This window comes from Plectropomus leopardus, chromosome 3, assembly GCF_008729295.1.
Source record: "Plectropomus leopardus isolate mb chromosome 3, YSFRI_Pleo_2.0, whole genome shotgun sequence".
NCBI lineage: Eukaryota > Metazoa > Chordata > Actinopteri > Perciformes > Serranidae > Plectropomus > Plectropomus leopardus.
The window spans coordinates 19,158,382-19,230,470 of NC_056465.1; the positions used below are offsets into that span (position 1 = coordinate 19,158,382).

The following is a 72,089-nucleotide window of genomic DNA, read 5'->3' on the forward strand; positions in this document are numbered from 1 at the left end:
TCTGGATTTTTGCTGGTCCCAGAGAGCTTTAGGACCCTCCTTCTCTCACTCTTGTGCTTTCCTCCATGCCTTCTGGATAAGTCATTTTTCCTTCACCAACTTAAGGGTTTCGTTCTCTCTCCTTCCTTTCTGCTTTGGGATGATCTTCTTCTCTGGCATAGCACAGTATGCCTTAATAATGAAATCCAAATCATCGATAGTATGCCTTAGCTTTGCATTAATGTAAAAGCTTGATGTTGTAGTTGGATGAGGTGGAGCCGATATTTATATATTTTGTATAGCACTTTAACTATTGAATATTTTATTACATTTTCAAAGCAAGCCTTGAAGAAAACAGTACAAAGCCAATTCAGCTCAATTCAAAGTATTCAAATTTATCTGAAGTGTGGCATTGATCAATGAGAGACCCCAAACACACAATTGTATTTTTAGAATCACCCCTTGATTCCACCAGCAGCATGTTGGTGGCATTATGTCTGCAGCACCCTCCACACGACACTACATCCCACCAGAAGTGTTTCACCTACAGGTGAAGAGTCAGACGCATTGTCTCACTCTGTTAAAACACTAACTCATAAACCATGAAACTGCAAGTTCAAGTTCAATGGAACGTGTAACACGTACAAAGTGTCAAGAGGTCTGGCTCACCGGGTAAATCAGGCAGTTAGTGTATCTGAGGTTGCTGGTTCAAGTCTTATCTGGGACAGGTGATTTTTGAAGACTGCTGTCCAAAGCAAAGAGCTAAAGGAAATGTCGAAAACATGAAAGTGATACGTGGTTTGGCTCAGTGGGTAAATCAGGTGGTTAGTGTGCCAGAGGTTGCTGGTTCAAGTCTTTTCTTAGACAGGTGACTTTTGAAGACTGATGTCCAAAGCGCATAGCTAAAGGGAATGTCGAAAATATGAAAGTGATGGGTGGTTTGGCTCAGTGGGTAATTCAGGCAATTCGTGTGCCTGAGGTTGGTGATACAAGTCTTATCTGGGACCGGTGAATTTTGAAGACTGAGCTAAATCCAAAGCAAGCATAGAGCTTGGTAACATCGAATACATGAAGTTGGGTTGAGAGAGTCAAGAGACAGAAGTTGGGGAAAAGAAAAGAAGGCAGGTTAAAAGACAGGACAGTCAGTCAAGTTACGGGCAGTTGGGTTGTGAGACAGGAAGTTGAGTGAAGGTAGAGGATGAGAGTATAAGAGGTAGAAAAGGAATAAGAACAGGGTAAGTAGAAGGGTCAGAACATACAGTAGTAGGGGACTGGAAAAGGAAAGTCAGGAAGGTGGCAGAGTAGTGAGGTACGAAAGTCAGAAACATAGCACGACACAGCCTAGTGCGAGTCTGGAAAGATGAAAGAAGGCTATGATACACCCCTTAGGTCTTGAACAACAGGGAGCAGTCCTAAAACGCAGGAAGTCCGGTACGTCATTGATGACGTACCTTGCAAGGAACATGTAAAACAATTGTCTGCTTATCTTGTATATGTATAGTCTGTCAATTCTGTCATTATCTCTTAAATTTAAGCCATGGATTTTGTACAGTTGCATTATCACTTCGCTTGTGAGGCTCAAACTGCCAACCTAGGAGAATCTAACCAGGCGTCTTTCCCCCTGAGCCACATTTCAGTTATTTATACCATTTTGGACATTGCCTTTACCTTTCACATTTGGACAATGACCTTTAAAAGTCACCTGTCCCGAATTATCCAAACATCCTGACACTACAACTGTTTTCAACGTTCTCTTTCTCTCTCTTGTTTGGACAGTAGTCTTTAAAATGTGCCTGTCCTGGATAAAGTTCAGTCTCACAACCTGAAACACTCTTACAGCTCACCTGTCCTGAGTGAGGTACGAACTAATGATCTCATAGTCTGCAGGCAAACACTCTAGCCATCTGAGCTAAACCTTCAGACATTTCAACTGTGTTTCAAGTTGCACTTCAGACTCTTCTCTGGGAAACAGCCTGTAAAAATTGCCTACCCTGGATAAGGTTGAAACTCAACATTCTAAGTTTTTTTTTTTTTTTACATGAGTTAATTAATTCACATGAAATTTTCATGGTTTGGTCTACAAATGTTGTATACCAAGATGACATGGAATTTATGTGCCCTCCAGGGCCGTCTAGTGGACGCTAGAAGTACTACATCATGTGAAATATCTCACTCCAGGGTCCAAATTCGCTGCATTATCCGACTCACAAAAATGAACGACCGCTTCAGCTCAAGTTCACCAGTACCGCAACATATGTAGGGGTTCGAGGGCCATTTCATCGCTGCTTGATTTTCCTTGATTTTTGGGATTCTATGATGGTTAAGAAGATTACATATATAAATGCTTTCCTTTTCTGTTTGTTAAAATTAGGTTAAATGTTTTTACCCAGTTTGTAGTGCTGTAGCCTATAATCTCACCAGGAACAAAGTTGATCAAAGAATTTTGGCTGTTTCAGTCAAAAAACACTCATCTTGATAAGCCCATCTTGATGATTGAAGATTTGTGGCTGTAAAAAAAAAAAAAACCATATCAATCTTAATCATATAGATGGATAACTTATCCAGTTATGAACTAAATAGATATGTAGAAGATTCAAATGTGTTTTTGGTAAAAATACAAAGCTGTTCTTAATTATTATGTATTTCTCTGTATTTCATGCATAGTGCCTGTTAGCAGGAGAATTAAGTCTCCTCCTCGACAGAATAAACAGGGCTGGTGGAAGGAGAAGGAGCAGATACTGTTGATGTAAAGTTTTAGCTAGGTGAAACATGATCCCGAGTCTGTGCAAGGCGCTTTTAGTTTGAAAGTGAGAAATTTAAGATCAGACCGCTGGGCAGATTGAAGTAGCTGCTGAGTGCTGGAAATGTAAACCAGTCTAAATGTATGGGATTAGAGAAATTCCCTCAATGCATGCCTGGAGAAATATCTACTTAAATAAACACATTCTCAAGCCTCCAATATATATCATTTTTTATTGTACAGACAGAAAATTATATAATTTGAGGATGTAAAACATTCCCTGTCTGACAAATAAGGTGTCAGAACAGGAAAGAAACGTGTAAAAGTGGAAGTGAAGCAGGGAGGTGGATGTTTAGGTGGATGGGTGAAGGGGAGACGTTGGAACAACATGCTGAGATCTCATCTCCTCTGATGCCTGAGGAGAGGGGAAACATACCAGTTAGAGAATATTGACTTAGTTTTAATACTGCTCCCCATGAAAATAAAAATAAAAATAATAAAATTAATTAAAAAAAAAAAAAAAAAAAGGAACCTGAAGAAAAATCAGTTTTTAGACGAATGATTCCGAGAACTTATGCCACATTCATGTCGAAAAAGATTGATGGTACAGATGGAAAAGATTCCCATGTTTACAACCAGCAAAGTTCACATCATTAGAAAACTAAAGACCAACGAATGAGGGTTAAAACTAATGTGCATTCACAACATAACCCTGTGAAAAATGGACTTTAAAACCAAACAAATTCCTCATGTCAGCCAAACCCTTAGAGATAACGGAGCTTTGAGAAAGTATCCCTGATCATTATTATGACTTGGATGTTGACATGAGCTCTCTTTATCAATCAGAAACCATTAAATACAGTTCAAATAATAATGACATGAATGTGGCATTACATCACAGCATACAGGCACAAACTGGGTTGATGTGATAATTAGTTTTAGGAGAGGGTTTTATCTCACTGGACACAGGAGCTGCTGGCCTACCACTCCCTTGATCAGTTAGTTACTATGTGACTTGTTTTAGACATTTTTTCTGATTTACCAAAGTTAAACAATAACAAAAGCTAACTGATTTAAGCAGTGGTCGAAAAGCAGCTCCTGTGTTCAAGACATTACTGTTTTCGTCTCTGTAGTCTGGCTTAAAAGAGAGCATTAATAAGTGTCGCTTTCTGCTCAGTTACCTCTTGTAAAGGGCTGTTTGTTGAGGGGGTACTGAGGATATAACTGGATAAATGAGACTTGGATTGCACTACACAAGTTTTGTGAGTTTGTAAACGCATATTTTTGATATAGTTTTGCTGTTTAATGTGGCTGCCTTCAATTCATCAATCATTTTTTACGTTTTCAGATTATCCATTCACACAAAAACTTTTGGTTTTTTTTAAAGTTCAATGCAACATAAGGTAAGTAACTGAAAATGGTAATTTGGGAATTGAGTATATCTTTATCTGTTCATAGCAGAAAAGGCTCAGGGTGAAACTAGGAATATTAATGATAGCTCACAACACCAGGGTCCTTGAAGTGGCAAAACTAAATGGCATCCAAATGCTGCTAGCCATTTTTAATACTAATAATTACAGCCGTGCTTGTCCTGGTATGACAATGTTGAGATGCCTTTCAGTTGTGTTTGAGAACAGGCGCGCTACTAATCAGTTTAGAATTGGGCCTTTTAAAGTGTTTGCACATCTACACAGGTGCAACAAAGGTAACAGGAGAATCTCTACACGTCCAAACAGTCCTGACAGGAGCTCTAATCAGGTCGATTTGGTGAAAACACCAATGTCGATTGAGTTTTAATAATAAGATGCTGAAGGAGCAGAAAACATACAGTCAATAAAACAAATCAAATGCACTGTGACTCAACACATTTTTTTCTGGGTATCAAACTTGTGAATTGTATAATAACTAAGTGACTTTAACCGCCTGGCCGCCGTGCCGTCCCTGGCAAACACACCTGCCTTGAATTCACCCTGACAGTGATCTCTGCTGTGTTTACTCTGTCACACAGCACTTGAACCTCATTAAAAGATGACATAGTATGCACAGAGGCCCTAATTTGGTCATTGACACCTCATCGGTCTCCTCACACGCAAGAGCGAGCTCCTACATGGGAGGCAGGCTGCAGCCAATCCAACAAAAACACAACAAGCGGCCAGGAGTCATTAAGCATCCAGCTTCACTGGCGAGTACAGTGTGAAGGTATGCCCTCAGAGCTGGTGTTTGGAGATGGCAGTGCGGTTTACATTCCTCAGTCAGTGACGGGTGAAATAAGGTTAGGGTTGGAAACAACAGCACAGACCTGCATTGTGCGTTATCACATAATGTCACTGCAAATAAAAACAGCCTGACAGCTACGTGGGAGTGTGTTAAAGCCAGAGAGTGTAAGCAACACAGTGTTATATGCGGCCTTGACTGTACTTTAACACTCTGAGCAACCACAGTCCAGGGATTTAATAGTTAAAGGTCAAAACTTTTTTTTTTTTTTTTTTTTTTTACAGAAGCTGCAGGCACACTGTGGAGCAGCAGGTGGGGAAGACAATTGAACAGCCGACGTGGAAACATGAGCAGTGTGTTGGATAGCAACAGACACTTCACGTTTGCTTCAGTTATGAATGAATATCAAGGGAATGCATACCTTTTTTTGTGAGAGCACTTCTACTCATCAATGTACTCGAAGGGCTCGGGTGGTTCTGGTTCCTGCTCTTCTTCCTCGATTTTGGGGCCATGAGCAGAGACAGGCTCCACCAGCTCCTCCTCCTCCTCACTGGTGTCTTTCATGATGATGATCCCACCAGTATGGAGCTGGTGACGGAGAGAAACAATGTTGCATTAGTATCTAGCAAATGGGTTGCGTGCCATGACTGACACTACATACTATAGATATATATGTTCAAAGTACCGCTACTCAAAGTGGACTGTATTTGTTTACATCTCAATCTTCACTGTGGACAAAGAACTTGACAGTTATGTTACAGCAGAAAATACTCCGAACCAGCATTTTACAGAGTGCTACAGACATGCAAAACTACAATGACCAAGCAAAAAACAGGCAGTGCAGCACACTAAAGCAGCTAAAAAAGAGCAAATGTCATAACCATAAGAAAATCCTCCTCAAGTGCCCTCATGTACAGAAGCAGAGAACAGCCATGTTTGCAGTTCCTGTTTTTAAATGCAGAGATCACAGGTTAATTACATATTATTTACACAGTTTATCTCTAGATTACAAAGCTTGTTTTCTTGTGATAACTGGTTAATTTATGCCGATTCTCAATAATACATATGGCTGACTTCTCAAGATAACAAGATAATTTATCATGGGAAAACAACTTGTTTTCTTGAGATGAAAGGGTAATTGTACTATTGTCAAGTGAGCCATCATTTCCTAATTATCCCACAATCTTGAGAGGACAAAAGTCATTCTCTCCTAATAAAAAAAATCAGCCCTTTTTTCCACAAGAATCCACATAAATTAACATGTTAAAATGAGAAACCTCGCTTTGTTATCTCAAGATCACAAGTTTGTTTCATGATCTTGAGATAATGGCATTAGAAATAGCACAATTGTCCTCTGCTTCTGTACTAATCCTGCTGTAGTCAGCATACACTGTTTAACTCTCAGGGACAGATTTAACTTCTAGGAGGCCCTGGGGCAAAAAAAAACTGTGGAGACCCTAGGAGGGTTAATTTATTCAGAAGTAAAGATCACAAATAATGGTATTGTCAAATTTTTGATTTTGAAACTAACGTGTAAGAGTTTAAATGATGAATTTGCAGAAAGAAAGATAGAAAAATCATATTAATTTTAGATGATCCACATAATAGCCTTTTAATAAACCTCCTGACATTAACCAGATTCCAAGATAGGTCTGTAAAACTTCTTCACTTCCTATACTGTCACTGAATGTAAAAAAAACAAACCCTTAAAAGGAAAGCAGCATTACAAAACTTTAGACAAGCATAGACTCTTTTGGTCATTTTGGCACTTGATACAAGACGTCGTACAATGTAATACTCACAGTTCAGCTTTCTAGACACAAAAATCAAACAGTGCTTCCCCTTTACAGGACGGGGTGAGTGCTCATTGGGTAACTGCATGCTGTCCTGCCATTTACTGCGGAAAACTGTCAACATTTACAGCATGACCGCAGGCGTCTGGTTTATAGGCCTGAAGAGAGGGGAGTTTCTGGACTTGGAGAGGTTCAAAAGCGGCCAAAATTAACCACGGGGTTGGAACCCGATTTCTATGATTTATTTTAAAAGAAAAAACTCTTCTGACATACTTTAACATTATTAAATATCATTAAATTGATGTTCAGGAAGTTAAAAAGTCTTTGATATAATGGTGCTATCAGTAATTTAAAATATTGGTAGACAGTTTTATGCACTGGTAATGAGCTGTTACTTCACATTTGGCCTATTCTGGCTACGAAGCGATGATTGTCATATGTCATTGTTACATGATGAGTAATGAATAAGAAGCTATTGAGCTTGAATACAGAAAAACTAGAAGATACTAGTGGAACTTTGCTGTTAATGATATAGACAGCTGAAACATTATGTACCTGTACCTGGAAATTGTATCATTCACATTACATACAAAAAAAATGGATGCAGATAATTATTAAGGTAACAGACAGAGGAGGATTTTGCAGCCGACTTGTTTGGTGCACTTTGAACCAACTCTAATATATTTGTCCATTTTGTTTGATTTGTTTAGGCTAGTGTGAAAGCTATGAATTAAAAACTGGTGTTGAATGCACAATCGGACTGAGATTTACCGAAAAGGTACAATCCAACAGCCATTCTGATGAAGTTATAACAAGTTTTAGGATGGATTTTTAAATTAAACCATCAGCTCTTGACCAGGTGAGTCCTCTGATTACCCTGTACCCTGAACTGTATTTTTTTTTTGTGCTTTTCAAAAAATATTTTTACCATAACCATCTCTTTTCTGGAAACTCTTGGTGAGCCTTTTTTTGCAGAAGCCTTTGTAATCATTTTAACTGGACACAAATTCAGACAAACAGACAGAGGTGTGTTGTTACCGGTTTGAAGGGCTGGTAGCGGCAGGTCTCAGGCATGTTGAGGACTTTGAGCTGAGCCGGCATCACTCTGGCTGGGTTCTCCAAGAGCTGGAAGTTTGGTTCAGCCTCTTTCTTCTTCTCTTTCTCCTTCTCTTCATCCTTCTTCTCCTTCTCACCCTCCTGGACCTCCTGAGACAGAAAAAGTTGCATTTTCTGCATCAGAGCTGATGTGATCTTCTTAAAGTGGAAATAGACAAGTTGTTAACTTTACCTTATTGTTATGAAGTAAATGCTGATTGCACCACTTAATGGCTATAGAATAATGACACCATCTGCATTTAGACGGGTTCTTTGTTAGACTCAATATCACCGTGCAATTCTGTTTGCCAGCAGGTATAGTCTTCAGGAAAAATGAGGGTTCATTTTTTGACACAAAAAAAGCATGTCAACCATTGTGCAACCAAAACAGGAAGAGAGTAGTGCTTTTGTTTTCCCCTGTAGCTATCGGTAGCTATCAGTAGCTATCCCCAGTTACCAAAGAGTGTCAGTTCAAGTTCTTTGAAATCACTATCCCCAGTAGCAGCAATGATGGACAATGGAACAACCACAGTAACTGTGGAAACTCAAGTTACTGTGGTTTTGACAAAAACGTAGAGTGATCCAGTTGTCTTTGCAACAGCGACACCAACAATAATACCACTTGGAAACACCGTTGTGTCTTTTTTGTCTCTGGAGTGTAACAGCTTATGTTTTAACTCTCTCTTTGTATGCATATTATAATTTGTCTTGTATATAATAATTACAACACTTTAATGCAATTCATATTTTTCAGGGGAAATTTGCCCATCATCCAAAGTTATGAGTTTAAACCCACTGTAATCACACCACAATCATAATCCAATTTTTCTAATATACATCTGACACTATTTGACAGTTTGCAGGACGTATGAGTGATAAATACTGGTTTTACTTCTTTCTGTGGTGATTCAGTCCTTTCCTTCTCTGGTGGCCTGTGATTTGTTGGACTATCAGGCAGACGCTGGAGACCCATAAACAATACACTGAAGGAAGAAGGTGCCAGGGGAGCTAGTAATAAGTTTTGTATTTCAAGACAAAACTACATATCCTGCGGATGTTTGGAAACATTGAGACTGTCTTCTCCACTCTGACTGCAGTTTTTTCAAGGAAGGCTTCAGGTGTGAGCTGTAGATAAAGTCACAAATACTTTACGGATGAAATCTGCATTTTAACAGTCTTTTTTAGCTTATTTTTTATCTATTTCATTGCCACCAGCAGCAGTCTGTTTTTTCAGGTCAAAATGAAAATACAACACTCTTGAGATGACCCAACTATGTTGATTATTTTCCCAACATTTCATTGTGTATAATATGTTAGAGTCCACAGTGATGTTTTAAAATTGTTTGCAAATTGTCAAAACCCAAATATATTCAATTTATTTGAATCCTAATCTAGAGAAGCAAAAAATTCTCACACTTTCTAATCATATTGTACAAAAGATAAACTGTATTTATCAATACCATTTATTTTCCCTACCACTTCTGTTTCTATCTCAATCATTCCTCCTAACACAATTTAGTGTTGAAATTATTAGTGAAGCTTTTAAGGGAAAAAAGATGAGCTCGGCACAACCAAAACAGTCAAAAGCAAAATCACCTCTATAAAACTGCCCAGAAAATGACAACCAGTGAATTCTGAACCGCTTGACCCCCTTCAACTGCCTTTTGAAAAAGTTTAGCCAAATAAAATCAAAAAACCCGAGATGTGAGCAGGCCGTACATTTCCACACTTGTCTCTCAGCACCTTAGCTGAGATGTAGCATGGCAGAGCGGATCGAACACGCCGCTAACGCCAAGAGAAAATCCCAATGAAAGTTATACTGGCTCTGGCCTGACAGAGCCTGTCTGTGAACACTGGGTGTGGATAAGTTAAAAGATTAAGACCAACTTTGTGGAAAGAAATAAAGGTAAGTGTGCGCGTGTGGTGTCAAAGAGTAAATTAAACTGTTAACAGGATGCTTGGATCTGCCTCAGATAGCCCAATAAGTATCAGGAGAGGCAAATGTGGTATGTTACCATTAAACCAAAACATCTCTGCAAAGACACAAGCATTTCCATGTAGTCTACTTGAAAGAACATTGTGTCAGAAAAATAATCCAGGTATAATGCCCTGCAGAGTATACACCTCAATATTAGTATGTGGCATTTCCCTGTCTTCAAAGCAGTCTGGCAGTCCAACAACGTAATAAATCCTTGAAAACAACCCTTGAAAACATTGCAGGGATTTCAAGATAGATAGAAAGAAAGATAGCCCCTTTGTTTTAATTTAGACAGACCACCGACAAAACAAGGGTCAGTGTTTAAGGATTAATTTAGAGTAGATCTTTCTGTTGTAGTAGGTGCAACTCCCTTATCTAAATTAATCATTCTAAATATATAAAATTAAATTAATAGATTTGCAATACAGATATGTTATTATGAGTTCAAAATCCTTTTAAAATGGAAGTAGAGAAAACATGCCGAAAATAAAACAAGATTAATAGTAACGACAAGGAAGGAGAGGACTTTTGAGCATTTCCACTCACCACCTCCATCTTCTCCTCTTCCTTTTCCTTCTTTTCCTTCTCCTTCTTCTTGGCTTTGGCTGTGATGGAGAGAACTGCGGTGGATACCTGCCATGCACACAGAGAGAGAGCAGAGACATTTCCACAATGTAAGACAAAACCATAGACACTCAGACCTTCTACAAACATGGCTTCAAATGTACAAAACTAGTCAACCACAAAATAAACCCTGCATGGTCTTTCATTACATTCTTCAAGAGCATCTAGGATTTTGAAATGAAGCAACTGAGAATAATAGGCCAGAGATGCAGAAATAATAAATATAACAGGCAAGAAAATGATGAGTCTGACGGGGAAGGTTCAAAATTATTCACAAATCAATATGAAACGAGGTCGGCTTTCCTCAACTAATAATTTCAGAAAGCAGAAAGCAAAACAAGTTGATCTGTCGTGGCGCCGAAGATCTCACCTTCTCCTTCTCTTTCTCCTTAGGAACCTCAAGAGCGGGTGGGTAGGCGAAGGTTGAGGGCTTACAGTTGGAGCGATACTGCACCTTGGGCATCTGAACAGGAAGACAGAGGAAGAGAAGATGCTTAATAATTTTTTAATACCTCACCATGATCTACTCATCAAATCCACTTATTTGGAAAGAGACCTCTAACAGCCTTTCAGTGAGTCAAGTCAAACAAAATCTCATACCACTCTGTTGTGTGGTGATTTTTAGCCATGGTTCCAATGTGGGGTCGAAGTAGTTGTTCCACTACTTTGTACAAATTTCCATATCAATCCATCTAGTGCTTGTCGAAAAACTTGACTTTGGGCAAAAGAGTCATGATTCCAAGAGGATGAATCCTACTGACTTTGATAATCTCCTAGCTTTTCATCTGGTGCCACATGAGTTTGACATTTTTTGGTTTTGTGTGAAATGTCTCCAATAAACTAACGACTATAAAATTGCTGACCAATAAGGGGCATTAACACGAAGAATGACTATAAACAGGGTGTCGACGAACCAAACTTAAGACTTTTTTTGGACCAATTAAGTGTAAGTGTTAATTAAAGAAAGTCTTTGATTTGGTGGTAGGTTAAGAGATTTGTAGCATAAGAAAAAACACTTTCACACAGACCTGTTTTGACAAAAAGAAATTGACAGATGAACATATGAAATAACATAAAATTCAAAATTGAATTTTAAGACAATGTAATTACTTTTAAGGCCTAACAGTAATAAAATTGAATTGAGGAAATTTTAAGACTTTTTATGGACCTGCAGACACCCTGATAAAGCTTACTATTAAAAAATGACGAACGATGAACATCCACAATGATGAACGATAACATTCTGTAAACAGCGGCACCAAGCTAGCGATGCACTATCCGGTAAATTCAGATGGATTTTGGATGGCTGTCAGCATTTCTATTGTTCATCAAATGGCTCTAAAAGACATTGAAACAATATCATTCACCAATGATGTTATCGTTATACTTGTGGTGTGGTATCCACCATCGAGTTGAGTCTGAGCAATTGTTAAAACAAAATATTTCAATTTATTTAATTTATTGTACTTGGTGTGAATGGTCCTTAGACCTACATCATCATGTTAATTAGGTCTAAAACTTTGTGTTTTCACTATGTACTACCTGGATATTATTTTCTTGATAATCTTTTACTCAATAAAATCTCCAAAAATCGTGGATAACGCTTTTCACATTTTCCTGAAGTCAGAGGTGACATCTTTAAAATGACTGTTTTGTCCAAACAATAATCCAAACTATATATAATTACTATCATGAGAAAGAAAAGTAACAAATCCTCCCAATTATCAAAAAAATTATTCTCGTATATATTGACTTGACTGATTAACTGGCATAGTGTTCCAGCTTTAATGTTAAAATCTTCATTTCTTAATTATTATTAGCTCACAGCACAACCACTGTACCCATGTAAACCCTCACAGAGCTGCGGGAATGGCTGTAAACCTTAATTTTTAATACTCTGACATTTTGCTGGAAATCAATCACCTTTATTTATGCATTTAAGCTTTTCTTGCTGACCTAATATTTAAGAGCGTAGCCTTCATCAGGATGGACCAGCGCTGTTTGACAACAATGACAGTAAACCTCAAGGTCCATTTAGCAGCAATTAAACAGACCCTGACATGAGATTGTTTTGCCAACTGCCACATCAAAAATTATTGAAAATGATAAAAGTCAGACAGAAAAAAAACTTGTTTGTTGATCTTTGTTCAACATAAAAACAACTTTTTTTCAGTGCTAAAATCAGCTGAAAGCTTAACTATAGCCTTCTGGCCTAGCTAGCATTTGTTTCACTAACATTTTTAAACTTCTCGAGCGTTCTCAGTGAAAAAGATGTTTTAAAAACAGCACAGTTTTAAACATCCCTTTATCTCAGAACATGCGCAGACAATTCTAGGAAAATGTTTCACAGAGACACTGTTGACTAGATTGGGGGTAAGACTTAAGCTCTACATTGTAGGGAGTGAGAGTCAGACTGAACTAATGAGAATTGAGGATAAGCACAAGCCAAACACTGACAACTATTATTTTCCCTTTTTGCAAGAGAATATGGCACATCTAAACCTTTGGCAGTTTAATATGGTCTCAAATGTCATATCAGTTATTTGCCAAATTTAGATTCTACTGGCCACCCAGTGTAATTTAGGTTAAATATGAAAAAGTGGTTACCAAAAAATCTGTTTAACCATCCTTTCATATTCATTCAGTCTGGTATCATCTGATTGTCCTTTATTATGTCGTTTCTGCAGATGACATTTCACAATTCTTTCACTGAGAAGATGGTCGTTACAGGAAATGCTGTCTCTGGAAATACCTTGTCTCAGTTAAATTTCCATCTGGTTGGACAAAAAAAAGAAACAGCATTTACTACAACACTCTTCTTTACCTATTAGCTGCAGGCCTAACCTTGTGTAAAAATGAAACAGTGGCCTGTCAACTTTACCTAGACAAACATTACAGAAGATCTGCAGCCAGAGCAGCACCAGGTGCCTCCTGTTTAGTGTGAGCCTTCAAATTATAACAGTGTTCCTGAAACTAAATGACTAAACAGTCACTAAGGTCCAACTCTTTTTAGCTATCACCTCACAATTTAGCTGTGTCACTGAAGTTTGGTGGGAGAAAGAGCAACAGTGAGGCTGTGAAATGACTTTATTCAGACTGTTTTGTTTTTATAGATAACCCACAGGTTTGTGGCTAAAAAAAAAAAAACAACTGGTAAATAACAAGGATGATCTGTCCAATTTGTCCGATCGTGAGAGGCAAAGTCTGCAAACTTGTGTTGCGTAGTTAAACAGGTGCTGAAAAGCTTGGCAGGGTGCAGCATTAAGTGTGTTAAACCCTGATGTCCGCAACTTCCCTCTGCACTCTATCCCTGGTGCATTGTATGGGGCTTTACACCAAATATATTCTCCAGTGCCTTAAAAAGATCTGGCTGCACAATAGACAAAAGTGTGTAAGTGCCCCTGGAGCCAGGTGCTGTCAATTGGGATAGCAATGAAGAGATAATGCCCATCTAATGTCTTCTTAAGACCCTATCATGTCACAGTGATCCTCTGGCATCAGTGTGCGAGAACAAGCCAACTATCAGGACGGCCTTGTTATGGATCGCCAGCTGGTGACAGTTGTTACCAAGGCAAGAAGCTCTATATTTTTTAAAATGAAGACATATGAATGAACATATAAATAAACTTTATATTTGAATCCATGCTGCATGCATGCAGGATAATACACTCAGCATAAACATAAAATAATGCTTTTCTGAGTCTTTTGTCATTTAATTTCCTCTTCCATTATTATTTAGAGTGATTTCTGCATTGTATCTGCAATTTTGTTTCTTGCTGTAAAGATCTGTAAGGAATCTTTAAAGCAGCTGTTTACCACCTGTGTTGGAAAAAAGGTCACATTCTACGTATGCTTACGCATACACACACGCATTCTTTCTGACACAACAATCACAGCAAGTCCGGCTACTTCAGTACCTTGAGGTCCTTGTTGAGGCCGATAATAGCGGTTGGTGTGAAGGCCAATGACAGGAAGTGGGAGAGTGGGAACCAGAACCAGAACTGGGTGAAGACCAGGAGGCCGACCAATGACGGCATGTGAGTGTGACCCGTCCTGGACTGGAGAGAGATGGTCACATTACGTCCACCTGGACAATAGAAGGCAGAGGAGAAAGAGAGGGTTTTAGTCATAAGGTACAAACCTCAGTGATATTGGTCTTTTGCCAAATGACACACCACTTAAATCAAACATTATACAAAGTAATTCTGATTAGACAACACCATATGTAATATTTCCACACAATAGCATAATTTGAAAATGTTATTTTAATATAAATAAAAGTAATATTGTATTCACAGCTATAGCTCCCATGATCCCATGTTGCCCTTGGTTTATGTGCACAACCTTTTCCCCAGAAAATGTTTCTTTTTTCTACCTATACATGCAGTGACACAATACTAGAAGTCATACAGCTTTGGCATATGTCACATCTCTTATGTAACAATCCTGGTGACAAATTTTTTATTTTAAATAGCAAGTTTTGTATAAAATGTTAATTAAAGACAAGGTTGAAAAAGACCATGCTTGCCTAACGAAATAGAATTGTGCTAATAAGGAGTGCATAGTAAAACTCTTACAAGCTTCATTTGTCCTCTGATACATAACAGGTTAAAAATCCATTTCAGGCGCCTGGTGGCTCAGTGGATGGAGCGGCGCCCCATGTGCAGAGGCTGTGTCCTCGCTGCAGCGGCCGCAGGTTCGGGTCTGCCCTTTGTTGTAAGTTTCCCCCTCTCTCTCTACCCATTTCATGCTCACACTGTCCTATCAATGAAAGGCAATAAAAGCCCCAAAAAATAATCTTTAAAAAAAACAAAAACAATTTCATTCTAGGCTGATAATTTAGTTTGGTCACATGAAAGCTGTGGGTGAAACAACTGCTACAAGAAAACATAATTAGTACCAATGGACTCAATGAATACAATAAGTAGTTTATAGATAATTGTGCGCAAATACCAAAAGGGCCAACTACTTTTTGAACATTAAAAAAGTAATTTAAGGGTTAAAACAAATTTTAGAGGGCGTAAGTTCTGTTATACTGATTAGTGGTTGGGAAAACGAACTCTCGTCAACTTGGCACAGCAATCTTAAGATGAGGGAGTGGGGGGGTTAATGAGGTTACAGACCAGAATGGTAACCCCCCTGAGAAGGTCGTCTTTTGACTTTAATCTGTCTGATCTGTTGATCCCACAGCAAAGATTTATAACACCGGGACAAACAGGCGAGCCAATTAAACCCAGGAATGCATTGTCTACAGCATCCTGCAATTAAAATTTCAAAAATCAAGGTCATTCATTAGATGTGAGCTACACAGGGGACTGAATAATTGATCTACATCACAAGAGGTGTGCCAGCTGTCCCAAAAATAACAGATGCCTTTTCCAGCTGTGTTAGATTAACCATAGATTATATCGAGTTAATTTTAAACGTTTCTGTTTGAGGATTTTTGCACATTTAGTATGACTAGGGGTAAGAGTTTGATCCTCACTGTGGCCACACATGGCTTAAGAGTATAATCTACCAAATACAAATGTGTATGCTCTGCCAAAAGGTGATAAAAGGTGGTCAAGGTTGCTCCCTGGAGCAGTACCAAAGAGTAACAGACCTCCCTTGGCCTTTCTTGGACAAATAGTAGGAAGGGACAAAAGAAAGGAAGACAAAGGGAGGGAAAGGAAGAGATTGTAGGAGGTAACCAGGATGAATCTGTCATTTCTATAGGGATAAAAAGAAAAGCTTTGCCTTAAAAAGGGTTGGTTACTAGGGAGTAGCCCTTCAACCAAAAAAGTCTGTCTGCCCAGACAATTTCAGATAAATCATCTGCTGTCTGCTTTGCGCCCACACTTTTCTGACGCCACTCAGATGATTTTAAAAAATGGGTCCTTATCTTGACATCTGAACCAGTGTTAAAACCATTCCAGTCCCACAGATTGAACCTTGGCCAGAAATGAGTCACAAGGTCTGCTCGCTGCACCACAACTTGGTGCTTAAGAGTCTCTTAAAAACTTGAGAAGAGGTTGAGAGCACTTGACTAGTGGGTTTCCCCCCCACCCTACCCGCTGTTTTTGCCAACTCTTAGTTTGGTGGGCCAATTTTCATTCCAAAGAGTTGGTGAGGGAGGTAACGGGACTGAAGTGATTCCTCAAAAGGTGTTATATGACAATATCAACAATCAACCCGCTTGCTGTGTTGCTTTGAAAACATGAAATAACTCAATCCAGTAAAACATAAAGATGTGTTTGTGTTTTGTTACATGAATGAGACAGAAAACACCAATAAAAGCTTACTAAAAGGACTGTATCATTTAGTGAGAGAAAGTCTATAAATGAGGGCTAAACATGTAAGTGTGAAGTGAGGGAATGAGCAAAAAGGCCAATATCCCTGAGTAATGAGTACCAGAGATCATGAAACTGAGCTCTAATCGCTTCCGCCCATCAAATTAAATACAATTACCCGCGCACTTCAAAACGCCTAACCCCCCTAGAAGAATCAAAATACTAGAACATTCACACGAGCTTGAGCATGTCTGGCATTCAAACACAATTGGTGTGTTTAAACTGTAAGCTACACACTGAACTGTACTGAAAACATGGGTTAAGCACCAAGAGCTGGAGTTTGGCATGAAGAGGCGGAGAGAGAGTGGGGAGTGTGTCTGCTGTATGAAAAATGAAACCAGTGGTCAGGGTTTTGTCTGGACGGTCTCACGCAGGGTCATCTTGGCATGTCAGCCGGGTTTATTATGGTTAATGTGCGTGATTTGATTGAGGTCCTGACTGTCATCAAGATGGCTAATCTGCTCTAAACAAAAATAACCGCGCTGCAATCGGGGCGGAGTTAATCAAGAGGCAATTTTATGACTAATTAAAAATGTCACAACATCTCAAAAACACATAAGCTGCACTTATCCTTTCAAGTAACGAAGCAAATGCTTGAGTCAGGCTTCACTTTGTGTAAATTGCTACACCTGATAGTGTATTTAGACAGCAGTGTGTAAACAGAGCTGGTTTCTTTCTGGCATAGCACACAGGGTTTTATGTTAGTGCTAGAAAATGGATTTCTGCTTCTGCCTGCATTGAGGGCTTGTGTATATATGTGAATAAGGGCGTGTTCTGCGTGTGTTGCTCGCCATGTGATGATGTGCAGCTTTCTAGGACCTCACACACACACAAACACATGCTGCATGCTTGTGTCCACAAACACCCGCACAGACACACAAACACAGAGACCATCAGACAAACAGTAATCACCAGGGGGAGACCAACAGGCCATGTGGCTGAGAGCAGAGCAGAGCTGAGGTAGGAGCCAGGCGCTAATGCACCTTAGCATGATCTGTTCCAGAGACACAGTGCACGGGTGGTCAACCGAAGAGGGTTATTCTGTTTGCTCGAGCGTAAAGGAACTCAAATTAACACACACACACACACACACACACACACACACACACACACACACACACACACACACACACACACACACACACACACACACACACACACACACACACACACACACACACAAACACACACACAAGCCCATAAACCCACATTACAATTAGAGCTCCTTGCTTGTTTACAGTGTAAATTGGAATTTGGGTCTTTTTTTATCCCTCTAACGGTTGAGGGCGGAGAGGCAGGTGGGACCACATACTGGTTTGATCTCTTGCACAGTGACAGACATGAATAAACCGGCTGCCTACTGACGAGATCAAGCTGGTGTCTGTCCAGTTAACAGAATACATTTACAACTACCAGCCTGTACAAACAGGTCCTGTGCAAGTCTTCTTAGAGACTAACCTGCATCGAGGATTCCCTGTGCCAGGATGGCTCCGAACTTGGCCATAACGTCATCATGTTTGTCGTTGATCACCTTTGCATACAGTTGCCTGAACTGGTTCACCTGAAATAGTGAGGGGAGGAAGACATATTAATGTTGAGGACATAACTGATAGTGTGATACCAATGGCCATCCAAAATTTTGAAATTTGTTTTGCGATACTTTGGATTTTTTTTTAATCAACATGAAAATGGAAATCCAATAAAATTGTGAAAATGTGACCTTTAACATGTTATATCACCTCAATAAACAACAATGGCTCAGAAATGATTACAAATCCTCTCACACTTTAAAATTCTGCATGAAAAGGTGTATGGTTACATTATTTTGCCTAGTCTGTGACTACTTGATAGAAAAAATTACCGGAAAGGTACACGTTTGACAAATGCATAACAGCCTTTGACAGCAATAGTCAAACTTGGAGTCTGTCAGCACAATATTCTGAACAAAGCCAAACTAGCATGTCAACACTCACGATGATGGTGTGGTGCCTGTGGGAGTTCCAGCACTAATAGCGCACCTCGATAACCACTGTAAAACTTAAAGTAAACACTGCCTTGGGTAGATAACGGCCAATTTGGGCCAATTTAGTACCCTTAAACTAGAAGCCTAAGACGTCTGTCTAAAACTGTGAAGCTGAGCTGGAAATTACAAAGAGTGGTACTTAAACAGTCATGGATGTAATATCTCCTGACATTCCACTGTTTGAAAAAAAAAAATGCCTCTTGCACAATCCTGCATACCGCCTTGAGCTTTTAGGACTGTTGCTGAGCAGATGAGGAGTCTCTGAAAACGTGTCTGGTAAATCTTAACTGTCTATGACAAAAGTATGAGGTGCTCCAAGGGTGAGTGCGTGCAGTTATGCCTGACTAGTCACACTAAAGTCTTCCACAACGCAGATTTCTTTCTCTCTCTCTATAGTTTGGATGCTTTCTGCTTTTGGTCAAATCTTCACCTTTCCTCTCTCCTCAGTTTGGTCTGGAAAAATATCTTTCAAGTTTTAAAGGTGTGCTAGATCTATGGAAGAGGTTTTTAGACCAAAAAGTTCAGCCAGGCTGCTGTAACTGCTGGCTATAAAGCCATTTCATTCATGATAACTGTGAAGCAATCAAACAAGTCTTGGCAAAAAAAAGTAAAACACAAACATTTACCTTGGGACAGGTGACTTCGGTCTGCTGGATCATGATGAGGGCAGAGGCAATGAGGGCGCCCTGTCTCACATAATTTACTGGGTCATTGATCATGGGCTCAAGCAGATTGATGGCCTCCTGTGTAACAAAGAAGCAAAACAGAAAAGTTAGTCATGTTGCTTAAAATGAAGTGGGCTTTCAGTAAACTGTTACTTATAAGCTTGAAATAATTATCTATTACCCTATGTACTGACAAATTGGGTAGCAATGAATGCCTGATTATATTAAAATTACGAAAAGCTGCTCTTTGATATTAAAAAATGCTAAGAATGTAATAAAACGATTTTCCCATGTATGTATTTTAAGGGACACTAAGACGAGTGGCCTGGGAACACAAGGAATCTGCCAGCTCATGTTTCATATGCTCTGGCATTTGTAAATTGCTCTGGTTAAAGGTTAAAGGAGCAGCTCCTTGGAAGGTGAAGTGGCTAAAGGAATTGATCTTCAAGGTCTGCTCCTTCTCTGCAGTGTTAAATTTGCAACTTGATTTTAAGACCAAAAACATTGTCATGGCTACACCGGAAACCATGTCATCTAAAAAAAAAAAAAAAAAAAGAACACTTGAGGGCAAACAGACACAGAGTCGCAAAATATAGAAAAGAGCAAATTTTATCAGTTAGATATTAGCTGGAAATATGTTTCTAAGATCATCCTGACTTTGAATAGGACAGTGTGGGAAGACATGGCTGTCTTCTCGAGTCACTCAACTGCTGGTGGCGCTCCACAGCTGGTGACCTGGACTGCAGTACTGCTGCTGCAACAGCAAATGTAAAAGCAACCGATTCAACCAACCAACGTCTATGACACTAGTCAACAAGAAGCAAGCAGGTTAATCCTTACTCCTCCATTTGGTAAGCAAGTAGGCACTACTACCCTTTGTTCTCCAGACTATGGTTTTATGGTTTTCATGATTTCCGTCTTATTTCTACAGTTCCTATGTATGTATACTCTATCTTTCTCAAGGCATACACAATACTTTATATATCCTGAGGGCCAAACCATCTACAGCCCAACTGAAGTATCTTTTAGAAGTGGTTGCCAGGCTGAAAACCATCATTTGGTTGTTGAATTTGGCAGAAATGTTTATATATATATATATAATTTTTTTAGAAAAAAAATAGAGATTGATAGCCATCCTGTGTGGTTTCCATGTTTCGAAAAGATTCACGATTTCATGAATATTTGTCTCTACCTCTCAGAAACACAACAAGGACATAAGAATTTTGCTATGATGCTGATGGCTTAGCTAAAAGTGCTAAATAAACTTAATGGACTGGCTTACACTTATTTTTTTAGAGTATATTTGTCAGGTTAGTTGTTTGGTATAACTTGACAAAAGATAGAAAAATGACCTCTTTTAATTATGCTCAAGTGGACATGAAACTGTCACTTGATTTATTTTCCACTTCAAACACTTCATTTTTTGCCATTCTCAACGGAGCAAATCAATGCAACTTAGGCTGAAAACAGGAAAAGGTATTATCAACAGAGGCAACCAGACCACACACATTAATGAGATTAGTGTCATCCATATCTGGTTTCCCAGGAAAACTGAATAACAGTAACAACAAGCCCTGCCCTCTTCAGTTTCCTCACATGATCACTGCATATATAAAGATGAGGGAGGGCCCTGTCTGAGCTCATTTTTATTTCTGCACGCTCCTCTGTTCTTAGCTGAGTAGTAATGGCTGTAACCCACACCACCAAACTCAGAGGGAGGCGTCAGCTCTACCAAGGAAAGAGAAACAAACTAGGATGATGACAGTGGAGGTAAAATAAACCATGTTTCATCAGTGTTCTCGGCTCAGCTGGCTAAGACGGCTATGTACTAGGACGATAAGTCAGAGTGTAAAGCCAACACCAGTCGACCACATCCTGTTCCTGATAGGTTGTAGAGGGGTTTAATTGAGGGTATTTACTGTCAGGCCCAATCAGCAGCGGAGGGCGACCGTAATGTGGTTGCTCCTCGTAATCCACATACAGTGGTGGACTGTTTTCTTCAGGCTTGTGCCTCAGTGAGTTGAACTCTAATAAGATTCAATTGAGTACTGCTAAAAACTGGCTAGAGGATTGTGTAAATAAATGGAACAGTGCAGAATACACTTTACCACGACATAATTTCCATTTTTATACATATTTATAAAAGTGTATCACATGACAGTATTCTGAAACACTGATATGGTTCTTGGTGAACAATGCTTCCATCCAAGTCACTAAACCAGCTGAACAATATTTAAGATTCTCAGTATGGCGCAAAATCAGCATAAACAAAATGAAAAAAAAATAGCTTTCTTATGCAGTTTTTTTTGATGCATCAAGTAAAAATAACCAAGGCCCAAGGTGTATAAATGATGGTAAAGGAATGTGCTCCCTCTAAATAGGTGACCCACTTCTCTTGCCACAACATCATTACTCTCACTAAGGACCTAATGTGCTCGAGGTCTTGCTCTGGAAAAACCAAGCAGTGGAGCTTTGGAGCTGATCAGCTCTCTAACATGTCTCGGCCCGATCGGGTCCAAAACGTTCACTTTGGTGCTTCAAGGATCAGGATTCAATGAGCCATAACTCTGCTTTGGCTCTGCCACCTGAGACTGATCAGCCCACATAGTTAGACAACTCAGGAACTGGCAGCACCCCCGACTTCTGTCTTCTTCACTCTGCTTTTCGGACTTCAATGAACCCAAACGCGATGACAGGGTACAGCCTGGTGACTGTGAGCCAATTTGGACCATTTTATCAGAAAATCTACCACAAACTTTCCACAATCATGAGCTTCTCAGTGTTGACCCTTCATGAACATGAAAGCAAATAAATGTAATAAATTCAAATAAAACAGATGCTTTTTTTTATGTTTTAATTGCCATGAACGGCAATTAAGATGAAGGTTTGCGCACTTAGACGAATTCAATCAAACTATGGTATAATTTAAGCAGGAGGTTCAAAAGAAGACCGCAGTCTTATAAGATCATCTTAGGATAATAACAGCTTGTATTTTGAACAAAATCATTAAATTACCATTACAATTTATTTTAGCAAAGTAATATTTGCTCTGGTGGCATTATTATATCTGAGAAGAGAAATGAAACCTTTTCTCAGCAACTTCTGCAGCGGCTATAAAAAATGAGTCTGTGCTCACTCATCTAGACAAGCCTTACAAAGGAGGCATCAATTGGCTGCTTTAAGAAACACCTTCTACGCAGCATATATGGTCTTTGCATCAGTGACGCAAAAGTTATGCCAAGGCACAAATAAAACACATAAAATAAATGAGGAAAGCAGGGCTGTGGTGGAAAAAATGCCATCTAAGCTTTTTTTTGTATGCAGCCGTACGAGAAATATTAATTCCAGTTATGAGAAGTGATTAACCTATCCTCTTGTGTAGAAAGCTTATTTAACAAGAACTCATTATTAACATTGTGGAACTGGACAAAAAGTCTGAACCTATTTTTGTGTTTATTTGGGGGAAGGGTTTGGGGCCATGGGCCCCCCCCCCCCCTTGTGTGTAGTATGTTTAATGGGAGCTAGAAGATGGGACTGTGAATTCTCAGATTGCCACCGGGCCTTTCTTTACCTCAACCAAAGACAGACCAACGCCTTTTTTTTGAACCAAGTTATTATCAAAGCTTTTTCTCCCTTTCTGATATGCATCAAACACCGTTGCACGTTTCACATTAAAAGGCAACAATTTCACGCTGCCTGGTGGACGATTGTATTGAGGCACTGTGTTAAGTTTCATTAATAGCAGCCCAACACCATGAGACAAAAATAAAAATAATGGGAAAGCACTCACCTTGTTGCCAGTCCCAGCACAGCAGATGCCCAGGGCCATGGCAGCCCCGCAACGCACATGAGGGTTGTAGCTCTCTGACAACAGAGACACCACACTGGGACACTGCTCAGGGGTCCTGAAGAGAGACAGAAAAGAAACTAAGAGTAAGTCGAGAGGAGGAACTTGGAGTTCACCAGTTAAACGACAGTGTTGAGAACAAGGGCACAAGACTGTCCCATCGTGATCATTATACAGGACTATAAAAATAACGATACATCAACCTATGATACCTTGTTTTAATGATTTAAAAAAATAACTTGTTCTTGTCTAGTGAAATATTACAAAAACATGGAGAATGAAATTCACCAACTAGTAAAGCTGTTAAGATCAATTTTAATGAATCAATCACAACTGTTTGGCTGTAGCACAATGAGCGGAGGAGGCTTTATACAAACTATGCCCACTGTGCCCACAAAAATATCAAGGCTTAACACTCCACTCAAGTGATGGATGAGGTGATTTGTTCCATATGATGTAAGGCTTGGAGGCCTTGAGCAAAAGATCCTCACGAACCATAACCATTGCAGTTATCTTGAGATGACAATGATGGGGAATGCTTATCTGACCATATTTCAAAAGGCTGTCATATTTGCATCAGTAAAGTGTTGTCTGTACAACATGGCACAAAAGACTAAGTACCAAATTATTTAGAGATTTGTGGTGATACCAAAGGTGCATTCACCTTCATATATATATACACTTAATGTTAATAAACAAACTGTAGAGACAAGAGAGAAAAAGAAACGGAGTATGAATGTAAAATGCAGGGCTTTGTTTTATGTCTCAGAAAACCTTCCAAATCCATATGCATTTTCTCCCAAATGGTGCTGTTGTGGAAAAGGGAGAAAAAAAAGCCCTGAGCCAAAAAATTATTTACTAAAGTTATAATTTAAAATACAGTGGCTCAATGTGATTTCTTTCCTCCTCTTGTGCTGTATTAACGTTGTTTTTTTTAATTTTATTTATATTTTGGCCAAATGAAGTGAATATTGAGAGGTGCTACTTAAAATGTGCAAGGAAGGGGCCAATGGTTCATGTAATGCTTATAAATTCAATTTACCATATAAAAAAAATGAAAATTGCAAAATGAAATCAAATTTTCCAGGACCACAAAAAACAAACAAAAAAGGATATTGCAATTTTTTTTGTAACATATACAATATGAATCACAATTTTAGTGGGAATGGGTTTTTTTTGCATTTAATTTACACTGAAAAAAATATCTAAATATGATGGATGTGATTTTTGTTGGGGTTTGACAAAAAAAGCCTGTTCCTTTACATCTGAAATATGATTTGTAGTATTTCTGTAGCACCGCAATGCTTAATTTATAAGAGAATGTTGTGACACATTTTACCTTCATCAAAAAATTGCAGCTTCTGCAATTTGGATATTGCAGTTGGCCATTTTGTAATTTCTACTATTTTTCAATTTTTTGTGCAGTCCTATTGTAGTTAAAAATAGTACTATGAAGGCATACAGATATTAAAGGTAAAGGAGTAACTTTTTCCTTAAAAACATAATAGAGACCTACACAAAAGTGATCATGCTCAATCATCACCTGGGCATTCTGGTGGTCCAGCTCGAGAGGCCAAATTTGAAAGTTGTGTTTACAAACCACCAAGGACCAACGCTACCGACTATACCTTTAAAGACATAACAGCAAAAGACCACTCCACTTTATGTACTGTTGACAAAGGTATTACAAGTTAAAGGCTAGCCAAGATAAGGACCACATGCAATAATTTTTCACTTTCAGGGAACTTGATGGGGTCTAAATGAGAGGCCTTCAGTAGAAATTAAACATTTCTTTACATTTAAACTGCAGTTGTTTGCTCCTCAGTCACAATGAGATACTCTTATCAGTATACGCCACACAAAGCCACTGTGACAACACTACTGTGGAGTCTTGTCACATTAGATTTAGGTCACCAGGTAAACATGCCAAGCATTACCATGTGGTGGTATCCTGATTTCAACAAAAAGATCTGCAAGATTTAATAGTCAGGTTTGGTCTTGAATTGGTCCATCAGAAGAGAAAAAGGAGAAAAAACATGAACAAGGATAAAGTGATCAGTTTTATAACCAGAATGTTAACTGAAAATTTGCTTGTGAATGACAGCGTTGATAACACCAGCACTGTCTGGGTCTGGCAGATGAAATTATTCATGAGATTACTCAGTGCCTTTGAATTTCACAGAAAGGTTTGGGCCGCCTCAAACAGCCATTAAGAGAGAATCAGACGGGTTGTAATTGTAAGCTATTATCATTATAAAATACAAAAAATAAGTACAATGAGTCTTGTAGGTCCAGTCCAAAGGCCAGCATTATAATCAGCGGCACAAATCTATGTGGTTGGACTTTCCACAACCTCACTAAACTGTCACGATGTACAAACTGTCCCGACCACGCTACACTGCAACTGAAGAAGCTGTAGTAGTTTATTCCAGATAACTAAAGATCATTGATCCGATACAAGAAAAAAAGAAGGATAAATCACCTAGCCGTGCTTGGCCCTCAGCTTCTTAAACAGCTGCTTTTAGTTTGCGCATTCGCCTAATGATATATTAAATGGAAAAACTGCCTTATTTTGAATACTAATAAATCATTCTAGCAATAATGTGCTTAATACAATTGTAGGTTCAAAAGCAACATGGAAGGACTTTTACCTTAACAGCTTCAGCAAAGACTAGCTAAGATTTTATTGGACTGAACCAAATAAAAGTTCAAACACAGAAAGATAGGAAACAGTAAAAACAAAATGAATTACTGTGAGAGCTACAGCTACATTTTAGCTTTTGGCTTAATAGTGCATGGAAGTATAGAAGGTGGCCAAGATGTCCAAGTCTCTGCCTTCATTCAAAACACCATAAATAGTACTGACTAAATGCACATAATGTACAATAAGGAAGGGAGTGAATGTCCCTGGCTTTGTGTTTAGTCCTGTGCATTGATATGCTGCAGTGGCTTGTTCTCAAAGTAAAATATTCACTGGTCTGTTTAAAATTAGAAGCTCAACTCAAACACTACGCAAGGATTAACAAGATCACAAATGGCAATAATTGGGAGATCTACAAACCCCAATTCCAAAGAAGTTGGGATGTTGTGTAAAACGTAAATAAAAATAGCATACGATGATTTGAGAATCCTTTTCAATCTATATTCAATTGAATACGCTACAAAGACAAGATATTTAATGTTCAAACTGATAAACTTGTTTTTTTGCAAATATTCACTCATTTTGAATTTGGCAAAAAAATACTGGGAAAGCTGAGGAATGCTCAAAAAACACCTTTTTGGAACATTCCACAGGTGAAAAGGTTAATTGGAAACAGGTGAGTGTCATGATTGGGTATAAATGGAGCATCCCTGAAAGGCTCAGTCATGCACAAGCAAGGATCGGGCGAGGTTCACCACTTTGTGAACAACTGCGTGAGCAAATAGTACAACAGTTTAAGAACGGTTCTCAACGTACAATGGCAAGGAATTTAGGGATTTCATCATCTACAGTCCATAATATCATCAAAAGATTTAGAGAATCCAAAAATAAACAAAACTATTGGTCTCAAAAAAAAAAAGATTCAGAGAATCTGGTGAAATCTCCACAAGTATGCAGCTATAAGTGCAAGTTAAAACTCTACCATGCAAAGCGAAAGCCATATATCAACAACACCCAGAAAGGCCACCAGCTTCTCTGGGCCCGAGCTCATCTGCGATGGACTGACGCAAAGTGGAAAAGTGTGCTGTGGTCTGAAAAGTCCACATTTCAAATTATCTTTGTAAATCATGGACATCGTGTCCTCCAGGCCAAAGAGGAAAAGGACCATCCAGACTGTTATCAGCGCAAAGTTCAAAAGCCAGAATCTGTGATGGTATGGGGGCGTGTTAATGCCCATGGCATGGGTAACTTGCACATCTGTGAAGGCACCATTAATGCTGAAAGGTACATACAGGTTTTAGAGCAACATATGCTGCCATCAAAGCAATGTCTTTTTCAGGGACGTCCCTGTTTATTTTAGCAAGACAATGCCAAGCCACATTCTGCACGTGTTACAACAGTGTGGCTTCATAGTAAAAGAGTGTGGGTACTAGACTGGCCTGCCTGCAGTCCAGACCTGTCTCCCATTGAAAATGTGTAACGCATTATGAAGCGCAAATACGAAAAACTGAGAGCCTGGACGTTAAAGCAACTGAATACACCATACATCAAGCAAGAATGGGAAAGAATTCCACCTACAAAGCTTCAACAATTAGTTTCCTCAGTTCCCAAACACTTACTGAGTGTTGCTAAAAGGAAAGGTGATGTAACACAGTCGTAAACATGTCCCTGTCTCCGCTTTTTTGGAAAATGTGGCAGACATCAAATTCAAAATGAGTGAGTATTTGCAAAAAAATCGATAAACTTTATCAATTTGAACATTAAATATCTTGTCTTTGTAGTGTGTTAAATTGACTATAGGTTGTTAAGGATTTGCAAATCATTGTACTCTGTTTTTATTTGCGTTTTACACAACGTCCCAACCTCATTGGAATTGGGGTTTGTAGATCACCTTTCAATTTTACCTTCGGGAATAGAGTTTATTCTATTCTGGTAGTCAGATGATGCCCTTCAATCCTTATTTGGATGTGGACCAGATTGCTAAGCCCTCAGAGACATATTTGTGATTTTGGGCAGTCCCTCTATCCATTTTAGGATAAAAAAGTATGAAGTTGACGAAGTGACCTTATTTATGGTGGACTATTATGGACTACAGCAGCTTTAGGCACAATTTTAGAAAACTTTGCAGTGACTTTTTCGTAATGTTTAATTCAAAGCCTTTACAATCTTTTCACAGTAAATAGTAGGCTAATTACCTTCAAAAGCCAGCAAAATGGAAGGACTTAGATGGATAGAAGAAATCAATATGAAGCATTTGTTTAGTCTGAAAAGGCAATGAAGCGTAGACCTCTGCATTTCATGCTTAACTTAAATATCCTCATGATGTGTGATGGACCCAGAAACCTCAGAGCTATTACAAATACTTGAAAAATCAAAGTGATGAGAAGAGAATAGATAATAAAAACATGTGATGCTTGCAAAGGTTTGCAAACACATTCAGCCTGCTGCGGACATATGAATCAAACAAAATCCAATCTTCATTTCCTGGAAAAGAATTACCATTTCATTCACCTTGACCTGGAGACAATGAACCGTTCAGCAGTGCACAGTGACACCCCTGTTCCTCAGATCTTGAACTTTTAAAGACTTTATGATCATACGAGCCAAATTAGAAATATTTATTTGAAGGTTATAAAAATGTACAGGACTTTTACTTGACTAGTTAATGGACTGTACGATGTGCATGCCTAACATTTATTATGGTGAGTGATAGAGGCTGATACAGCTGCAACTTAATAATTCTCTCTGTCTGCAGGTCCCAGGCGATGGCCAGCTAAGCTAAACATATTATAGATTGATTTTGCCACGTGAAATGTGATTGTGGCAGTTACTAATGCACTTGCATGGTAAGAGAACAGATCTCATTAGCTTGCTTCCTGTCTGTTACAACCAGTCACCCAAATACATTGTGAAAGTACCTGGACAATGTTGTATTAAACAAGCCAAGAGGCTGCAGGGCTTCCTAAACTCAATTAAAAATCAACCACTGTCTGGCTAAGGGGAAACAAGAGAGAAGCTGTACCCCATTCTATTGACTATGCAAATTCAAAATTTACAGAAGAACATTATACAGCATTACTGATAAAAGTTTAACACGCACAATAAATGGTCATAGAGTGCTGCAGGAATGAGTCCTACATCCCCAAAAATAAGTTTTTGACGATGATTTGATGAATCAAGGTGATGCTAATGTCTATGCCAGCCTACCATGAAAAACCATCCCTGTACCATGTTATTGCTACAGCAGTTTGAAAGAATGTGGTTCAGTGACATGTATTTGATGTGGTTTGAGCAAAACCTGCTAGAGGCATACCTTCAGTTGTTTGTTGCATCATAAAAATATACTTATCAAGTAAGTATTTTGTAGAAAATGAGAAAGAGACAGTGGAGGGTGGCTAAGTGACCTCAGATTTTTCCCATTACTCACACTGTGTAGGCTTAATGTCTGGTTCTTAACACCAGCTATCACAAATTAGACATGCTAATTCTATTTTTAATAAAGAAATACAATTTTTTTTTTTTTTCTGCCGAATCTTTCAGGGCATGGGCCCTTTTTGACACGGTTCTAAGGATTTTGCACTGTGTTGGGAAAAAAAGCTTTCCCTTACTTTGCTCCTTGAATTTGGAATAATCCACTGAACAAATTACATTTTGATAATATAGTCCCCTTGAAGCAAAAAGTTAAACATTAAAAGTCAAGCTGATTACAATTTTTTTTAAGTATTACTTAAGATGGTTTTTGTCTCTTCCTTGCTTAAACTGTAAATGGTGTGCTGCCTTGGCCTGGTCTTCCTGGGAAAGAGATCTCTTTCTCAAGGGACTTCCTGGTTAAATAAAAATAAATAAATACAAAACCAGCAAGAATTTTTTATCAAGCTTCTCCTGCACGCAAGAAGGCGTATTTTATTTTAATGGATTAAGTTCTGACTTCCCACTGTTAACCACTGTTAACGAATAACTCTAAAAAATAAAAAAAAAGTTTTGCCTATGCATCATTTGAGCTCAGTCTTTAAAGAATGAGGGTTTTTTTTGATAAGCTGTGGGCACCTTTTCTAAACCATCTTCCATTTTGCACAGCAGACCTAACGTGCAGGGGTATTGCAGGATAAACTGGCATCCTTTATCTTCAACATGAAAGTCTAATGCTCTCTCCTGGATATTTTACGGCTTTCCCTTAGTTGTGTGCTCCCTGATTCATGTATTGTACTAAGCTCTGAGATCTCTGTATAATATTTTTTTACTCAATGTGTATGTCTACATACCATGATGTTTTTTTTTCCCCCTCATACCATTGGGTCTATAAAGTGCTTGTATCTATCTCTGCTGTCTACTTTTTTAACAAAATATTTTATTGAACTTATTGAGAGTAGAGTTAAAAAAAATATGAGGCAAGTTTCAGCTAAAGCATTTAGTCTATGGACTGCTTTTTACTGGGAGACCTAAGGGTACAAAGATCTAAGAAAGGGGGTTACTGGCTGTATTTCACACATTTTCTTGTGTAGAATCATCATCTGGATACTGTAAACTCCAGGAATCTTTTATATTTACATCTTTTAACGTCTTGCATCTGCGTAAAACAATGAGTGCACGCTGAGAGAAAACACATTTTGACTTGTAAAGGCAGAAAGATCAACGGAGAAAACAAATATGGTCTAAATTTTTTTCAGAGTATTCAAATAGAAGAAATGAGGATAGGTATTTAAAAGACTTCCCCTGCCTGAAAATGTGGGCTTACGAAGGACAAATTTTTAAAAAAAAGCTATGGGGTACAATTTTCAAGCACCTTACCGCACAGAGGACTCCCACTACTACATCCCCCACTACTGCTTGCCTCGAATGGGGGAGAGAACAGAAAGTGACAAATATAAACAGTGGGACGGCTGTGTTGAGGGAAATTACCTCCCAGAACCACTGGCATACTGCCAGCATGAAGACATTCATCTGTTTTGTACAGAGTCTGACTCACGGGCAAGACGGAGGGGAGGGAGGGGAAGAGTGAGAGAGCGAACAGGATAGGAGAGAGTGCGGGCTGATCACAGGCTGTGAACGAGAGGCAGCGAGTGGGAATGGGAGAAAGGCAAAGGAGCCACAACATCTGAAAGTTTTAAACCTGTGATCGCGGTAGGTGATGCGAAGCAAGACTGGGGGTTCCTCCAACATGTGGAAGCAAAACAAATTCCACATCATGGACCGCTTCACACAGAGACAGATTTAGGTTTCACCACTGAGGGAGGGCATTTTCTGTCAAGTTCTTCTTCAGGATGGGGAAATATAAAGACGAGATAGTTTAACATTTCTTTTAAAGTCCCCTAAGAGGCGTGCAGAGATTGAAATGCATTGGGCGTTAAGCAGCACGACTCTACCAGCACGAAGTATAGCTTTAGTGTTTAAGACGTAGCGGCATGGAAAAATACTCGAGGAGTTGAAACTTCAACGGGAAACTCAAATGTACAACAGATGTCATCTTCAGTAGCAGGTAAGAAACTTAAGTAAAATTATGGTCATGCTAATTGACCTTTTTTTTCTTTTTTTAAAAAAAAAAAAAATCAAGCTTGATTGTCTTCAATCCATTCCAGGTCCATTTGTATGTATATATCTTTGTAGTCTTTAGAAGCACAGAGTGAAGGAAGAAGTGTATCTTTCATCTAAAGGCTCATAGAGAAAATTTTTAAATAAATAGTTTTAATATCTCTGTTTTATACCATGGAAAAAATGTCACAATTTAAAATTCAAAATCTCAAATTTGTGTACTAGTTTGCTATATTTTTGTTATAAAAAAGCATTTAAATTTATGTAAATTAATGTAAAAAATTAATTGAGTTCTGTAAAAAATATATGTATAAAAATGCATAGAATAAAAAACAAAAACAAAATGGAAAAGTATGTTAGAAATTGCTCCTTATAATTTCCAACTTGTGACCATTACTGTTTCCACATTATGATGAAGACACTTTTCATTTGTTATGATAAACATCTCATTATAAAGCCATCATTCAGACAAATTCAATCAAACGGGTTACATGGAATTGCTTTCTTAACTGACTTGTTTGTTCTCTAAAGTGGTCGCAGTGGATGACAAGAGCATTAACTGCCTGGGAAAGTGAGGACCCCCACTAAGATCTCACTGTGACTGTGGAAGTACTAATCGTGTTGGGATTATTGCCAACATTGGAGTTCTTAGCATTGGACCTGTTATTTTTTTGTCCCCTCCAAGCAGTGGATCCTTTACCAATTTTGAGCTACGCCTTTTGGTTTGTACAGTGCACAGGGGATGAAGCATCCTGTGCACTGACCCTGAGCTGTTCCGCCCCACCCTGTGTCCTTGCCTGTGGGACGCAGTGACCATGCTGACCAAGTGTCCAACACCAGAGAGATCAGAGCCCCGACCCACGCTAAGGCCTGCTGTAACCTCTGCAGCACCATGTCTCAAGCAGTCGCGGCTCCACTTGAGGCTAACAGCTCACAGTCAGGAGAAGCGTCTGGGGTTCAGCTGAAATGGGCCGCCCTGCTTATTGTCATGGTCATCATCCCCACAATTGGAGGAAACATCCTGGTCATTCTTGCTGTGTCGCTTGAAAGAAAGCTGCAGAACGCCACCAACTACTTTTTGATGTCGCTTGCTGTGGCTGATCTGTTGGTGGGACTCCTAGTGATGCCGATCGCACTCGTCACTGTTCTTTACAGTAAGTTTAGCATGTGTTTGAAAACCTGTCTCATCTTTGAAACAAACCTGTGCAATACAAAAGCAATAAATACTTGACCCAGTCTTTGCTCAATGTCCAAATCAATCCATTGGCAATGAAATTTTAACCAAAATGATAAATGACATTGCCCTCAGAGACCTAGCTAACCTAGCAACTATTACAAACAAATGTTTACAACAACAAATGAGTGTATATTATGTGTCTGTGGCATGGGGGCATAACCAGCTTCATACATTTTACAAATCAAGAAAGTCTGGAAAAATACTTACGGGTAGCGAAGGAGGATAAAAATAGTTTGTCAGCAACCCTAGATACAATCTTGACAATCACTAATCGAATTATTCTGCATGAAATATCCCTAGAGATAGTAGATAATAAACATGCTACTTCCTCTGACAGTGCTGTGGTAGCACAGCTTGGACTGAACCACTGGCCTGAGGGATCATACCCACAGAAACAAAAACTGGTTTATATTAATTCCAGTGACAGTACTGCATATATACAGCTTCATAGAAACTGATTTAGACTCTGATACGCTATGTTTTAATGCAACTGCAAGATAAAGAGCTATGGCCAAGACATTTTTCTCCATTACCTCTATTAAAGGATAATGGGCTACATCATAATTATGCCTCTTACAGACATAAGAGTGTCTGCCTAAAATGCATGTTTTGCATGTGAACTGGATGTGTTGTACTGAAAGGCATACTCAAATCAAACTAGTCACAGATGCTTTCATCTTATTCCAATGAAGAGGCTACATGAGCGCCATCCAATTTACCTAAATGCTGTTCTTCAGTCTGATGAAGAGCATGTAGATTGAAACGTCACCTCGGTGGTGATGTAAGTAAATTTTTATGGAAGCATAGTCAAATGTGCACATTATGTCTTTTCTTCTCTTGTATTATCGTTTGTCCAGCACCTACTTTTTTGTCGTCTAGATGTATGCGCTTTTACAAACTTCATGCAATCAATCTACCATTGCTTTTAGAGTTAGAGTCTAGAGTTTTGTCTTAAACTGAACTTAATCACAAAACTAACCGTGAAAGAAATAAAAAAGGATAATGAAAAATAGAGGGCAGTGTCGCAAGGCATGGCAGTGCAACTTGTGTCTTGTTTGCTGCTACAACACTGAATATCAATAAAGTCAACAAAACTCCGTCTGCACTTGATGCTGGTACAACCTCATCTACTGTCGTCCAGTATGACAGACTGTTTGGCACCTGACAGCAGCCAGGGGAGACGCTCTATGAAATGCTTGGATTAACTAAACAATGTCCAGGCATGCACTTTTACTTTGTCTGACTGTGTGGAAATTTGTTGTTATAATAACACAAACGAACAAAAGGCATTAAAACATGGGTCTTGCAGGGTAAAACATGAGACTAATGTTGGCCCACATAAGAGTAAGTGTGGAGCAGCTGCTCTGCAGGCGCACTAAAAATTACACTAACTGGGCAGAGGGGTTGAGTAACATTTCTCATCACTGTAGGTGAGAAAAATACATCAGTAATAATGTTTTTTGTATACAAACAAAAATATCTTGGAAATTTCCAAAGGATCTTGTTTTTAGGGAGATAACGCTCAGACTACTGAGATAAGGATGGAGGGGTCAATGGGGACATAAACATGCATGTTCAGTGTGGAAGGCCGGCGTGAAGCACAGCTAAGCTATGAACAGGGTGGACGTTTCTTTGCTGGATGTCACACGAGAACCACAGGCACGCCGTGGACTGTCAATACTGTTACCAGCACAACTCTGAAGTGCTGCAACAAACACTCCCTAATGCCTGGTACAAAAAAAACTGTGACAAGGCTGGCAGAGATTTGGGTTTAGATAAAAGATCAAGCTAACAGCAAAGCCACAGATCATTCAAAACTCGCGAAAAAAGCAAAACAGTAAAATGACTGGGTTATAGTTGCACCTGTAAGGACTGCTGGTCATTTTCCACATCTGCTGCACAGATGAAGTCAAAGTCTACCGGAAACTCATTGAAAAGTGTGCGAGATCGGCTTGTTTAAAATGTAAGCTGTGTGAACAGACAGTTTTGTAAACTTGAAATACAGCACTGTGTGACAAAAAGTTTAGATTTTTGTTCAAAGGATAGATCATTTGGTGTTGCTTTCTGAAGTGCCATACTCACAAAACATCATCTCCCAACACACTACACTGCCAATCCAGACAAAGGTTTTATCTCTTCAACAGCATTATTAAATATACATTTTCTCTTCTTTACTATTCTCTTCTCTCTTTTTATTAAACAGCTGTCAGTCACATTTTTGTACTGTACTAGATGCTTTTATAACAATCAGTATTGGTTGATTTAATCTAACCCACATAAAATCAAATATAAAAGATCAAAAACACTGCAAAAAGAGTACAATTACCACAAAATACAGAAAGCACTTTCTATAGTATAATCATTTTGACTTACAACCACCTAAGGCTGTGCTAGGTGTTTTAGACATTGAAATAATGGTGTGGAAGAATTTTGTAATTCTTAAAAACAATAACAAATGTAACAAAAACAAATCAATATGATACATTTCTATGTAATGTACTGACTGCAGCCTTTCCATCCATTACCCTTCCTGAAACAATTTATACAGGCTGACATTTGAACAGGGACATTTTCAAAACCAACAACAATTAAAGTTTCACTGTAATTGACATTCCTTACTGTATGTTCTCAAATAGAAGATGAAAATACAAACACCTACTGTAGTACCGGCCAACTGCAGAGGGCTCACACAAGTTTACTCATTCAAAATTTCTTAATTAAATTAAGCAAAATAAAAATATGTTCCATTGTACAGCTACTTGGGCCTTGCAAGCTACACTGTTTATTGAATTTGGCATGGGACTAAACACTTCACAAAACACGTACAGAGGGTCTACTTCAAGAACGCTTAAAGTATTTGTCAATGAATAAGCCTTCCAGATGAGACCTAATCAAAACTATGACTCAAAAATTCCGAGTGTGACAGGAAAGCAGTGCGAGGAAAAAAGGGGAGTATGGCATAACAAAAGAAAATTTTGTAAAGGAATATTTCCAACAACCATTTTTTTTTTGCAACATTAATGGGTGACAGGACTAAAGCCAAAACAATTACTTGCCAATTTTATGCCTGGAACTGAAAATAAACACTACTGTTGAGCATAGTCTCCAGCACATCTACATAAAGAGCTTTTAGCTCCATAAACAGTCAGTGAACCCTCCTTTTTCCAGTAAAGTCATTCCTCAAAGAGATAAACAAACGCCAATCTTTTGCATGAGTGCAACTTCTAATCCCTTGCCATTGTGGTCCATCTCCCATAACTGGTGGTGTGCAAGACCAAATTCATTTTGGACTGAAAATTAGTTAAACCACATGACTACAATAAAGAGGATTACTGATTGTAGAGACACCAGCCTGGACAAGTGATGTCCAAATGAACAAAGACAACATTTTATTGTCTTACTGGACTAATTTCCTTCTCATCTTGTCTTCAGACTCTGACTGGCCTCTTCCGGAGCCCCTCTGCCCTATCTGGCTGTTTCTTGATGTGCTGTTTTCTACCGCATCCATCATGCACCTATGCGCCATTTCACTGGATCGCTACATTGCCATCAAGAAGCCAATACAACACAGCCAGTACAAATCCAGAGCCAAAGCGATGGTGAAGATTGCACTGGTGTGGCTCATATCCATTTGTAAGCATATCAATTCAGATTTCCCTAGTTTACTCCTTAATTTTTCCAACTCTGCAGTAGTTTTGACTTTGATAGTTATTTCTCAAAAACTGTAATATTTCTCATCATAATTCCCATGGCAGACCTAGTTTATAGACACCAGAACATTTTCCTCATACAATAAAAGCAGATACTATATATATGCTGGTTTAGGAGCTGGGGCAGAAGTATCACATTTATTCAGCCACAAAGAATCTTAGAGATGTTCCTGAAAATGTCCTACGAGAAAACCCAGTAAATTTTTATGAGAAACTGGAGTTTGTCCGAAGGGCAATGTGGCTTGTGCATCCAAAGCGAGCTACTGAAATGGGTCCCTTTAAAAGGTGCTCTATAGCTTTAAAAACATATGTTTTAGGAATAGAAAGCATTGACAGAGAGGTTAATTTCGCTGCTTGCTAGTAAATTTGATGCAAGACTTCAATGTTGTCAGTGTTAAGGTTAAATGTTTGTCTTGGATTCTCAATTTGTTTTTTGGTTGTTGTTTTTTACTAAATTTAATCAGCATTGTTGTAGGGGGCGTGAGACCTGAGATTTTCACTGATGACTGCTTCTCTAATTGTTAAGTATTTGGTAATAAATAACCTGAAACTGGAAGCATCTCGCTGTATCTCTCCTCCAAAGCCCTTTCATGAGAGGTGATGCTTGTTGCTCAAGATGTGCTCATTATCTCAGCTTTACTGTCAGAAACTAAAAAGTAGCTTCTGTCCATTAACACTACAGTGCAATAAAGTGGCTGAATTCACTGAGGCATTACTGCTCAATGCTCGATGCCAAGTGCTTAGACCACTAAATGCAGTAAGTTTCATTTGAGCATCATTTAATGGCCAAAGCCAGAGATCAGATGGAGAGATGTGAGCAGTACTTAAATTGACCAGCAGTATTTAGTGAGAGTAAAAAACTACTGATAGCAGTGTTAGGAGGGATTATGGCGAGCCATGAGTGATTGGTTTACTTTATTTTAGAAACAAAAAAGAAAATCTTATCCCTCGTGTTGTCCTTGGGGTCATTCTGACCCCAAACTAATCTTTTGCCGTCAAAATATGTTTTCATACTTGTTTAAACACGGTCCATTGGCCCTAAATTCCAAAATGGAGGGAAAAGTGTGTGGTAATGGGTTGGACTGAATTAAGACTAAAGGTGTAACACAGAATTGATTGACAATTTATACAATATGTTTTGAATAGCAGTCAAACCAGGCGGGGTCTTTTTTGACCCCATAGGACAAAAGGTGTATGGCAATCGAAAATACATTACGAGGGGTCCGATCAGAATGTTTTTGGTATATTAACCTTTTGTCCATTGCTACTATGACTACAATACACAATAACAAATAAAAAAATAAACATAGAGATGACTCTCCTTGGCATAGAGAAGAAATGCTACTCAAGCTAGTGTTGAAAACAAAAGCAAATAATCAATCAATATTACAAAGAAATTATATAATTGCCAGTTTACTAACTAATCGTTGTTGTTATTTTCCAGGTATCGCAATCCCAATTCCAATTAAGGGGCTTAAGAACTACCATCTCCCCAACAATATTACCTTCAACAGTAACCACACATGCCTGCTGAAAACAGACACCTTCCGGGAGTTTATCATGTTTGGCTCCTTGGCGGCATTCTTCATCCCTCTGACCATCATGATGGTCATCTACCTACTTACTGTCCAGGTGCTGCGCAAAAAGGTTTATCTACTCAGGTCAAAGGTGACTCAGCGCTTTAGCTACCCGACAGTCTCCGCACTTTTTCAAAGGGAACAGACTGCAACTCCAACACAAGCTGAGCAACTGAACATGCTGGACAGCAGACTTCCCAGGATGCAAGAAAAGCCATACGCAGGCACAACAATCTCTCCTACAGGAGATGAAATGTCCTTTAGGAGAATGTCAACAATGGGCAAGAAGTCAATGCAGACTCTGAGCAATGAGCAGCGCGCCTCAAAGGTGCTAGGCATCGTCTTCCTCCTGTTTGTAGTCATGTGGTGCCCTTTTTTCATCACTAACATCACTTCGGTGCTATGCACCAGCTGTGATGTTCATGTAATTGCCCGCCTCATGGAGATCTTTGTTTGGGTGGGTTATGTGTCATCAGGCATCAACCCCTTGGTTTACACCCTATTCAACAAAACTTTTAGGCAAGCATTCACGCGTTACATCACCTGTAATTATGAACACTCTGCCTGTCATGTGCCAGGGCAGAACCCAAGACCATCAACTGCAGATCGGACCCTTACACGGATTTCATTTAAGTCTTCTATGGCAGAAAACTCTAAACTATTTATGAAGCGGGGAATGAAGAATGGAATTGGAGCAGTTAGCTACCAAAGTCCGCTGAGGTGCCAGCAAACACCACAGTCATCAAGCGGTGTTGTGTTAGATACAATGCTTCTGACTGAAAATGACTGTAGTAAGCAGGAAGAACATGTAAGCTGTGTGTAATATAACAGACAAGTGAATCTTAGTAAAAGGGAGCACTTAAAGTGGATGAAATCTATGGTGCAAACTTTTTTATCTTTAAAGACAAAGGCTTGCCCCACGATAAAATATTGAAAATGTATGATTTGGAAGCTGCCGTTACTCTCAACTGGATTGGCAAGTGTGTACCATACAACAACTAAATCTCACCTGCTGCTGCCTGATGCTACTGGTGTTCGTATGCATCAGTCATGTTTTTAACAAAAGCAAAATCAGGCAGTACTTTTAATTACAATAATTTTGGAAACACACAGAGCTCCCCCATTATGTATGTGAATATATATGGTCTAAATATTCGTCAATGAGGCCTTTAAGACAGGCCATTAACAATGTGAATTCTATAAGACACCAAGACAGTACAAAGCATACCAGTGGAGAGTTTGAGTCGTCAAACGTTATAAAACCTTGAGATGACCTGTAACAGGTCAACTTAAAAAGAGAAGACAGGAGGATGTCCTCTGTGAAAGGTAAAAAGTTGACAAAGTTCATGCCAACAGACAAAAATGTGAGGAATGCATAATTATAACCTGGAAACTTTCTGTGAATATATACTCCTATGCTGATTCTTTTTTAACGTAGGCTATCTGAATATGATGTAAACCATCTCAGACCACATGCTTATATCTTGTTATGACAAACACAACTCTAATTTCCAAATCTTTTCTACAGCAGACACATTAATGCATTGCACTCTTGAAATGATACTTATTGTATTTGCTGGACCTTTGAGAAGCATTCTTGTATGTGTATTGCAGCCTGATTTTTTTGACGTGTTCGCAGGCTTCCCAATAAAAGACAGTATATAATAAAGAACAAAATCCAGATTGAATGTAAACCTTAATGTTTTCAATAAAATATTTTCTGTGTTGCTGAACTGAAAGAAAACTGCACCTATTCTAAGCATCTATTTCCTACGCTCTTATGCTACTTTACTTCATCAGCCAGTAAAAAGGTCTTTCATGACCCAGAGTTGAACAAAGTACAACAGGACAGCCAAATAAACCGTGTAACTAAGACAGCTTCCAAAGATAAACAAAAATGAAAATGCTGGAATAGTACTGTACACTGTGACAGTGTACTCAGCACTATTTTTACTTTCCTTTCATATTTAACATCAGGAGTTTGCAGCATTTTAATACAGACATCCATTTACATAACAGTTTAAACAGCTTAAATTATACCTAGTAAACAAAATATAAACAGCACCTGACCAATATGGCAAGAAATATGAGATTTTCATGAGGCTCCAGAAGTTTGTTTTGCCAGTTTGGAGTGCGTCACATTTTATTAAGGCCTAGTCCGGACCCATGTCTTTGTTAACGAACAGAAACTCTGTTGATTTTGTAGTAGCTGAGACTTACGATATTTGAACTCGAAACAGCCCTTCTTTTATGCTTGTGTGCATGTTGAGTGAGTGGAGGGAGTTATCCCAGAGCTATTAGGAAGTCAGAGAAGGAGGCCAGCTGAATTGTTCTGGTTCAGAAGTCTCTCTAAACACACTGAAGATTTACGCAAAGTTTATCTAGCGGCCAATTGATCACGCAGAATTTCACATAGCCTTTTTTGGGCTTAAAATTTACACCCTGATATTTGTCCACTTGCTAGGCGCTCTGTTTAACAATGCTCTGTTGTCTGATGTGTAAATCCATGTCATTCTAAGAGCAAGGAATCTCTATAAATAACCCTGAAAGAAAATGTGTGAGTGACAATGACAAGTATGTCCAGCTTCCCCCAGAATACCCTTCATGGAGGCCAGGAATTTTAAATTCTAGACAACAATGTATAAAAATCACACTACACTACATTTCATCAGCAATACAAGACTGCAAGACTAAGACCTAGGGTAGAAAGGATAGAGAAAAACCAAATGCTTCATTTTTAAAATAATAACCCAATGGTTCCCAAGAAAGCAGTGCTGTGTCTACATTGTGCATTCATTATCATCATTTGTTTTAAACCTGCCAATGGTGGAAGTGTTTTTTAGGGTCCTTTTAAAATATGGACAAATTAGTTTAATAGTTATACTTTTCAAGGGAAGCTAAAAACAGTAAAAATATTCAGTGTCATATGTGTGACAAACACATAATTGCTCATTTTTGAGTGTAAACTCCTACTTTGTCTGGAGTCCATTTTAGAGATAAATGTCTTATAACAGTTTTCTCTGGGGCTAGCTAGAGTTCTTCTATGCTGGCGTCAGTGCAGCTGAGCTTCAGTCCTGTACCAAAAATATAGTTCCTTCTATAGCAAATCTTGAGGAATTTATAATTCAGTTGATGAACAAACTGCATAAATGCATTTTTGCAGGTTTAATTTGTCTAAACACAAAGCAGTGAGTGTAAGAGAACGGACAAATAAATAAATGGAATTTTGGCAGAGAGAGGCTTCTGGTGCATGTCAGGAAACTAAACAGTGGTGAGAGCTCAAGTCATTCAGTCTGGTCCTTACCTGAATAAGATGAAGCCAATGGACTCGACAGCAGCCCTCCTGACGTCATCATTCACATCGCTTACCTTAATTAAAAGAAGCAAAGCAGTCAAATCATGAAAACTGAATGAGATTAATCAAATCCCTGCATTTAACTTTCATAGTGTAAACTCCCTTATGGTCCAAAGTGTGAGTAATATACTCCACTATCACACTATCCAATAACTTTAGCTTGTATGAGATGCCACCTACAGGACAACAAGTTGTTCACACCCCATTACGTTGCATTTACACTGAAAGCACAATGAATGGCATATACAGTACATAAATTCACAGCAATTGAACTGTAATGTCTTTATCTCACATTTTTCCTTGTTAAAGTAAAGAGTTGCAACAGTGAAACCCCAGAGTGAAATCAGGCACAAACAGGAAAACACTGATATGCTATCTTAAAGCTGAAGGTTACAGTTTAATATTTCTCTCCCAATAGAACTTGATAAGGCTTTAATAAACAATCATAACCAGCGTATTAAACTCATCTGATTTATGATGCCAGGCATAGTTGTGCAGCCCTGGCTGCTGTCGTTTGCTTCACTGCCAGAATGATAAACCTGTCATCCCCTCTCTGAAATAATGTGTTGTAAAGAGGGCCAAACAGAAAACACTTACAGCGACATGTAGCAGGCGTCGGATGGCCTTGTTGTTCCCGGAGCCACAGTAAGCCATGCCCACTGTGTACATACCAGAGCGCCGAAGGATGGGGTCCTATCATAGACAGTGAAGGAAAGCAGAGCTTTGAGACTTGAGTCTGAGTCGCAACTACGATTTACACAGTTTGAGTCAATTCCCACATCTAGCTTTAATAGAAGGATCCTTGGCACAAAGTACAAAAGAAGAGCCTCACGTGTGACATGAAATACACACACAACCTGGGTTATAGAGAACATGCAGGACTCAATACATCAAACACTGGAACTGCGGGTTACATCTGCAAGGTACACCGAGTTATTTCAATACCCTCCCTGATTTTTCCCTCTAACTTGTGTCATTTCAAATGTATTGTTACTATGTGCATAAGCTGCAATGCCACAAAAACAAAGTACTGTAAACTTTATTGTTGTTGGAAATTAACCAATTCTGATCTCATTGTGCGTATGACATGCTACCTGGTGGCTTTTCAGTCCTACCTTGTCTCTGCAAAGGCTCTCAATGAGGGCATCAGCCTCCTCCATGCGCCCGTACATGACCAGGGCGATTCCCACTGCCAGACCACGTAAGATCTTCTCATGCTGTGTCTCCTGAGCGTAACCTACCATGTCCTCAATGGCCTGGGCCGACTTGGAACCCAGCATGACCAGACCCAGGGCCAGGCCTGCAGCTTCACCTGAGAGATTACATGACATTGTCAGCATGGCTGGTTTGGTTTTCCCGTAACAATAAACAGTTGTTTAGTAGTGTGCAGTACTAAATTATATTTAACAGTACTGCATACCAGAGACATTGGTAACATTAATATTAATACCGCAGTAGGCATCTTTTTGTTTCTATATTTGCTATGCTAAACATCACTCTTTCTTAAAAAAAAAAGATGATTTTCATTTATAAGCATTTCATCATTCATTTGTTCATATGCTTTATTATTTCTGTGCAACCTGAATCCAGTCTTACTCTATTCTATTCTATTCTATTCAAGCAGGACCAAAAACTACACTGTTACCCTGATATTCACAAATTCATTTTGTACACACCAGTAACAGCATCATCCTGGTACAGGTTGGACTTGAGGAGGTCATAAACATCTTGTCTGGCTGTGCCCAACGCAGCCAAACCAAGGCCAAGGGCGCCACCATGACGGACAATCTAGAAGAAAACAGACCGCAAAGACACTGATACATAAATTAACCAACTGACAAAGTGACCTTAACCAGCCACTGGTCTCTGTTAAAAATGTGTATCTTAAGCTTTTTATTCTAAAAAAGCACTGTAGTTTCTGTAAACATAAACTGTCATCATTTCATGAGTCATATTTTAGTATGCAAATTTCAAAGAACCAGAATTCAAATTAAATGTCAAAAAACTCACATCATTGCTGGCATTCTTGAGTTGACTGAGCAGATAGTCAATAATGTCTCCGCCATGGTTGGCGTGAATGAGTCCCAGAGCATACAAGCCTCCTCCCTCCTGGTAGGCGGAGCCAGGGGAAGTGTCTTTGGGCAAGTAGGTGGCCATTAACTGGAGAGCTTCTTTTTCATGACCCTGAAAAAAAAACAGCATGTTATGTTAAAAATCTGGAATAAATTGACCAGTACTTTTTTAATTTACATCATATTATCATCAAAATGATGCAAATTTACCTTGTGGATGACACCCAGACTTGCTGTGGCTGTGAACTTTGCCCAGTTGGTGGCTCTTGCAAGCCATTCCAAGTTTTCTCTACAATGTCAAACAAAAACATCGGCCTTAATGTCACTAACAGCAAGTAAGTTACTCAACGTCTCTATGCAATCTATGACATATTCGTTTCTATGCTGACAGCACAGTTACCTAAGGAACTGGTCACTTGTGGTCCCCGTGTGCATGAAAGAGTTGGCTATTACTGTGGCTGTGTGGCATACCGAATTTCGGACTGCATCCTGAAGTGACAGACAAAAAAAGGAATAAAAGCTCAGGAGGAAGCGGCAGTTCAACTGACAGTGTAAACAACAATTTGTTCTCTAAGCCATTCGTCTTGTTACTCATCTATATTACCTTTGTGTTTTTGAGGATCATTAAATCTGTGTTGTTATTTCGGATTAGGAACTGCAAATGCAGCTCAATGGCCATCTCCCCGCTAAGTATTTTGATCATCTTGGCGTTCTGGTCTTTGGGCTCATCCTTCTGCAAAAACACCAAGGGGCAAAATAAGGAGCTGACAACCAAGTCAGAGTTGCTTTATGAAAGAAAGTGCTACAGTACAAAACAATCCAAAGAGCAAACCGTTTCTGTCAGCTTTCCAGCAGGGGAGCTTCCCGCCTTGTCATCTGTCTCCATTGCATCACTGTAACACAAAAAACACAAACACAATGACTCAAATAAGTCTGTGTACAGATTCAGTTGGTTGCCACCAGTCTCACATATATTCACTGTACATGACATAATGGGCTATATGATCTACATGTATATAAGAGTTTATTCTAACTCTCATGTTAACTTCTTTAGTTGAAGAGCATGCATGCTTGTAAAATGTTGAGTTTTTGGTTACCTTCCTAGTAACTCAAAGCGTCTGTGAAAGTCTAAACAGACTTAAATCAAAACCATTAGATGTGACAAATCCTTAAGCCTTTTTAAATGTGAGCCAAGACACAATGCTTCAGCCTCGGCCTTAATGTTTTCTTCCCCTGCCCACCTGTCTTTGTCTGGTGTGGGCACAGTGCCTGTGTTTGTAGAGCCAGGGACTGCAGGGATAGGTGTTCCAACAGTGCGCAAGTTCTGGATGACAGAGGAGAGGAACTGCTGGCTGGCACTCTCATAAAGATCAAAGCAGATCTGATAGGCCATCAGCAGGTTGTCCTCCTTCACCAGCTTCTCCAGGATGTCACTCACAGCCTGCGGGTCGTCCAGGAATATCAGGCACTAAAGAGGTGAGGAGAGAATGTTATTAGAGAGGGATTTGATGGTTCTAACACAGTTTTTGAAAACTCAAATTCTTTAGAGAGAAGTTGTGAAATGCATATTATCTGTCTAAAGCATTGATTCTGACTGTTACATAGTGCATGAAGCACAGCAACAGCTGTCTGTATGACTCTGGGCTACTACTGGTAAGCTGTAGCCAACAAGAGGCATCATTTTATTTCGTATCTTGAGGATAAAGATGATGCTCTTAGGCAAGCTAATCTACACTCAGTTGCCAATTTATTAGGAATTACTGCAAGACTGTTGTATTAGACTGCACTGGTTTCAGCTACATTAACTTGATAAACTGGCAACTGAGCATTTATTGTACCTAGATCAGCAGAACTAATATCCACAACTACATCAAACACTGCAAGCAATCAAAAAATTGAATTAAAGATAGCATAGTACCAAACATCAAATCATCAATCATCAATCATCATTCTGAAAAACTAAGAAACTTTTCCTAAAAGAATCCTTACAAATCAAAGTTTGTGTTGGAGAAAATGTTAACCCATTCAAATACTAAAAAGAGACTAAACAACAACTTATTAGAACCAAATCTTTCTCAAGCAGGACATATATTTATAACATTAAGGGGTAAGTCCGGGAGATGATCCACAAAGTGTTGATAAAGCTGATTGTTACCTGACAGACATTGATGAAATCAGGCTTCTCCAAGTTCATGTAGAGCTTGACCAGCACCCGCAGCACCTCGTTGCGGAACTTCTTGTTCTGCATCAAGGACATGCAGACCTTCAGGCTGTAAGCAAGGAGGCCACTCACATCATTCTGCATGAGAGGAGATAAGAAAAGTAAAATTGATTAACATATTTCATGACAAGCAACAAGAGAGAAAAACAAGAAAACCATTAACTGTATATGAGTAAAGTGAAGTCGGCTGTGAATAACATTGCTGACTGACCGATTCTAAGATGGTCTTCTCAAACATGTCAAGTCGCCTAGTCTCCAGGGCGATGCCAATGGCCTGCTTGTACTTGTGATCATCTAGGCAACGCAGGAACATCTTATTGACAATGCCCTCAAGGCGGGGGTCGATGCTTTTCTTCTCTTCTTCCTCTGGCAGCTCGGCATTCTCCACCCGCAGCTTGGTGTAGTGGTCGATGCATTTGGCTAGCAGCAAACGCAAAAAAAAGAATGTGAGGTCAGTGACGTAGTTTAAGTCAAAATCTTATTTCCCAGGTGGGTTTGTAATCTGGAGGTATGATTCTTTTTTACTGCATTCAAGTTATTCACTTCACACTGGAAAAAAAAAAATCAGGTTCACAGCAGTATCCAAACAGAACTGTCAAATGATCATTAAAGAGGGAGGTAAGTCATATAAATGAGATTTGTTTTTGTTTGATTTCTCACCAATGATGGTCTCCACGTATTCTGAGTCATCTGTGACATTGAAGAGATCTCCAGCACCGAGAGCATAGTTCAGAGATTCCTCAAAGGCTCCGAGATGGTAGAAAACCTTAGAGGCCACCAGGGCAGCAAATGCTCTGCTCCGAAATGTCTCATCCTCATACAGGACCTCACTGAGAGTAGACAACAGATGGTTACACAAGACTGAAAAATGTGACCTGCAGTACATCTTTTTGTATGACTACTGAATGTAAATGACCACATCAAAATTATCTTTCATACTGCAGAAAGAGAGGTAAAACTAGGAGCTGAAATTATTGCTGCCTCAGTTTACTTTCATGTTAGTTGTAGTGGCAAGGGGAATCAATGGTACTTACATTTTATCCACTGATCCTGAAATCTCAGCCCAGAAGTCATTTACAATGGCATCTAGCTTGTGCAGAGCAAACTCCTGCAAATAAAATAGATATCACAAACACATAATATCAAAACATTTCTGTGTGAACTTTTGTCAAAGCAAAGCCGTCATTATATGAGATCCAGCTTATAAGATTCTATCGTTTGGGCTTGTGAAGAGAATTGTGCTCAAATTGCAGTTAGTATCAAGCTTCAACTTTGGTGCCATCATTACTTAAGTCTTTACCTGTAGAAATGTAAAAGGGTAGCACTTTGCAAAGCTGACTTCAAACAAGAATATAAAGTCTGAAAGTTGCATGCTGAAATGATAGCCTCTTGTTTTCATTAACTATTATGCATTGGAGGTAAAACCAATGACTGCACACGAAGGGCAGACAGATCAACAAAACTCTTTACTAGCCACATTACAGTTTGTTTTTCTCTACAGAGAGATCATCACACCGCACTTCAACCCTCTAGGGAGCCACTCTTCCATTGAACATGATACAGTACATTTAATATTGTGTTTGAGAGCCTGAGAGCTTTATTGTTGACTCATTGTGATACCTTTCACGGAAAGCCAGTGTCCTAAAGCTTTTACAAATAAGTAAAAACACACTCGCATGTAACCTCTATAATTCAGAATGTTCTTTGGCTTGGCATAACATGACATTATATCAGTTCTGTATGGGAGTTTGCAATCTCCAGGTGCTCTCCAACCAGGGTTGGAAATTAGCACCAGCAACCAGCCAAATGCTGGTAAAATATGCAAGTGGCTGCTAGATTTGCTTCACTGATCAGCCTCAAAAACAATGGTAATCTATTGAGTGGCTGGTAGATTTTGGATTCCACCAGACTCAGTGGCAGGTGAAGAAAAAGTGAGTTTCCAATCCTGTGTGCAAACAGTTCTTACCTTGAGCTGTGGCTCCTCCTCATCAAGGAGTGAAATAATTCCAGCTAGAAACAAATAAATAAAAACAAGAAAAATGAAAAGAGAATCAAAATGGACTGAATGCTTGCTTGATTCTTCGAGTTCATATATCTTCATCTTTATCCAAGTATGGCTTTAAGCTATAAATGTGTGTGTTTATTTGTTTCCTTTTGTTTTACAATACAAGCCACCCTGGCCATGTATTATATATTTTAGTGAAGTCTAGGGAACAACAAAATATTAATATAACAAATAACATAAGTCAGTTTCATCATACACGTTCAGATACAAAATTTACAAGATTATTTCTTAACCACAGACAGTACATTTTCAGTCGTTGTTCTTAGCATTAGCATTGTGTCAGTGTCAGTTGAATATGATTAAAGGCAAAACATTAAAAAATATCGACTTTAACGAGTTTAAGATGTATTAATATAAATACTGGAACGCCCACTTTATTTAAAGTTAAACCATAAAACCAGCAGAAATTCAGTGTTAAAACCATAGTGTCGCTGACATGAAATACAAAACAGGTCAACGGTGAAATCTGAAGTTGTTTAGCACAGCTAAACTGTAAACAGTGTCGATGGAAAAAAAGACATCATAATGTATGGGATGGACTATTATTAGCTTTAACACGTGTTCCCTTGATAATTTTTCCAAGGTGAAAAGAAAAATCCTGCTTTTATATTTTATATAAACGTGAACAGCTTATTATCAAAGCTGAAGAAGTCGATGCTGTACCAGTGTAACACCACCGAGGACTTGACGGTTATCACTGACGTTACTGTAGCTTATTATGAATTACTATATTTGAAACATTATTGCAACGATCGCCTCGCTATGCCAAAGACACATCAAACCGGGTTCTTCCGTCCTGAAAAATAACTTGGTGAATGTATTAGCCGTCGCCGGCTAACGGCTGCCTGTCAACTGCTATACTAGCTGTGTGACTCAGCTAAATCAATGGCAGCTAGCTAAACTTGCGGCTAGCACAATAAAAGCACTTTCTATGACTTACCGGCAGATGTTATCATGGTTGATTCTATATTCCCTCCTCAGCCCCAAGATCCCGGTTTAACGGTGGATTTCCGTGGGATTTTTCCGGGATATTTCGTATAGAAAATTTGTAGTATCTGAAAATCCAAAACAGTTGAACCAAAAGCAGCCGCTGCTACCTTCTTTTTGTCCAATACCGCAAGTCCACTTCTAAAAGGACCTCCGGGTTCCGGCTGGCCTCTTTATCGCCTGATTAAAAATGCATAAAAAATATAATGTTATCTATTGTATCATCATAAGTAGGGTTAATTCGTAGTATGTCAATGATTTATACTAATATCTTACAAGCTTCTGTTGGATTTAAAATGAATTATAAAAAATATAGTGATTGAAAGTATTCGATTTATGCACTGGTTTTTCTAAACGGGCTCAACCGTGAATCAGTTCTTCTGCCCATTTGGCTTCCCTTCCTTATAATACATCTATGTATAATACATCCGTGATCTGACTTTGCACCTTGATTAACTGAAGATAGCAGCACAATGTGGCTGTTATGCATGTAATATATATAAATATGGTGTTGACTAAGGAATTCATCTCAGTTGCTAACTGAATCTCTAAATATCCTACTTTTATTCTCTCAATATCCTACTTTTATTCTGAAAGAATAGGCAATTAATGTCACACTGACTCAAGATTAAATGTGTTTATTTACATATTTAGGCCTATATGAGTGTACAAACCAGTAGCCTACATAAATACATTATAAGGACAGGTGTTTTTTTTCATAGTGGGGTTGTATGCAGTACTTAAAATGCCCCCAGTTTGGAGAAGCAGACAGGAGTACCATCACACGCTAAACATTACAGCCTACTGCTGTAGAGGGGGTCAGCAGCAAAACGAATTTAAGCCACCTAAAAAAAGCCACATTTAAAAATTCCATGTCTGTTTAGGTATACACTTTATATTTACTGCTTTACCCTCAGACAGCAATTCAACAGGAAAATGAAGCTGTTTTATCGCTCTCTTCAAAGCCAGACTCCACTGAGAAAATGAGTGATTTTACACCACTGAACACAGGAGCTGCTGGTCTACTGCTGTCTCAAGCAGTTATTTTGTTTATGTTATTGTGTGCTTTTAAGGGGGTTAGTTTTGATTCACCAAGGCCACACAATGACACAAACTAACTGATCGAACACAAGTAGACAAGCAGGTCTTGTGTTTAGTGAGCTAAATTTACTGTTTTTCTGGTGGCTGGTGGAGTCTGGTGGCTTTGATGAGAGCATAGATGGGGAACTGAAGCCATTGACAGCTTCCCTGTTGGAACCAGCTCTCTGACACTAAGGTAAAGAGGTGAAAATACTTTCAATATAGCGTACACTAAACTGATATTGATTTTTTCAAGTGGGATTTTTTTATGAGAAGGCTTAAGTACGCTTTGTTGCTGACCCCCATCCACAGCAATACTGTTCTTAGCTTTTGTGTCTGACACCAGCCTGCTTCTCCAAACTGGGGGCATACTGACTGATGTCTACTGTATGTAATATACTGTCTCTAGATAAGTACCCCATACAACTCCACTTAAAAAAAATCTGAACCACCCTTTTAAAGGTGAAAAGCAGTTTTATACTTCTATTGAAGATAATGCTACTGTTAATAGCAGTCATCTAAGGCACACAGTTCTAACAGATGAATGTGGGGAAAAAAAGAAGACAAAATTTAAAATTTCACATTTAACACTTGAAGATGGCTGCTGGATTAACCTGCTGTGGAATCTGAGTGGGGGGTTGTGTGTGTGTGTGTGTGTGTGTGTGTGTGTGTGTGTATGTGTATGTGTGTGTTGGGGGGGGGCTCATGCAGCAGGCAGGCCCCGCTTAAGGCTCTTATTGTGTCAGCTGATGTTATGATGTAGTATATTCTCAATTAAACTGTCAATCCAATTAGCACAAACCACATGACACACAATAAGACTGGGCTTTTTGAGTCACCTGGAGCTCTGGGGCCGTGCAGGCAGCCCTGGACTGGAATATGTGTCATGTCAAAAGAGTACTTTTGCTGTAAGTTTTTGACTGTAGCCTAGCCATTCTGCAGTTCAAACATGTACTAAATAACAGACAAATATCTATCTAGGCCTAAAGTGTGTTAAATGATTTGATATCCAACCAAACAGGTACCATTGGAGGTGCAGCAAGCTTACAGTCAAGCATGCTCAACACCTACCTGTATAAAACAAATGACTTACAGTTGACTAACCAATTGTGCATCAAAGACAATGTGTAAATCAGCAGGATGGTTATTGTTTGACTTATTAAGCAACAACTGCTTCAGGACAAGAATCCTGTTGGCTCAGCGGTGGGAACATTTAACACTATGAAGAAACACTGTAACATGTATTAAGGCTCTGTAGCACCACAAGACCAACTAAATCTTCACAGTTACAACAGGATTGTCTACAGAGATATGCCTGTAGCCACAGGTCATGTGTCACGACATCAGCTGTCTCCTGCAGCTGACTCTCCATCGACATGAGGCCCCACAGACAAGGAAATGGTTTTCAGAGGGATGCCTTCTTCTCTACTTCCATTGTCTCCTGAAAAATCAACCAAAACCATGGAAACATTTTTACTTACTGTGCAACTGATTTTTTTTAAAGATCATTTTTGGGTTTTTATTGCCTTTAATTGACACAACAGTGTGAGCATGAAAGGGGGAGAGAGAGGGAGAGACATGCAGCAAAGGGCCGGGGCTGGATTTGAACCCACGGCCTCTGTGGTGAGGAAACAGCCTCTGGACATGGGGCGCCACTCTATCCACTGAGCCACCAGGGACCCTATGCAATTGATTCTTAATGAAATTATGATTATATTATATATTATAAATTATTATTGTTGCTGTTGTTTTCATTATTATAATAGTGGTATTACTCTAAATTATGATCATATTATATGATTACACTTGGCTACAGACAGATGTCAGTATTTCTTTGCTCCCTATACATTTGTCAAGTGTTGACAGTATGTGTCTGCCTGTCTGGCTAAATCTTTCAGTTGTGTGTAGGATAAATCTGATGGTCAGTGCATCCAAGAAGCTATTTTGTTGTAACAGTTAGAATTCTCTTTTTTTTGTCACCATCCATTTTCCTTCCAACCTGCCATATCTGCTTCACTCGGTCAGTCATTTCCTGAATTTCTCCAGGTAATTTCTGGATTTTTTTTTTCATTTATAAATTATCAGCTGCAAATGGAGAGACAGTGATAGTAAGAGCAAAAATATTTCTTAAATTTCTGAAAAAGCAAACTCAGTTTTGCCAAAAATACTAAATATTTTGTGACCTGGTATAGGGAAACAGAGGGTTGGTAAACAGACAGATAAATCCATGAAGGTTTTTGGAAATTCCCAGAACTTCCCCTAAATTCCTATGGAAATTTTCAATCTTAAATATTTGCGGAATTGCAACTCTAGCTTTGTATGCTGAGGTTGAACTGGTCCTCTCTGCTTTTCTATCACAGTTTTTTTTGTTCATCATTGCATCAAATCTTATCGAAACACAAACCTATGAAGAGTGAATGTGTTATGTCTTTGTTTGTCTGTTGGCCTTGTGATAGATTGGCAACCTGTATCCATGCCTTTTGCCCATGTAGTGCAATCTGTGTTTAGCTCCAGTCCCTTGGAAACCCTGAACAGGACTAAGCTGGTGTATAGAGTAGATGAAGAAAAGAACAGAAAGGGAAAAGAGGAGTTGAAAGAATCCTGTGGGAACAGAAATGCCTGTATAGCTCAGTCAAACTGAACACTGGGACAATGCGGCTTTACCTCTTTGCCTGCCAGTTGAAGAGTTGTTGGCCTGGCCTCTTCTCTGAGCCCAGAACAAACATTGGAATGGCCAGAAAAGCAGGTTCCCTCTATCCCTGGTATTATCTGAAAGGCAATAATAAGCATTTAACAATTTGGCACTTTATCTAAGGGCCTGATTGTTTTATGAATGCTCCTTTTGTTCCTGGCCTTTGTAGTCATGCCTGGGAAGAAAAATGTGTGCAGAAATGAGTGGTCTTGTGAATGTTGTGGATTGACTTACATAGTGAAGTGCACTAATACAAGTCACTCTTTGAAAAATATTCCAGGAATTTACACGGTGACCTTGCTAATTAGTGAGTTGATCTAATTATAAGTACATGTATCTACCATGATTTCACCATAACACCAATTATATTCATATATTTACTTACTTACTTAGTTACTTTTTTTTATGGGTAGCTATAGTACTGTGCAAAAGTCTTAGGCCACCTTAAACTTTGCTATTTTAGCAAAGTTATAATAAACCTATATATTTATTTCTCAGTAGTCTCTTCACTAAAATACAACCAGAACATCATGGAAATATGTATATCGCATTAAAAATGCAAATATTTCAGAAAAGGCTTAAGTTACCAGAGTTTAGTGTGGTCTCCGTTTCCACTTAGACTTAGCATGTCTTGAACTCTGTTGGCAGACAATATGAGATTCTTCTGGTGCATTTAATTTACACCAGGTTGCAGCCAAGGCATATCCAAAGTTCAATACTGACTGTTATATATATATACACACTCATTAGAACTCTAAAACAGCAAATCATCTATGGTGGCCTAAGATTGCAACACTGTTAATTAACTTGTTTAATTTCCAAAAGGATCACTGCTTTCCTTTCACCAATGCAGAGGGCTGTAGAATAGTGTGAAATGGGGTTAGGGTTAGGGTAAACCTATATGTGACAGTATATAGTATATAGTAGTAAGCTTGCTTTTTAATGTGTTGTAAGTGTTTTACACATGTCAAAATCTGTAGTTTTCCATTGTTTTGGCACTCTAAAATTGAATGCCTAACCAAAGCTGTGTGGTGCCTGGTTAAACACACCACAGTTCAAACTTCATGTTGACAAATCTGTCCTGCTGACGTGTGCCTGAGCAAAAAAGCCGCATGTGTTTGAACAAACAAGAAAGACTACATTATACTTGCAAGAAGTAATTGCCTAATGTGAAATGATGCGTGTAAAACTAGATAAGGACAATGTGTGTTATTACACCTGCTGTTTGAGATGAATGTATAACTTTGCAGGTATTTTTCTTGATGCTGAGCATTTTGGCCTCTGTCTTCGGGATGAAACAGCCCACCCATATTGTCTCTGGTGACTGTTTGTGGAACACTGAGCGGATCAGACGCTCCAGGAGTTGCGCACACTGCTGCGTCTCGGCGCTCTCCTGTCTGGTGCGTATTAATCCAATCAGAGCTGGTCGGGCGATTCTGGCACGTTTTGTGCGTGCTCTTACGTCCTTCAACGTCTCTTTTAAGCACAGCTCGTTAGACGTTTTGCTGATAAATGTCTGTCTGAAGATGAATATGATGATAGGAGAGTCTATAGTTCGCTTCAGGCTGTAAATGTTTGCCCTCCTCGTTGCTATTCTTTGAGCGTTGCAGTTGCGCGTTGGTCGCTTTTCCTTCACACCGTCCTCTCCCAATTCGAAATCCTGGGGCCTCGCTATTAGAGGTATATCGTTGCTGTTTACAGCCTCCTTGCCGCAAATGGGTTTCGCACTAGCAGCATCGACGTGGCTGCTTGGCGGATTGGTTTGGGGCTCCCCGTTGCTGATTTCCGGGGTGTTGTTGTTAAACATGTCACGAATAAACTCCCGCATTATTCCAGCGTCATCATCCCCGTCCACCTCTTTACTTTTACATGCATCGCTCACCAGATAAATCCTCTCTTTACCTCCGATCAAAGCTATAATCTTCTGAAACTCCCTCTCCTCCTCGGACAGCGTGTCCTCCGGTAAGTCTGCGTCTGCCATCCTCGCGCAATTACGTCCGCGCGGAACTGTTATGTTTACGGACTGTCAGGCCATTCACTACCACCTCTGCGACCGGTGTGGTGCAGAAAACTTCCTCATGATCATCACGAACACCAGTAGGAAGGGTGTGAATGAAGACTCAGCTTCGATTACTATTGGCTGATCATTGTATGGGGCGGGACTAAGCAGGGCCGTAGCATCAAATCCGTGAGCAGTCTGTGGGGCCCCCACCCTTCCTTTAAGATCCATGTCTCTCACACACATTTGCCTTCTTTCATTCATTCTTTCTTTTTTCTTTTTCTCATTTCCTTTTTTTGGAACTCTATTTTCACCTCTTTCGGGTTAGATTTAACAGTCTGTGGTGCTCCAGTTGCATAAGTAGTCTGTCTCTCGGCTCAGTGGGCAGACCAAATCATTTTGCCTTTAGGGGTGAGAGGGTCTCAGAGAGTTTCCACTTTTTGTAAAATAAAAAGCTCAGTCTTTATATAGATTTAATTAGTATTTTTTATTTAGTTTTAGCACCTTTTTTTTAAAAAAAAAAAAAAAGCAAACAAAACCAAACTTGTCATGCCAGACTTTGCAAATAAACAGTCCTTCTTTTCCCCCCACTATGACACCCCTGGGACCGACTGATAGTGATCATATGCAACACAGGCTTAATTCAAGATAATAAACTTTAAAGGATTATAGTAACAAAAATAGTGACTTCAAATTAAACTGAGATGAAACAAGATCACAAAAGGGACTGTACTTTAGTTATCAGAGTAGGGGGATGGTTGGGGTCTGACTTGGTTGTTTTATTTTATTTCATGACCCTTCCTCCATGATAAATAATTTCATGTCACAGTTTCTGGTTATGATAAATTGTGTGACTTTGGAGAACAAAAACATGCCTATCAAACCCACTTGCGGGTTGTAGAGTTCTGGGGATATTTTAAATAAATACAAAACACAACAATTTAGGGTTAAATGTCCCTCTCCTCAGCCAAATCAAAAAATATAATTTCCTACCCAGTGCTTAAAAATATTTGAAGTGCCTCTCCCACTTTGCACCACCCTCTCCCCTCTTATCAATACCTAACAGTCCCTAACAACAAGAGAACAGATTGTGGGATGATGAAATCAGGGTGCAGAGGTCAATCTTTTTATTCCCACTATTCTCATTGAAAAGAGTCCTGCCTTCGCTCCAGTGTTGTAGATTCCTGGCTTCTCGAACAAAAAAGGAAACAAAGAGAGGACAGTCATAAGCACCAACGTCAACACACAAGCCTCACTTGTCGTAACTTCTTATACATAATTGTTCAAATGGCTTCAGAGCTGCTTGACTTCTTTATAAGATCAAAAATTCCTTTGACCCTTAAACCCCCGGCCCTCTACATCAACAGTCTGTTGAGTTCTTGAGACTCTAATCCTTTAATCCAACCATGCCTGCTCTTTAATTAAAAGGTGCTGTTAGTCTGAAATGGCACTGAGTTCATGAGTTGAAATTTGATAACTTTGAAATTAAATAACTTCAGCTTCGGAGTCTGCGTGGGATCGGCCCATTGTTTACTGATGAATGAATGATAAACTGTAAAGTCTGATCAAAGCCAGCACAGAAGTTTCCTGGGTCTTTGACCTTTAGACTGACTGAACTTTGATTAGCCGGGCTTTGTGTTTGTTATTTGGCTTTTCTTCAAACAGAGCCTCCATGCACTCACTGTCAGAGGCGACTGCTTCCTGTGTATATAATGTCTAACATATGCAAAATAAACACTGTTGATATTCTTGTCTTTCTTTTTCATCTCTTTTGATGACTTAAATTTTGAATATGATCATATGTACAATCCCTCCAAACTATGTTTTTTATAACCACAAAGAAAAATTATAATACTTTTTAAATTTTACACATCTTCATGACTTTAAAGTTATTCAGGTGTGCTGGGTAAACCACTGACCTCTTTGTTCAGGGAAAGGAGGAGCTCAGGGTTAAGAAGCTCCCTTGGACCAGTGAGAGAGACACGGAGCCCTAAACGAACTGTAAAATAAATAAGTAAAAGTTAAGTACTTAAGTACAGACAAAAGACAAGACAAAAACAATTGTTATCATTTTAGAGGAAAGGTTAATTTTAGGAAACTTTGCGGCCATACAACCATGAAGAGTATGTGTTTATCAGTCTGTAGAGTGAGACTTGGAATGAGGAACTAAAGCAAAGCACAATCATTATTCAGTTCAAGACAATGTTCAAAAAAAATGTTTTCCAGAGGTATAACAATGAGGAAAGACTACGATGACAGTCAAGTCTTTGTCTGCTGTCACGGTCTGACACCTGCATTGTACAGAAAACTTGAATTACTGTTAATAAATGGTATAATGTGTGTTTGTGTGTGTGCATACATACTGTGTTTGATATATATGCATATATGTGTGTGTAAATTATATGTATATATGTGTGTATGTGCATATATAAGTTAATGTGTGTGTGTGTGTGTATATGTTGTTTATAAGAATCTATTCACTGACTTTGTTTCAATTTCTATTATTTTGTTTTGTTTTTTATAGTTGTTTGTTTTGTTTATTTTACATGTTTGAATTAAAATATTAATCTAATCAAATCAGATAGTTTTGTATGTTTGTATTCAGTGCTGGGCCAAATAATTGTTGCAGTCTATGTTATATTGGCCTGACTGATGTATTGGTCAATCTGGTCTTTCATATCAGCTATCATCAGTCATTTTGCGTCTGGTAGGAGGATGTTCACTATTAGTTCACATTTTCATTTTTCATCTCATAAATGAATCTTTTAACTTGTTAGTACTGTACATATAGAGTTTTCCACTCTGACTTATGGAGTCGGGTCAGACCACATTTCAGAAACGCAGCAACATTATGTTCATTCCTGCAAGAGTAAATCATAAGAATAGGCCTACAGCCAGACAAAAACACAAGATACATTTTAATAGCTTTGGTGAAGATTTTTAGTCTCATAATGAAGGGATGAAGGACGGCTGACCACACACTGTGATTCATTCTGTCGTCTTTTCCTTTATGGCCATAGTTGCTTTGTTTTAAACTCCTGTACCTATTCCATAATTATATTACATATATGGGAGGAGACACATACCCACAGTATTCAAATATACTCCCTCATAGTATACTGATTAAAAATTTAAATGAAAAAATGTGCCGGGCTTCATTGGGCAACCAATGCCGTCTGAAGTCATTGTTGGCAAACGTAATCCTTATCATAAATAAACTAACAAATTGCCATTATTACTATTACAACTGGGTCTAATATAAATGTGTACTGCAATTCTGCATGTGGTTTGTGCAGTAATTTTGCTGTGCTCCAGCAGAAACTGTTGCCCAACTGTTGTTGGCAGATATAATCAATCACTGTACGGTCTCTCTGTTTCATTACTTTCAACTGTATTAAAAAGTGTAAAACTAGAATGTAATGAGCATTGTGTAGGCTATATCATTGTCGATTTTGATAGTGCTAATAAAGTGTTAGTATCCCATAAAAATGTAATAAAATGTAATAGTATTGTATGTCATAAAAATGTCATAGTGCTGTAAAACTTTAATTAAAAGCGCAGAGGGTTGGATAGCAGAAAGTGTAGGCTGACATTGGTTCCCACCATGTTAAACAGGTGATCACAGTCCTGGTATGTACCACTTCAACAGCACCTCTCTACCTCCAAATCACTCAACCTAGAACTTCTCCGACAATAATAATAATAACAATAATAATAATAATAATAATAATAATAATATCTGAATAATCATCATCATTATCATTAGTAGTAGTAGTAATAGTAGTAGTCACACTTATAACTTAAGGTACAAACTTAGTATGAAGATGGGTCTGTTAACATGGGACAGCCTAATGCTGTTCAGGCTTTCACACCCTAACAGGTAAAATACATTTATGGGAAACTCTGAATACTTGCAGTAGTTAAGGCATAAAAAACATCAGGTTAAAGAAGTAGCTCACAAGCTAAAATTCATTCTTTTGCTGCCATCTTGTGGCTCTAGGGTGCAGTGTTTTGGGTCTGAAGACTGGAGAGTTGCAATGCTTTTGTTTCAGTGAGTTTCAGTGTAGCTGAAAAGTCATTTTATCACGGCTATTCTACCTTTCTCAACTGACTAATAGTTTAAGGATGCAGACAAATGAAAGTCTAGAATTTCCTTTTAAAATGATAAATAGTGCTGATCATTTTGCTCTGTACACATCTGACATTTGAGCAGAGTGAAATAACAACAAAACTAAATATCTGCAAATAGCACTCAGTCCAGGTCAACTCATCCCCAGTTCTTAGAAAAGACTTCTTTTTTAAAATTGAATAATGCTGTTTTGAGTTGAGAGAGGAAACACGGTAAAAGCTCACCACCTGTGATTTTCTTGTGCGACACCAGATCTCTGAGAGCAGAAAGATGAGAGGCAGTCAGAAACTGTGGAGGCAAAACAGAGTCCTCAGTGTCAGCGGAGGAAGAACTGCTTCTTCCTCTACTGATGTTTTCCATCATGTTGGTGTCATGTGGAGTTTGTAGTGGCAAGACTGTGGATACATCATCAAAAAGACAGGACATTTAATTATCATTTTTGGGGGGGTTATAATACATGTAAAAAGTAAAACTTATAAAGTGTGTGATGACAGAATACACTAATATTAATTTGGCCTAATTTCCTCTTCATTCAAGTACAGAGAAACTGATAACCTGAAGTGAAGGAATGCTGCAGGAGTGGTTGATCCTCTGACGACCTGAAGGTGGCTCCTTTCTCCACCCCAGACTCCCCTTGAGAACCTGAAGCATTTGTTTGGTGTGAATTTAAACCAGCACAGTATCACTTTGAAACAATACAAATTTCAAAGAGATTTGAAATTTGAACTTCAGATGAGAAAAACAAACACTGTTAGGAGGAATATAGCTGTTAGCAGTAACCAGCTACAAAACAAAGCCTGCAGTATAGGTGAAGTTACACTGTTGAATATCATAATGTGATGCTGTTTTGCACTCTAGGAATTTAAGTGTCATAACATGTACTTTCCCCATTTTCTAAGTCCTAATTTGTGTGATTTGTAATTTCTATTTTCACAGAACAATGTTCATACAGAAGAAAGATGTTGCCTTGTTTTACATCAGTCAGAGCTGGCATGCTGGCAGCAGTAAATAGGATATCTTAATATCTGCAGTTTTGTGCACTTTCACACACCATAACTTATCTTGTTTGACCCAGAAATATATATAAATTACAAAGGCTGGTCAGTATTTTTGAGTGGATTTTCTCTCTACTTTGAGTTTATGGTCATCATGACACTTTAAGAGACTCTCATTCTCAAACAAAGTGAACAACAATGCAAATTACAACAATAATTGTACTGGTGGTGTATTATCACAAAAAGTCATTGTAGCACACAGCAGTATCACAACAAACAGAGTAAAGTTTAGAATAGTTATGCAAGTGACATTTTTACTATTTTAAAATAATTTCAGTGTAAATTGCTTACCTACAAACACAGTTCCAAGGAGCAGCACAAAAAACAAGCGACCAAAACCAACTACGGTCCACCTTTTTAACTGCGGAGCCCCAAAACAAGCTGTCCTTTTTGTCATGGTGAGTGGAAAGGCAAATACAGCAGTGGAGAAGGTGTTTCTGGGAAGAAACATTATAACGCCCCAGTTTTAAACAATACACAACGGATCAGACCTGGGACACTAGGTATTACATTTCAACCAGGTTTTGTCTCTTCACAAAAGCTGTGACAAGTGGGAGTGGTGGTCCCACACAGAGAAAAATACTAATATGTTACACAACGTTATAAAAAAAAAAAGAAGCACTTGCAGTTGTACACAATAACAAACAAGGACAACAGCTAACAAAATAAAGTGAAAGTAACAAACACTGGAAATATTAAAACACTGTTTTTCATTGTCCCCCTGAAATCACAATGGAAAGAAAAGGCTTTTCTCGTGAACAATGTTTTACATGTGGAGAAATAATGAATGAATGAAACATTTTTCCCTTTAGGGGAATTTGCTTTGCAGAACACAGCATAAATATACGTACATAAAAAAGACATATCAACAACAGTATATATCATAAAAAAAATAGCATTATTAAAACATCATAAAATGTCATAAAAAGCACGTCATTGGGAAATTAATAAAGGATATCAAGTTCAAGAAGTGTCAGTTCAGACCATGTGATCAGAGCTTGTGTAGCAGTTGAATGCTGCGTGGGACAAATTATGTGATGCCTCGTTTAGTCTGTCATATAATACAATAAGCATATACAATACAACAACAACACCATCCTCAAATTCATGTCACTGATATTAAGGATTAGTTATTATATAAATGAAATGCTATAAAACACAATAATAAGTGGGCAAAGCTTCATAAATCACACCCATATGTAAGTAAAAAGTGACTTTATGTGGTACATATATGAAATACACACAGACTTTGAAATTGCTTGTTTCATTGCCTTACTCCAAAAGACACAAAAAAGTTTTCCCAAGCATTAAATCAGATATTTCATGAATAATAATAAGTCGTCTTGTAAAGCTGCTTACAGTAGGAGTGAGGCTGCAGTTAAATGACTTGTACAGTTGAAGAATATATCCATGTGCCCTTGTTAACTGAGACAATGAGTTTGTTGTTTGAGTTGTCATAACACTTCTAAACTGGGAAATCCCTGAAAATGAGAACTGTGTAGTGAGCAGTGCGGCCGGGTTTCAATTACTTCCTTTCATGACATGCTGTTTTGACTATAGTTTGCACGATGCCTTACAAAGCTTAAATCATTCACATTCCCAGACAAAATCTCAAAATTCTATGATTGGTCTTGCTGATAACATAAATGCTATTATGCTCTCTTTGTATGTGTAAAGAGGTGGAGTGGTAAAATAGGTGAAAAACATCTCTATTTATACTTTAGGTCTGGCCCTCTCTCAATTTGTATTTCTACTGCAGTATGATATAATCAATGAATGAAGATAGTTATGCTTAGATTAAGTCTGAAACAGATTTACAAAAATAGGATCTAAGTGATGTCTCATCTCAAAATTAAAATTTTGGGGGTTGCACTCATTGTCAACAGCCAACATGTGAAAATGTCTCCATGTACTGGACAGATTGTTCAAAATGGTGATGATTACTGCCACAGATAATCTGCACTGCACTCCTCCTGCATTTACTGAGTTGTTCCACAAGAGGGCACAGGAGACTTCTTGAGAGCTTATTCCTGGAGACACAGTAAAAAAGGTTATCACAGTGACTAAACTGCTGCCCAAACATGCATTGATTGTTGTATTTATCTTTACATTATTACGTGTTAGCTGCAGCTGTGTCATGCCGCAGTATTATTTGTGTTTGTGTAAACTTATTAGCAAAATACTAAAAATATGATGGAGAAATATATTCACTGTTTAAAGTTATGCATAAGATCTACCTCGAAGCAATCACAACATGAAATGCTAAATAGGACAGTAAGACTATGACAGTTAACAATTTGTGGCTCCTTGCTGATGTGTTTTGGGCTTCCGAATGTGTTTTTCTTTAACACTCCAATATCATCTATTTCAGTGAGCATGCATTTTCCTAAAATGTTTGTCAGATTTTTTGTTTGAGCAGCTACACAGATAAAAGTACAGATTGATTTGAAACATCTGCTTTTGGGGTTATTTCCTTGGTGATGATGTGTTTACACAATAAGCTGCATTACTCATAAAGCAATGACATTATGTTTTATTGTATCGTTGCTTTACGAGATCAGTTGAAACCACAACTCAGTGTCAGAATTTTCCATTACTGCTTCAGACTTGATTATTAGAGAAATGAAAGTGTTTTGTCTGCAACATACTTCATGGTATTTTTAGTTAATTATCCAATCACTTCCATTCTACAACACCGGTCTGATTATCCTGGTTAAAAACATGATTTCCGTATGACAAATGTTTACTTCTGCTCATGCAAAAATGGATTTTCATAACACTGATGATGATCTCCGAATCACATTTATATCAGCCAATAGTTGTTTCTGCAGTGTCATTGTCATGAGCAGTTAAACAACCTTTAAATCACTCCACCAAAGCTTAAAGAGGAATCACAAAGCATTCTTGATTTTAAGTGGTATAAGAAAACATTGTAAAGATATATACAGCAGGCCTATATCTCAGCACTTTATCACTTGTTTTTATTGTGTAGAAAACTAAACAAAACTGCTATTTTTAAAGTACAGATTGTTATTTAAGGTAGATGTAAGTTTTTTAAAATCTCAGGATAAGGAAATGATGTACAGAGCCTTCACTCTCTGCTAAATAGCTTCATGCTGCATTAGAAAAGTACTCAGCTAAAACAGCAAAAGAGCTAACAGAAGAATGGCTAAGCGTCAAGGAGAGGAAAACGTTGAATTCTTTTTAAAAAAAAATTGCCTATTGATAATGTATGATTGTTTATAAAATACAGACAGACAGTCGTAACATATCTCAAAAAACTAATAGGAAAACTCAGGAAATAATGTGCTCAAAATTCATACAAATTGCTGGTTTTACACAAAGTTCTTGCAGCTATGAAATATCCATAACATCTGTCATTTAGTCAGGGGTAGTCAGTCCACTCAATTATAGATTAGGGGTCCCTTTAGAATAAAGGTAGGAGACCACTGCTATAAATGGCAGGATTGTAGGAATTAATGTACAATAGCTACTTTTAAGCAGCAGTAAAAGCTTGTGCAGACTTTGCCCTCTAGGTGGCAGTGTCTTCCTACTGAAAGTGACATTTTTCTGATCATTTAAATCAAACCTTGCCAACTCCCTGGTACTGCCACCCAAGAAGCTTCGTGTACTGCATGTTATTAAATACATAACCAATACCACAGTGCACTGTAGGACTCAATGGACGCCAGAGAGGAACAAATATGCACTCACTATCAGCATGTCAAAACAAAACAAGTTCCTTTGAGAGCGGGAATGATGAGTACGATGAATATGAGTACATCTGATGAGCGCTCAGTGTCTGGGCCAACTCATGTTGTTTGTGGTGCCGTTACTACAGAATGACACATCAGTCAAAAAGAATGTCCTGTGTGTGTGTGTGAGTGTGTGTGTGTGTGTGTGTGTGTATGTGTGTGTCTGTGGACACCACAGCGCCATCTGTTAAAGCTTTGGGACATGGTTTAGCTGGTTAAGCTGTTGATTTGTACAGTGATCATCAGAAATGATTCAAACCACACAGAGGTCACTGAAATTCCCTTCAAAAGACGCTCCTCGATTTAACAGTCGACCTCGAGCGTCAGTCACACGTCAGCGGGCTGACACAGTGAATGCTGCGGCTGCTTTGGGAAACTTCAGGCATGCAAATGGCTGGAAAATGAATGACGGTGGATTTGCACTTGTGGATTTCGCTGGCGGCACTGCTCTGAATTCTGAGATCTTTGACAAGATCATCTTACATCAGGTGCACTTAGCCCAATGCGTCAGTCACCTCACTGTGCAGAGCGGCCCTGTGCTTGACAGCCCGGCTCACAGCAGAGGCACCCCTGCTGGCTTGGAGAATGACTCAGGTAAGGGCTGCACATACGCTGGAAACACTCCAGTGGTGGAAAGTGGGTAAGTGCATGTAATTAAGAACTATGTTTATTTAAGGTGTAAGATTTTTGCACTTTCCTTGAGTAATTTTATTTTATATTGCTTCAAATTTCCACTCCATTATTCTGACAGCTGAAGTTACAAGTCATTCTGTAATTTAATATTTAACAACCAGCATGTTTGATGAAACCACCCAAAAATATAGAAAGAAGTTCAAAGTGGGCACTCTTAAACCAGCTTAAACATCAATATTCTGCTTAAACATTAACATCACTAATACTAATGCAATACTATCATATATATAATAACTGCTTTGAAAGTACATTAAACGTTTGATACATTACAGCATGTTTAGGACTTTTATATGCAATTGAGTGTTTTATTAGTGTGGTATTGCTACTCTTTCTTCAGTAAAATAGTCTGCTTAAACAAGCTAAACTTTTGCAGACAGAGCTCTCATCATTGTAAATGTGCATTGCTGATGTTGCAACATTGCGTAGCTTCTGGGTTACAAGATGTTGCCATCAAATTTGATGATTTCCATACTTTATCTTTAAAAGAAATTTAAATGTCAATCAAATGACTGGAAGCTCTTCCGTGGGTTCAGAAATTTCGACCACACTTGGGTTTCTGAAACATCTTAAAGCTTAAAGTTACATTACCTCAAAAATGCATCATTGTCAATTTGAAGTCAAGTCATTGTCAAGGTTTCTCATTACATAGTTTTGATACAACGCAACATTAGCATAATCATTCAGTTGTCTAAAATTTTTTCTATAAGGTATTTTTTTCTCAAATCTTCACTTCCCTATCCACAAAGTGTTTTCTCGTGTTTTCCTTTTGTATTTTATATTTTGCAGTTTATCACGGTGCTAAACGAGATCCCATGCTCCTGGGACAATAACTGTTTCATGAGCCAGTGTTTTCATTAGAATTTTATTTAATATAGTTAAGATTACTGTATATTTTAAATGATAAATCAGCTTGCATCCCTGATTTGACTTCAATTTTTTTCCATCCAAAAATATGAATAAAGCATGAAAATGTGTTTTTCGATTTTTATGAATTCATATGTATTCATTTGTTGAAAACATTTAAATAAATTTGAGTTTGACCATCACTTGTCCTTCTACTGTTAAATATTTTGGTTGCTTGAGGCAGTTCACATAGAAATACACACATGCGCATGCTTGCGGGTGCGCGCGCGCACACACACACACACACACACACACACACACACAAAGTTTGGAAAAGGCTATTGTTCTGTTTAGGTACTCATAGAGCGAGAGGTCACTGGGTTACAAGTTAACTCGTAGGTGCAGAGAATCGCAGCCTTTTGGAGCACTGTTAACCAAAAAGAAAAAGAAAAAACACAGCACAAGTGTCCTCCAGGAGCCCTGCTACTACTCTGTCCATCCTTTCTCCTGGGCTGAGACATTAACAAAGCCAAACAAACAGTCCACTGTAAGCAACTTTTCCAGCCCAGTGGGCCTGGACACTGAGGACTTGTCCACAGAGAGGCGAGGGGTGGGGGGGGGGGGGGGCAGCACAGATGGAAACACCTAGAATACGTCAGGCTAAACCCACAGTGCATGACAGGTCAGAGGTCACTAGAGTTGACAAGCTCCAAGAGCCGAGCTGAAGATGAGGCGAGGTAATTAAATTTGAGTTGGTCAGTAAGATCTTTCTGGACTCGCAAAGAACTGCAAAGGAATTTAACAGAAAAAGAGGTAATCCCAAATGCTTTTATAACTGTACAGATTTTCCAGATTTCAGTCATGATCAATTGAGTACATGTCTGTACTCTTGCTTAGATTTATTTACTTCTCTGCATCCTCCTTGCAAAAGTTGATGCAATAATAAGAAATGAGAATTATCCACCAGAACCTATTCCAAATTTAGTTTCATATTTCTTGTAGTTTATATTGAGTAATTATCAAGATTTGATTCCTGACTCTTGAGGAAAATAAAATGAGGTTTTGCTGTGTAAAGTAAAACATTCAGATGAAAAATTGATATTGTTTATCTCAGAAGTAGTCTGGAAATCGCAAACATTAACCCCGGCCAAAGTAACTTCTAATATTTGACATGGTTGCAACTTTTATTTAGCCAAATGTATAATTCTATCAGCTGTATAACTGATAAACTTCCTATCAGACTTTGAAATAAAAGTCATCTCCTGACTTTATTCACTGTGATTTCAGGGAACAAAATTTAAAGGTAACACCTATACACATCAGAAAAAGAGACATGCCCTTGTATTCTGTAATGAACTGACAATATGTAGTTATGTCACTTTTCTACGAGATAACAATGAGGACGTCTTGTTGTCGAGGTAACGGCCTTGTTTGAAAGTGAATGTATATTTCAGTTCTCTATCTGAACACTTTAAAAGCATTTTAAAAAAACATTCGAGGACCTTCAGTTGTGTGGCAGAGTTTTATGATGCAAATCTCTCAGACAAAAGGGCCAGGATTTTTAAATGCAGGCCTTGGCTGCATTAATTGAATTATCGCTTCTGAACTGCAGGCTGGGAGCCACATGAAGAATGGCGTCAGTGAGAAATAAGAAAAGGCAGTCTCTGTGGCCAACCCTCCTTTCGGCAAGAAAATATTTGGACAGTCACTTTGTGCTTTTAGAGGTGCACAGTGGGAGAAATGATGCCATGAAACGCAAAGAAATGAATGTACTAAGGCAGAGCTGTTGACTGAAGAAGGTGCTGATTGCACAAGTCTTCAGCTGCTCGGCCACGTCCCAAACAGAGTGAGAAGGAAGTAGAGAATCCATGTAGCAACACTGCTAATTCACCAATTACTACCACTAATTGTTGCCTCCTGAGGAGAGGTTAAGGAGACGAGTCAGTGCCTCCCTGGGTGACTCTGATGGGCTCTCTGCCAAAATGTCATCCATCCTGGAGCCTAATCAAGTTATCATATCAACAAATCTCCCATCAGGGGCCCCACAGTTGACACTCCGAAAAGACACCCAGAGGGGGACAACAAATTTCTAGCAGCAGGACACTTGGGGAAGGAGTCGGCCTGCCAGGCAGCCATGAAAGCTACCTGCAGCTCGTGGTCAAGCTCCCCTCTGGGATGACACTCAAACTGGACTCTACAACTCCCGCCCTGCAGCCACGGACATTCCCTGGGAGTGAGCATGAGAAGTGGGGCACGGAGACTGCACATTATTTAGTGCTGCACACAATAGTCCACAGGGAACACAATGTGGCATCTCGCAGAGTTTGGAGGAGAGAGCGATGACTGCAGACCCCCTGTGGTGGTGTGAAGGGGACGGGGGGTCAGGGTTTAAGAGGCACGCTGGCCTCGCCTAGGGAGGGGGTTAATGTACTGTTAATCTGAGGTCAGAGATGCCCCTTCGCACTCATACATCACCACTGACAGCACCAATCAGTGATGACTACCGGCATGAATCCTCTGTCATAAACACTGCCGTTGGTGCTATAGCTAAATGACTCCCTGTGTGTCCCGGAAAGAGCACTTTCTCTGTTGTTCCCTCATCCGGCAGAGGCACTCAACTGTGTTAAAAACTGATAAAAACATCAAAAACTGGTGAAAGAAAACCTTGAATGAAAGTGATCATCAGGACACTAATGAAAGTGTTATGCAGCTTTTCAAAATTCTAGTGGCAATATAACCTGTCAGCAAAGTTTATTATGGTCACACATTAAATGGGAGAGAGGGTTTTGTTGTGTTTTCATGAATAGCAATTTCACAGCCAGAGTTAAAATGTTATATCCATCTTTTCATTCATTAGTTACTGCTTATCCTTAGGTGGGTCACAGGGAGGAGGTCCCAGCTGACAAATCGGTGTATAAACAGGCAAATTAATATATGAACATAAATAACAGCCAACACACATACATGGCAAGTGAAAAGCTGTTGTTTAAGACTGCGAAGGGGTTGCTTTGTGGACTGGTTACTAAGTTACTAAACAGGGTGGACAGGGGATGAAACTAAACTAAAACAGAAACTTACATTTATTTGTTCTGACATCGTGACTTGCATGAAAGGAATACTATACCCACCTTAAATTATTATCTCCAACCTTTATTTTTCAATTACAGATTCTATAAATTGCATCCTGAATCTCCCAGTAAAACAAGCCCGCTTTGGTTAAGATAAGGACAAGACCATGGCTTCTGTTAAATCTTAATTAAGTAAATGCAAAAACAAACGAAAAATCCAAATGAAGAAAATTCTTGATGAATTGAACAGCAGAGCAACAGCAAAGTTATATCAAAGCATCTGTTTAGAAACTCTCACACAATTAAAGCAGTAATCAAGGCTCACTTTGTGGTTTTAGTGTTTTAAAAAGGTTAGTACGGATTCAGCAAAGACAATAACACAAACAAACTATCGATTGAGGCAGCGGTGGACCAGCAGCTTCCCGGTTTAGCGAGGTAAAATGACTGTTTCTATCACTGGAGCCTGGTTTTGAAAAGAGCATTGAAAAGTTTCACTTTTACTTAAGTTCCTTGTTGCAAAACGCTGTCTGTTTATGAAGTACTAATCATATGACTGGATAAACGAGACTAAGATTATACTGTATTAGTTGTAGTAATAAACGGATGTTTTGATATAGTTTTGCTGTTGTTAACCTTGGACCCCTATAACTGCAATTCATCAAGAGTGTTGTCATTCTTTCAAATTTTTTTCATTCACCGTAGTGAGATTAAAAAAAAAAACGTTTTCTTCACAAATTCAACATAACGCAAGGGTCAGTAAATGATACAAAGTGCTCCTTTAATGCAAGCCCTGATGTCGGAACAAAGAAAATTAAGTGTTTGTTGGTGAGTTACACCCAGCTATGAACGTCAAAAACAACATGAAGAGCAAATTTTCAGGAACTCAATTTCATATGCCACAGTTAGTCCAATGAGGACAGCTGCATGTTTGTGTTTGAAGTGCTGACAGTGCATGGAGGCATGAGAGCAAGCATTCCCTGGACGCACAGGGGTTTCAAGATAAGGTGATAGGGGCGGGATCTGGCTCAGCACAGATCCAAATGTTTGACATGCTCTTTCACCATCCCGTTGTCTCTAACACTTACTTACATATCCACACATGCAGCCGCATAGTCACCTGCATGCACACACACGTACATACACCAGCTTATGACTCGTACCCACATCAACAACACTGATAGCCGAGATGTCATCAAAAAGGTTTTTGTTTTGAGTCTGCGATAAGATTTTTATCCTGCTGAAGTGCTGAGACATGGCCTTGTCAACTGCAGAGAGCAGCCTCTGACCTGAATCGCTCGTTATTCCCTCTCATGGGCCCATTAATCGAATTAGCTATTCATCGAAAACTGGAGAGCAGGCTGAATTTGTCTCTCCGCTCTGCTACCTCTCAATCTTAAGAGTCTCCTTAGCGGTGTTGACTGGTTTCCTTTGTATGTAGCTGTGTCTCCGCAGGCCTATGAGAGTAGAAGGGGGAGACAGGGCAGGGCAGGTATGGAGCAGCCCACAGGGGGCCTGACCTCTGACCCTGCTCTGGAGAGGGACTCGGGTCTATCCAGCAACACAATACTTCCAGCATACAGCCCTTGGTGGCTGCCTGCTGCTACCCACAATGAAGCCCTTTGCCGGGGTCTCTCTGGGCAGAAAGGCCCCCCGGAGCGCCGACTGCCATCCGGAGGTCTTTCACCGCTTTCTCTGCTCTCTACCTCCGGCCCTCGGTTAGAAAGAGAGGAAAAACTCAATAACAGAGAAGATACAAGGGGAACAATGGTCTTTAGAGGGCATCTTAACCCGCAACAAACAGTGTCAACATCTGTGGGGAGCGGATAGATAGATAGACACTGTGTCCGCCACGGACAGAAAGGGCCCTTTCCTTGTGGGCAGTCACACTGAAAAGGCTACAGTGTTGTTTTGTTGTGTATGAGAGGGATTTGGTCCCCGTCTCCTTTCAGCTGCAGTTGAACCGCACTGTGGTGCCGGCGAAGCGATTTTGTCTCGCTGGAGAGCTGGGGCAAAAGATGAAGCAAAGCCTCAAGAGCAGGGCCTTTCTTCCCATGGCCCGCTCTTTTGGAGGGGTGAAAAAGATTATTGTCGTACAACATCGAGTAGAAAAAAATGCATCAAAGTCGGCGGGGAGTGTGGCCCGGATTGAGAGAGCGAAGGGTTGTTGTTACGAGGAGGGGATGAACACGGACACATGTGGCGTGTAGCGCACGTGTGTGTGTGCGGCGGCCACACACAAGCCCAGACGCGTGGGAGTGTATTGGATTCTCATGGGCTGTCTGGGAAAGACACTGTCCCTCTCTCTTTTTCTATCTCATTCTTTCTCAAGCGTGTGGTCTCCTCTCATGTGAACACACTGCCAGTATAAAGGATCTCTTCATCTCTCTCTTTCAGCTCTCTTTTTGCATCCTGATGTGAAAAGGGTTCATTCACTGGGCCCTACAGTCTAACTCCCACTCATCCCAATTTATCAGTTACCGCCAATTGGGCCTAACTGAGAGCTTGTGGGAATCCAGGTGCTTATCATTAATGTGGCCTCATTGTGGTTTGTGAGGATACGCGGGAGGAACTGTGTCATGTTCCTGCATGTCTGCGAGGCCAAGCCGTGCTTCCCCTCTATGTACTGCATCCAGACTCACACGCCCACACATGCAGTTACATATAGGGAGACATGCTTGTGTTGAAGCTTCTGCAGAATGTCTTTTGTCCTGCCAAAATGTACAGTAGCATAAAAGGGGGAAAAATCAGGACTATTAAAGTTATAATGTCACTGCATGCTGATCCACCAGTCTGCTGTTTCTCCATGACATATGTTTTTGGTCAGATTATCATAATATTGTGATATCATTAACTGCTTTCAACTTGGGCAGGATGAGTATACAGTTACACATCTGAACGCAAAAACACATAGCATTCAAAAACCATCAAAGGAAACGCGCTAATGACAAACAAAGACAGTCTGTGGCAAACTCTATCATCTGAGATCTGAAATCCTCCAGAAAAACCACATCCCGAAAACTCACTGCCTCAACAAATGTATAACCCTGGCTGGACTTCCTGTCAAAAGTTTTAGAAGTGACACAAATAGAAACATTCATGCTAAGATCAAAGAAAATGTTCTGTGGGTGTCTGAGCAGACAGAGAGAGCTTATGTTTGGTTTGTTCAGCCAGCATCTGTACTGTCAGCTGTATTGGATGACTTAAATGATTTACACATATGACAAATTTCACAGATGTTTGTGCCTCAGTCACTACTGTCCTCACACTTAACAATAAATCAAGAAAGATGTAAAATTGAACAAATTCCTCTGCTGAACAGTTGCAAATGGCGCTACTCAAAATAGACAAACACAACTGGACTCTAAATTCAATTGCCTACATAAAGGGCACACAATTCCTGCACTGACACTTAACATTGGCACTAATGGTAAATCATGTGCTGCAGATTTATCCAACATGAACATATATTCCATGAAATCTGGCCTGGATTTTATTTGATGAAAGTTCATAAGAAATTCCAGGATATGCCCTAAATTTTATATAATGTGAGCTACATGAATCTTAATTGGAATGCAATATGGAGTTTAAATACTACAAAGCAATTATCATGCATGCATGACAAAACAGCCATGAAAAACAGAAAAAAAGACAAGCATCAGTCTTTGCTTGACCATTCGACTTATTGAGACCTTCATACAGTGGAACCTGTGGTTAGAGGGTGGCAATCAGTGTGTGAATTACAGGGGGTCTAGGGGGTCTGAGGTGCCTTGACATTTGAGACCCCTAAAAAGCAAAACTACAAAATTTTGGGGGGCCTCTGAAAAAACCCCAAGCATATTTATTAAATTTACCAACCGTTGTGATGACTGATATTGTTTTCACCTCGAGAGTTTGTGTGTGTCATCATGGTGAAATGGGGTCTTGGTGCCACTAATTGTAGTGGGAATTACCACAGAAGCCATAAGGAGTATTTTTCCAGGAGTTTTATGTCTGACTGTCTGTCTGTGGACATATTTTTGTCAACATGATAGCACTGCAACTGTGCAAGATGCAGTCATTAAACGTCACATATGTGTAGTTGAAATCACAATGAA

At 39.0% G+C, this 72,089-nt stretch overlaps 3 protein-coding genes across 3 annotated transcripts; 1 reads left to right on the top strand and 2 right to left on the bottom strand.

Annotated features, from left to right (window-relative positions):
• Positions 1-2,938: 2,938 nt before the first annotated feature.
• On the bottom strand, positions 2,939-48,806 carry psmd1 (proteasome 26S subunit, non-ATPase 1). Its single transcript, XM_042515993.1, has 25 exons — positions 48,635-48,806; positions 47,596-47,639; positions 46,664-46,737; positions 46,290-46,459; positions 45,841-46,049; positions 45,564-45,707; positions 44,650-44,876; positions 44,241-44,301; positions 44,013-44,141; positions 43,809-43,897; positions 43,619-43,697; positions 43,347-43,520; positions 43,013-43,124; positions 42,452-42,648; positions 41,934-42,029; positions 41,286-41,350; positions 23,231-23,345; positions 19,402-19,518; positions 18,211-18,313; positions 14,341-14,510; positions 10,794-10,886; positions 10,346-10,432; positions 7,765-7,932; positions 5,355-5,521; positions 2,939-3,134 (listed from the first exon to the last, which is right to left on the bottom strand). Exons 1-24 carry the CDS (start codon positions 48,648-48,650, stop codon positions 5,375-5,377), a joined length of 2,886 nt encoding a protein of 961 aa, XP_042371927.1. The 5' UTR covers positions 48,651-48,806; the 3' UTR covers positions 2,939-3,134; positions 5,355-5,374.
• htr2b (5-hydroxytryptamine (serotonin) receptor 2B, G protein-coupled) lies at positions 31,227-39,498 on the top strand. Its single transcript, XM_042516001.1, has 4 exons — positions 31,227-31,404; positions 31,989-32,611; positions 36,127-36,327; positions 37,849-39,498. The coding sequence occupies exons 2-4, from the start codon at positions 32,350-32,352 to the stop codon at positions 38,802-38,804; spliced, it is 1,419 nt and encodes a 472-aa protein (XP_042371935.1). The 5' UTR covers positions 31,227-31,404; positions 31,989-32,349; the 3' UTR covers positions 38,805-39,498.
• Positions 48,807-49,876: 1,070 nt separating the features above from the next.
• Positions 49,877-54,499, bottom strand: LOC121940116. The gene is made up of 3 exons (XM_042482976.1): positions 53,672-54,499; positions 52,426-52,530; positions 49,877-51,202 (listed from the first exon to the last, which is right to left on the bottom strand). The coding sequence occupies exons 1-3, from the start codon at positions 54,432-54,434 to the stop codon at positions 51,105-51,107; spliced, it is 966 nt and encodes a 321-aa protein (XP_042338910.1). The 5' UTR covers positions 54,435-54,499; the 3' UTR covers positions 49,877-51,104.
• Positions 54,500-72,089: the final 17,590 nt, after the last annotated feature.

Bases quoted from the DNA above. Each gene is read 5' to 3' on its own strand.
- LOC121940116 (XM_042482976.1), bottom strand. From the start codon at position 54,434: ATGGCAGACGCAGACTTACCGGAGGACACGCTGTCCGAGGAGGAGAGG. The intron at 52,531-53,671 runs GTGTAATAACAC...ATTGCCTTTCAG, and splicing joins ACATTCATCTCAAACAGCAG to ATAATACCAGGGATAGAGGG. The intron at 51,203-52,425 runs GTAAAGCCGCAT...TTGATTTTTCAG, and splicing joins TTCAACTGGCAGGCAAAGAG to GAGACAATGGAAGTAGAGAA.
- psmd1 (XM_042515993.1), bottom strand. The intron at 46,738-47,595 runs GTAAGAACTGTT...TTTTATTTGCAG, and splicing joins AGGAGGAGCCACAGCTCAAG to GAGTTTGCTCTGCACAAGCT. The intron at 44,302-44,649 runs GTGGGCAGGGGA...TTTGTGTTACAG, and splicing joins CCCACACCAGACAAAGACAG to TGATGCAATGGAGACAGATG.
- htr2b (XM_042516001.1), top strand. From the start codon at position 32,350: ATGTCTCAAGCAGTCGCGGCTCCACTTGAGGCTAACAGCTCACAGTCA. The intron at 32,612-36,126 runs GTAAGTTTAGCA...TCTTGTCTTCAG, and splicing joins ACTCGTCACTGTTCTTTACA to ACTCTGACTGGCCTCTTCCG. The intron at 36,328-37,848 runs GTAAGCATATCA...GTTATTTTCCAG, and splicing joins GGTGTGGCTCATATCCATTT to GTATCGCAATCCCAATTCCA.